Consider the following 57322-nt stretch of genomic DNA (forward strand, 5'->3'; position numbering starts at 1 on the left):
CATGTCCGGTTGGAAGGGAACCTGCCTCTTTTGGGAAGGTCAGAGACCAAGACACAGGAATCCTTAGGAGTTCAGTTATCAATGTCTCCAAGGGGTTGGCTTCCAAGGGGTTGGGGCAGGAACTGGAAATACTGGGGTCAGGTTGGGGTCAGGAAAAGCAGACTGTTGAGTATAGCTTCTAATTAGTTCTTCACGCAACTGGAAATTTCAAAAACTGCCATTATCAGTGTACAAATTCAATGTGGGTGGTTTCTTATTAATCCTTCGATTTTAAAAATTCTCTGCCTAGGGTTTTGATTCATGCCAGATGTCTAGTCAAAAATTCCAGGCTTCCACAGACCTATTCATCAGTCAGTTCAAGTGGCACAAGTTTGTGGCTGTGGGGTTGGTCATTGCAATTTGGGTGAGTACTACACTTTCTTTAGATCTCTGTCCACCCACAGGGCTTGAATAAATTACTCTGCTCAGTATAATCTGGGAGAAGGGAGTTGTCAGAAGCAGTCTCATTCAAATTTTCTGCTTCTAATTCAGGAATACTTGTCAGGGTGGGACAAGTACTTAGCAAGAGAATGAGCAAATTGTATCAGGAAGGGGTAGCTGTAAGGGAAGCCAAAGCACAACTCCAAGAGTTTGTTTGAGAAGCAGATATTAGAAATCAAAGCTGCACATGCTTTCTCTTTCCCCAAGTTTTTATATTTCTGCTCTGGCTCAGCTGGCTGTTTTCCAGTTCTTAAACTGAGAAGGCTACCATTACCTCCATTTCTTTATCTCTAAGGACACCCTGCTCTTTCCTCTCTACATTGGTGCATATGTAGAAGTTTCCTTTCCCCCCTGGTTCTGCCACACACAAAAAAAGTTGTAATTCTTCAAAATGGGGCTTTACCAGGAATATAATAGGGGGAAAAAAAGGCAAAAGAAACCTCAAAGATATAAACCTATATATTTAAAGAGTACAAATCACTTAAGTTAAGAAGATAAATAGCAAACAGATGCAAACGGAATGGTCTCCACAGCTCCATTCTCTGGGTGTTAGTTCAAACTTTTCAATATTTAGCCTGAGATAAGTTTATGTTGTTGCTGTGAATAGTTCCAGTGAAACTGAAAATCTATTCTTAAACACCCTTTCTTGTTTTCTAGTCCAACTCAGGTCCCTATCAGAGAATGGAAGGTAGTTGTTCAGTCGAGAATTGTTACTTCAGAATGGAGTACACTTTTGCCAGTAGTGCCCCCAAGGTTGTATTTCTTGGGGACTTGAGCCCTGCAGGAGGATAAGAACAGCCCAAAGGATGGCATTTCCAGATATGACTATGGAGCCATAAGCCCCTAGGCCCCTATTCTAGTTTGCTAATGCTGCTGCAATGCAAAACACCAGAAATGGATTGGCTTTTAAAAAAAGGGGGTTTATTTGGTTACACAGTTACAGTCTTAAGGCCATAAAGTGTCCAAGGTAACACATCAGCAATCGGGTACCTTCACTGGAGGATGGCCAATGGTGTCCGGAAAACCTCTATTAGCTAGGAAGGCACGTGGCTGGCGTCTGCTCCAAAGTTCCGGTTTCAAAATGGCTTTATCCTAGGATGTTCCTCTTTAGGCTACAGTTCCTTAAAAATGTCACTCTTAGTTGCACTTGGGGTATTTGTCCTCTTTTAGCTTCCCTGGAGCGAGAGTCTGCTTTCAATGGCCGTTCAAAATATCTCTCATCTGCAACTCCTGTGCTTTCTTCAAAGTGTCCCTCTTGGCTGTAGCTCCTCTTCAAAACATCACTCACAGCTGCACTGAGTTCCCTCTGCCCATCAGCTCATTTACATAGCTCCACTGATCAAGGCCCACCCTTAATGAGTGGGGTCACGCATCCATGGAAATATCTCATCAGAGTTATCACCTACAGTTGGGTGGGGCACATCTCCATGGAAACACTCAAAGAATTCCAATCTAATCAGCACTAATATGTCTGCCCCACAAGATTGCATCAAAGAATATGGCTTTTTCTGGGGGACACAATACATTCAAACCAGCACAGCCCCCTTGCCCTGAAGTTGTGTTCTCCTCCTGCATCCCTCTATTTTCTGACCTGTTCACTTTCATCCCATCAACCAGGTGGTTCCATCCTAAGCTGAAATTCATCTTCTTCATCTACTGTCTTATGTTAGAATTCAGACCTTGCCTGTTTTTTTCCATTGGCTGCTCCCTGAGGGTAGCCTTCTAGGTCCTTCTTCTGTGTGTAAAGGATCTCCTCATTATAAATCAGAGAAAGGATGGTGGTGTGTTGAGGAAAGAGGAAATATGAGTGGGGGGTGAAGCAGGACTTGTGGGGGTGGCAGGGGTGGGGGTTAAGAGAGAGTGGAGGGTTGGGTCCAAACTTAGACTCCCCTCTGGTGGCCATGGGACTCTGACACTCAGGATGGGATATCTGGCACCAGGGTGGTGGGGCAAAAGCTGACAGGGACAAGAAGACAGCAATTGCTATTGATTTTCTTGGTTCTGGTGCAATGCTCACACGCACTGTTCTAAACAGGAAATGGTCCCTGCAGATGTGTGTGGTGGCAGCTCGTAGGCTAGCACAAGGCTTCCTGGGCAAAGGAGGACTAAGTTTGGTGAATGGAAAACTCCTTCCCAGAAGGAAAATGAAGGTACACAAACCACCCACACCTTCCTCTTTCTCTACCTGCAGGTCTTATACTTCAGGATTTCCTGGCCGGACAGCACCAGCCCTCTGCCCCCAAGGCCGCGCCCTGCCTACCAGTCCTCTGACTCTCTCCCACTGGGGCTCTTCAACCTGACCCAACTTCTGCACTGGCCTCCGACCCCGGGGGATGGGGGAGACCTTTTGGCTTCCACCAGCCCCCAGACCTCCACCTACTACCTGAGGGAGCCTGCCCAGGCCAGCTATGCCCTGGGAGGGCACCTGGAGGCCGTGCTGATGGCCAAGGACCACCGGGGCAGGCCCAAGACCCACGGTGGGGATCTCTTTCGGGCACAGCTAGTGGGTCCCGACCGGAAGACAGGGGTCCCTGGGGATATCCAGGATCTGGAGAATGGCACATACCTACTGTCCTTCCCCCTGCTCTGGGCTGGGCAGGCCCAGGTGCAAGTGCGGCTGATCCACTCCAGCGAGGCAGTTGGGGTTCTGCGGAGAATCTGGAGGGACCAATGGGCCACAGTTGATTTCACGGGCTATTTCAGGGGACCCACGGGATATGAAGAAAGTGCAATTTGCAATGTTAACCCCCTTTTGATGGGGAAGGAAGAGTCTACCTGTCACTACAGGGATGAAGATTCAGGCGAGCTCTGGTTCTGCGCCAGGCCCCCCACCCTGCCCTGTGACTCACTGGTAGAGCATTCAGGCGGAAGTTACTGGAATGTGACCACAGCCTATGATGAGGCCCTGATGGCTTGGTAAGAAGCCCGGCATCATCTGGGATGCCTGCCCCAACCCCTGAATCCTGATCCTGTGGCTGTTCTGCCCGAACCCCTCCTCTCATCATTTTATCTCTTCCCTTCTTTGGGTGAACACTTCCATGTACTGAGCACCTGCTATATGCCAGGCCTCATGCTAAACGCTGACTGTTTATAGATAAGCTGGGGGCTGCTGGAGAGGCAGTGGGGTTCAGGTGAGAGGGCTGGCAGTTGAGATAGTCACTGCTGTGTGACCCTGTGAAGCGGGAGGCAGACAAGGGTAGCACTGGGAAGAAGTGGGCTCCAAAGAGCCTACAAGTTATCACTCGCTGTTATGAGGAATGGAGCAAGCCACCTGGGGGGGGGGGTCTGCAGCACTGGTGCACACAGAGCTGGAGACCCTCATGGCCCCGTCTCACCCCAGATGTGCATCCTTGGGGGTCTCAGCAGCCCTTTGTGTCTTGGGGGTGGGGGAGGGGTGGTTTCCCCCATAACATCCACTCCTTGACCTGAGAATTTTGCACCAGGAAACCTTGGTCTTTACAGACAGATTTTAATTTTTGCTTGGGTCAGAAAAGGAGAACCACGTGTCCTCTTTGCACAGGTGGACTGGAAATAAATTTATGATTCAAAGCAGGAGTTGTATCAGGAAGGCAACCGAGCTCGGAGGTTACTATTTATTCGGTCTCTGACAAGATCCTGAAACTCTCTGTGGCCTCAGTTTTTCCTTATTTGTAAAATGGGAATAATAGTAGGACCTATCTCATAGAGTTGTGGTGGGGAATAAATAAGTTAATGTGGTTGATGTGTTAGCACAGGGCCAGCGCACTGCAGTCCACTCTTACACGTAATCCTAACCCAGGGTTGCAGGTGTTCTGTCGCTGTCCAAGGTCCTGGAGGTTCTGGGCACAAGGGGAGAGCAGGGCAGAAGTGGATTTATCCTGTGGAACTGACAGTCTGTGGGTAGAATCAGATATTAAACAGATGATTAGACATGTGGTCAATGTTCAATGGATATGAATTTGCAATGCCAAAGTCAGGTGTTTTGTTGACATCAACTTTAATCCAATCCTGAGGTTCTCTGCAGCCAGGCTGGTAGGAAGGGTCCCTCTCACCTCGGGCCCTGCAAAGGAACTGATGCCTTGGCCTTTAGGGGTCCTCCTTTAGTTCTCTCCTCACTGGTCACCCCAAAGTGCCCCTTCTCCAAGCCTGTGTGGTCTTGGGCCCCGCGGAGTGTTCAGGAATTGCCTCCTGTGTCCAGTATCCCTAGTGTCTCAGTTTCCTGGGGCTGCCATAATAAAGTACCATAAATTCGGGGGCTTAAAGCAGCAGAAATGTACCATCTCACAGTTGTGGAGGCCAGAAGTCCAAAATCAAGGTGTGGGGAGGCCGTGCTTCCTCTGAAGCCTCTAAGGGAGGCTCCTTCCTGGCCTCTTCAGTGTCTCGTGGTGGCCAGCAGTCCTTGGTGCTCCTTGGCTTATAGATGCATCACTCCCATCTCTGCCTCCATCTTCACATGGCCTCTTCTTTCTCTCAGTGTCTTATCTTTGTCTTTTCTTCTTATAAGGACATCAGTCATGTTAGATTAAGGGTCCAACCTAATCCAGTATGACTTCATTTTAAATTAAGTAATCTGACATCTGCAAAGATCCTATTTCCAAGTAAAGTCACATTCATGGGAGGGGAATGAGGACTTGACATGTCTATTGGGGGGACACAATTCATATAGAACACCTGGTATACTACAGTTGTCCCTCTATGGGGACTAGGGCCTGGCTACTCTCAGGCAGGTCCCCTTTGGGCATCTTCCCAGACTGCAGGAATATTCTCTCACTTTCCCCATCCCCATCCTTACCCCTGAAAGAAAATCTGGGGTACAACCTCTTCAATAAGTCCAAACAGTCTTATCTATTATAGTTAAGTTGGGGGTACGTGGCTTTTTAAAACATGCAACATGATGAATGCTTAACTGTGGTATATATTGAGTGGCTTGAAGACAGGCTCCCCAACCTGCCTGTGGTGGTCAGGGCAGGTGACAATTGAACTGAAGCTTGAAGGAGAGCTAGGAGTAAGGAAAGCAGATGGGAAGCAAGGACTTTTGGAGCAGAGAGAATGGTGAGGGCAAAGCTATGGAAGCATGAGAATCTCCCCAACCTGCCTGGTGCGTCTAGGCACAGCAAGGAGGCTGAATGGCTAGGATGGAGAGAAGATGGAGATAGGATCAGTGAGGTTAAGGGAAGGGCAGGAAGCGACCAGGAAGAGCTTTGTAAGTACCTTGGCTTTTGCTCTCAGTGCACAGGGAGCCATCACAGGATTCTGCGCAGAAGAGGGGTGTGACATGATTTATATTCTAAAAGGCCACTCAGACTGCTGTGTTGAGAATGGACTGCAGAAGGTTAAGGGAGAAGCAGAGAGATCTGAAGGTAGGCCAGAGGTTCTCCAGTAATCAGGAGAGAAATGATGGTAGATCATATAGCAGGGAAGGTGGTTAAAATGATACATTTCTGGGCACATTCTCAAGGCAGAGTCCATAGGATTTCCTGACAGACCGAATGTGGAACGTGACAAAAAGAGAGAAGTCATGGAGGGCTGCCCGGTTTGGAGCCTGTTCAGCTGGAAGGATGCCGTTGTCATCAACTGAAATGGGGAAAGTTTTAGGTGAACAGGTGGGGGTGGAAATCAGGAGTCCAGGAAATCAAGAGTGGAGATGTTGAGCAATGCCAGTAAAATAGAAGTCTGGGCTGGAGATATAAACGTGGAAGTTAAAGTCAGAAGGCTGAGTGGGATCACCAAGGGGATGGGTATAAACAACAAAGGGGGTAAGGACTGAGCCAGGGCTGCTCCAACATAAAGAGGTTGGAGAGAAGCAGGGGTGGGGGTTTGGGAGAGGGAGTGGTGGCCATGAAAGGAGACTGAGAAGGAGCGCTAGGCAGGTAGGAGATCCGGGCTTAGTGGTGTCCTGGAAGCCAGGTAAACAACGTGTCTGAGGGAGGAGGGAGCTATCAGCCAGGCCAGATTCTGCTACTGATGAGGGAAGGCGAGAAATGGGAACTGGTGTTGGATTTAGCCATTTCTGTGGAGTGGTGGGAGTGAGAGCTGGGCTGGCATGGGCACAGCGAGACAAAGAGGAGACAGAAGATGTTTCACAAGAAGCTCCAGACACCTTCTGCTTTCTGCCCTGAGGAAATCCCTGCAACAAGGAAATACGAAGAAGCTGGGGCCCTGAACTCCAGCTTCCAACCCCTTTTCTGCCCCCTCCCCCAAGCCCTGTCTTCCAGGAACCCGGATGCTGAAACAGAAGTCCTTGGCTTTGAGAACCTCCTTTCCTCCAAGAACCACCATTTCACCTTAGCCCGGGCTTCCTTCCCCTCATCCACTTTCATTGAGGGCCCCCTTCTTGTCAATTGATTTCTCTCCAGGAATGTGACAGACAAGATCCTGGCTCGGGGAATCCCCATCTGGGTGGCCAAGGATAACAACAGGAATCTGGGTAAGCAGCTTGCAGAAAAAGCATCACTCACTGAATGACATGCTGGGGAGTGGTTGAGATGGGAAATTTGATGTTGCATAAATGTTTTCACAATTTAAAAAGAGAGACTAAAGAGATAGTGACAATTAAATGCAACCCATGATCGTGGACTGGATCTAATCACGGAGGAGGAAATGCCCAAAAGGACATTATTGGGACATATGAAAGGTTGGAATACAGACTGTAAGCTATATATCAATGTTAAGTTTCTTGAGTTTGATAACTGTATTTGGGGTGGTTAATCCTTAAGTGAATATTCTTGTTCTTAGGAAATATACATGGAAGAAATAAGTGTTCAAGGAGCATGCTGTATACAACCTACTATCAAATGTTTAGTAGGTAGATATGTAGGTAGTTAGATGGATGGGTGAATGGATGGTTAGATAGATAGATAGATAGATAGATAGATAGATAGATAGATAGAATGATATGGCAAATGTGGTAAAATGTTAAAAGTTGGTTGATCTGGGTATCTGGGTGGGGGGTATGTTGGAGTTCTCTGTATAGGTTTTATATTATTTTTGCAACTGTCCCCTAGGCTTGAAATTATTTCAAAATTAAGATTTTTTTTTAAATAAAAAGTAATAAAAACTTTTTTTTTAAAGCAGCACTTATTTCATTAGGCATTTCTGTCCCCACTGATTGTGCTGCCACTGCTTACAGTTCTGTCCCCAGAACAACCATGCCACGCTGGGCTCCCGGCCTCCAAGCCCTCCGGCTTCTACCACCAAGGCGTGTGGCACTCGCTGTCCTGCTCCGGCCGCTCCTTCCCCACGGCCGACAGCGTCCTGGGCTGCCTGGCTGGCCGCGAGGTCCACATGATGGGGGACTCGACGCTGCGGCAGTGGTGGGAGTACCTGCGCGACACTGTGCCGTGTGAGTGGCTGGGGGAGGGCGTAGGACTCCTGAGAGAGGGAGGGAAGCAGAGCTTTGTGAAGGCAGAAAATGTCTCCCTTGTCAATGGGGCAAAATGCCTGGATTTCAGGAGAGTGATGTGGAAGAACAGGACATCTAGCTTTGGGTCAGGGGAAGAGCTAGGAGACAGGATGCCAGATTAATCCGTTGTTTAAGAGATTACGCATAATCGCCACAATTTAGTAGGATATCGAGGGATCAACAGGAGAGCAGGTGTGTTTGAAGAACAGTGAAACGATTAAGTTTGACTGCGAGTGAGGATTTGCTTGGGGGGAGTGAAGGAATAGAGTTGGAATTTCAGAAAGGAATTGTGGGGAAAACAGGGTTTAGAGGGGTTATCTTGTGGCAATTAGGAGACCCCAATGTTATAAGGAGAGCTTTCCATTTGTAGGGCAGATTGGATTGAAAAGAAAGACCAAAGTCCAGTTATGAGACAACAGTAGAGTCAACAAGTGAGATGATGAGAGGATAAATTGGTTAAGAAATAGTATCAGGGTTCTAAAAGGAAAGAAAATGACTGGATAACCAAGAAAATGGACACAAAATGGAAATTACTGAGATGAGTGACAGGATATAGGGGCAGGGGAGGAGGAGTGGCAGAAGATGGTATAAAATTTATTTTATACCCCTTCACAGGGAGTTGAAGAGGTGGCGGGGGCTTCTTGGGGAACACGTTAGTGGGGCATTTGAAGACATAGGATTGGAGTTGAAATGAGACATCAGAGCTGAAGACAGAGTTTTGATAGCTATTGTCTAAGGATAAAAGTTAATAAAAGAGGGAAGTGTCATGCAACATGGGTCCCATCTGAGTCTTTCATGCACCAGGGTTTGGGACAAATTCCACAATTTAACAACACTCGGATTAAAGAATTTGCTTTCTGGGAAAAAGGCAACCAACGAGCCAAGAAAAAGCGAGAAAATAGAGAACAGGCGCGCCCACCCCTCCCCCATCATCCCCGAGAGAGGGCATGGGGCTCTGTGCGGATCTGTGCTCTGTGGAAATCACTCCTCCTCCCACCACACTCCTTTCTTACCTACAAGGGTGAAGGAAACTGTACCAGGCTCCTTAGCAGGAGGCCGTCTGGACTGGGGCTGCCATTTGTTTACAGGAGTCATTTGAAAACACCAGCTGCCCCCTACCTGAGACCTGAGTGGGAGGCCATATACTCTCCTGCTGTGGAAGGATCAAAGCCCCCAGCCTCAACGGAGGTGGAGCCTGGGTGCAGTCCCTCCCTCTGGGAGAAAGGAGAGCCCAGGAACCAGCTAAAGCAGTGTTTAGGCAACCTTAAGTGAGCTTTGGGATAGTTCTGCTTAGGGCATGGTAGAGTGGATAAGTTCCCAAGCCAGAGGTGTTTTCCAAGATAGATGGCAGCTCATGATAAAAGGCTGGGAGAACCAGATGAGGGAAAATGCTAGAGAGGAGCCAAGGACAATGAGGACTGAGAGTAATGCTTCAGATGTGGTAATTAGGATGTTGCTGGCAATATTGTGGAGAAAAGTCAGGTGATTTGGTGCACTAAATGGAATGGCATGCTAGAGCTTTTGTATTCTTCAAAGAGGACACACAGCCCATTATTAACCCTAGCCTTCCCCTCTCATCCCCCTGACAGCCCTGAAACCAGTGGATCTACATGTCACTTATCAGACCGGGCCCCTGATGGCGGTGGACACTTCTCTGGGCATCGTGCTGCACTGGAGGGCCCATGGCTGGCCCCTGCGCTCCCTTCGCACCCCAGTGGCCTCCCTGCACTCTGTGGCCCGGGAGCTGGGGGGCCTGGCTGGGGGCCCCCACACAGTTGTGGTGCTGGGCCTGGGCGCTCACTTCACCACCTTCCCTCCATCCATCTTTGTCCACGGCTTGTGGGGATCCGGGCAGCCGTGGCTGCACTGCTGGCCCGGGAACCTCTCACGCTCGTGGTCATCAAACTGGCCAACACGGGCTACAAGTCTGTGTATGGCAGCGACTGCTTCACCCTCCAGCTGAACCGGCTCCTCTGAGCTGCCTTTGCTGACCTCCGCGTGGCCTGGGTGGACGCCTGGGAGATGACCTCCAGCCTGGCCCTGCCAGACAAGAGCCACCCAGGACGACTCATTGTCCGCAACGAGGTGGACTTGCTCCTCTCCTTCATCTGCCCCATCTGAGTGCCTCTGTGGGCCCTGGGGCTGTGTGGGTGGGGAAGCTGGAAGCCCTATCTCTCAGCCATGGGTACCTCTTCTCCATCTCTACCCAGCAATACACAGGCCATGAAATCAGCTGGCAAGAGTTGAGATGGGGTGGTGGCTTGTTAGGGGCTGAGGATTGGAAGAGGGGAGGGCAGGTAAGGCTGGCAGGGGGTCAAAGCATCTTAAGAGGTTTAGCTCCCACATGGAAATGCAGTGCTGGGGATGGGGGTAGGAGATAGAGATAGGGACACCTACTACATCAGTGCATCTGAGGACTGCTCATTTTGTGTGACGGTGTCTCCATTTTGAGTATCAATGAGCCTTGCAAAGTGTCACTCTACAGGAGAGTCTGAGTGTATATACAAAGGCTTTTATGTATTGCTTTGTAAAATAAAACATTTCTCCTAGTTGTGAGAAGTGATACATGCTTTTATAGAAAATTTGGAAAACTATTAACAAAAAATAAATATCACCTAGAGTCCTATGACTGGGAGATAATCACTGTTCAAGTACAGATTTTTCTATGTGTTAAATTCCCCAGATTTTTCTACGTGTTAAATTTTTTTCCTATCCCTGTCCCCTTTTTACACTTGAGATATACATCAAGGGATTATTCAGAGGTTTTAACGGAAATTAAAAAGGATTTGGGTATGCCTCTGGCTCAGTAAAGGTCCTCCAAGAAGCAGAAGCCAAGATAGGATTAAAAGCGCAAAGATTTTATTAGAGGAAACAGCTTTGGGAGATAATGCGGAGGTAGTCAGGTAAGGCTGGGAGAGCCATCAGACTGTGATGCAAGGATGACCCCAAGTAAAGGAGGCAGGGACGGAAGGTTGGTTGGTGCATCCTAGGCCACCATACAATCTAAGGAAAGCCTGACAAAGCAGTTGGGAAGTCCTCAAGTCAAAGATGGCAAACAGAGGAGTCCTGGGTCTCCCAGGAAAGGGCCAGCCCTAGTCTCCCTGTGCACTTGGTCGTAATCCAAGGGAAGAGTGGGCTCATTGTGATGGATTTCAGCGTGCAGCAGCTGGGGCCATGGATCAATTACAGTCCCTGTAGCCGGAGGTCTGCAAAACACATTCTCATGGCCACCACCCTCACCTGTGCACTGCACAGCTCTACTTTTCCATACAGGCTTGGGGAGCAGCTCCTCCGTGGATCCTGGGGCCTCTGCTCCCAAGAGGATGCTCAGAGGAGGGACATTAGCGACGTCACCTCCCATGGCGGCAGTAGGTCTTGGGGCTCCAACCAAAGTACTCATCCTCTCCCTCTTCCACCGTTCTTTCTAAATTCCCCTCACTCTTAACTCTCACCTAGACAAATCTTGGTGGCAAAGAACAACAAAATAAAACTTAAGGAAAACAGGAAGAAGAAATTAATGACGAAAACTTGAGTGTCTGCAACGGGGCAAGAGGGAATCTTTTTGTGGGTTATGGGAATGTTTTAAAATTGGACTGTGGTGATGGTTGCACAACCCTGTAAATTTACAAAAAAAAAAAATCATTGAATTGCACAGTTAAAATGGATAATTTGTGGCCTATCAATTATACCTGAATAAAGCAGTTTAAGATGATAAAATACAGAAAGGAATGAATTACAGAATAAAAAAAAATCAACAAAACTAATAAATAAATCCAAGAGGAAGGAAACAGGGGTCCTGAAACTAAGAGATGGAAGTTGTGGCGACACCACTCAGGACTGCCCCGCAAAACGTGACCTAGTTGTAAAATGCTGGGACGCTAAGCTCCGCCGGTCTAGACAGCGCTGCCGGGTCACCCAGCAGTCATGCCACTAACACGGAGGCCAGGCCTCTCCATGGCACCACACACAGGTCCAGAAGGGGGGCTGTGGTCTAACCTGTGCCACCCGGGCCCCGCCAGGGACTGTCTCAAAGCAGGTCCGTGAGGGGAGAGCGGCTCTGCCCTGTCACGGCCCCTGTCAGGCCTAAGAGATCACAGGTAGAGTTTTGGCCACGAGCCAGACTCCACAAGCTGGCTTTGATTTTATTCTGGTTTCAGTTCACTCCCACTCTGCTGGGGAACCCAGAAAATACGAGGTCCCCCTGCTCCTTTCTAGGCTAGCTCAGACCCAGTTCTTGTCTCCCACCCCCATAAAACTGCCCAAAGCTCTCCTTAATTTCTCAGCAGCTGTTCTCTGCTCAGCTTCTCAGCCAAGTGGGCACAAATGCCTTCAAGGAAAGCCTTTGCAAAGCTCAGGCTCACCTCTCCCAGCTTCCTTCTCTCTGGGATCTCATGATGTCTAATATCATATCTAAGAAAGCTGACAGGGACTGCCAATGTCTGCGGTATTGACATTAAGGTGAAGTTGATAAGGTATGATGTATAAATGTTTTATATCAGGGGCCAGCGTACTTGTTCTGTAAAGGGTCATATAATAAATATTTCAGGCTTTGTAGATCACACAGTCCCTGAGCAATTATTCAACTCTTATCATTGTAGCACTAAAGCAGCCACTGGCAATATGTAAATGAATCGGTGTGGCCATATTCCAATAAACCTTTTCTATTACTATTATTATTTTAAATAAGAGCAGGCAGAGGGTGAGATTTGGCCTACAGGCCACAGTTTGCTGACTGGGATTCACAACACTGCTGCTTCTCTCTTACTGGGAGAGGTATGCTAAGTTCTCACACTGTGTTTGAGTATGTTTCTATCTCTACTTATAATTCTGTCAATGACTGCTTTATATACACTGAGGCTATGTTATCAAGTAAATACAAATTTAGAATTGTATCTCCCTGATGGCCCTTTTTCGTTATGAAATGTCCCTCTGTAGGTCTAGTAATACTTTTTTCCTTTCAAAGCCTACTTTGTCTGGTATTAATACCGCCAAGCCTCTTCTCTTTTATTTAATGTTTACATGGCATATCATTTTCCATCCTTTTACTTTTGATCTTTCTGTTTTCTGGCATTTTAGATGTGTCTCTTATAAGTGATGTAAAGACTGTGTCTTTGTCCACTATGGTGATCATTACTGGGTCCATTAACTTTTTTAAAAAAATGTGACAAGAGCAGTAACAGCAAGCTATGCAAAGAGCTTGCTCACCCAACTATCTTTTTTTCCCTAAACTTTTTAATTGTAAAATAAAGCACAAATACATAAAATTGCATAAAACTCATGTAAGACTAATATATGGCATAACAAATTATCATGAAGCAAACATCCTTGCAATAATGCCTAGATAAAGAAAGAGAACCTAGGCAACCTGCCACCATGTCTGGGGTTCAATCAAAAACAGCCAGGCATGCAAACCAGAAAAGAATTAAAGAAAAAGAAACAGACCCAAAGGAGATCCAAATATTGGAGCCATAAGAAACAAACTTTAAAATAACTATCATTAATATGTTACAGGAATTAAATGACAAGATTGAGAGATTTAGCAGAAAATGAAAAACTAAGAAACAAAAGTAATTTCTGGTTTTGAAAAATACAGTAATTAAAACTAATGATTCAATTGAGATGTTTACCAGCAGATTAAACAGTTTAAGAGAGAATCAGTAAACCACAAGGTAGGTCATAAGAAAATATCCAAACCAAAGCAAAGAATGATAAAATTATGGAAACTATGAAAAAGAATATAAAATGTGGGGCCTAATAAAAAGGTCTAACATGCATATCACTGGAGCCCAGCAGAAGAGGAAAGAACATTTGAGGCAGAAGTAATGCATAAAGAGATAGGAGCAACTGAAGGACAAAAAATAATTTCTCAACATTAATAAGGAAAATCAGAAGGTAGAATTCTTCAAAGTGATGGAAGAATTAACTGTCATCCTAGAATTCTATATCCACTGAGTATGTTACTCAAGAATAGAGGTGAAGTAAAACCTTTCAGGCAAACAAACCCAGAGAATTCTTCATCAGTACAATGTGTACTTAAAAAAAATACTAAAGGCAGAAAGAAAAATGGTACCAGGAGGCTTAGAGACACAGGAAGGAATAAGAACAACCAAAATAATATATCTGTGACAAATATGAATTAATATTTATTATATTAAAAATATTAAAAATACATTGGGTTTAAAGTAAATATAAAATTTAAAGTCACAAACACCATTATACAAAACGCAGGAGGAGAGCAAAGAGTTGAACTGTCCATCCATTTCTTGTTTTGGTAAAAGCATTAATTTATATTAGATTTTAATAATTCAAGGATAAATGTTATAACCTCTAGGTTAAACACTAAAATAATGTGTAACAAGCTGATGAAGGAAAAACTGAATATTTAAAAATACTCTACTTAATGCAAACAAGACAAGAAAAGAGATAAAAAGGAACACAGCTCAGGTGGAAAAGTAGAAAACAAATACATTTAAAACAAATATATCAGTAACTACATTAAAGATGGACAGATTAAATCATCCATGCTAAAAGACAATGCTACTTAGAAGAGACACATCTTAAGTATAAGGATATAGAAATGCTGAAAGTAAAAGAAGGGGGAAAAGATATGCTATGTAAACATTTACTGAAAAGGAACTGATATGACTATTTGAATATCAGACAAAGTAGACTTTGAGGCAAAAAGTATTACTAGACATAAAGAATGATATTTTATCATGAAAGAGTTGACTTACCAGGTAGATAAAACCATTCTAAATTTGTATGCCTCTAATAATATTGCCTCAATACATAAGCCAAACATTGACAGGACTGCCAGGGGAAATAAATAAATTACACAACAGATAAATAAATCATACAATAAATAAATCTCTATAATCATAGAGGCAGATTTTAACACTTCTCTCAGAAACAGATGAAACAGGAAGACCAAAAGGTATCAGTACTAATATAAAATATTTGAACAATACAATTAACAAGCTTGATTAAGTTGACATATATAGAAAACTGAACCGACAATTGCAGAACACCCATTCTTTTCAAGTGCAGATGGGGTGTTTAGCAAAATAGACTATATGCCAGATTATAAAGCAAATCCCAACAAATTTCCAAGAACTGAAATCACACGGAGCATGATCTCTGACCACGGTACAATTAAGCGGGAAATCAATAACTAAATGATGAAATAGAAATACCTGAATTTTGGAAATTAAGCAATACATTTCTGAATAACCCACAAGTCAAAGAAGAAATTGTAATGGAAATTAGAAAATACTTTGGACTGATTAATAATGAGATACAACAAATCAAAACTTGTGGAATTCAGTTACAATCATGTTTGAAGGGTGATTTTATTTTTTCCCGCCTGAATGCTTCTATTAGAAAGCAAGAAAGGTGCCAAATCAATTATCTAGCTATTCATCTCAAGAGTAAAAAAGAAGGTGTCTGCGGAACCTGCTGGGGTCGGTGAGGGAGCTCCAGCAGCGGGATGCCGCCGTCCGGCCTTTTCCGTGGCCTCAGTACGTTCCTGAGCGGCGGCCTAGCCCTGGCCCCCGGGCTCCAGACCACTCGCCCCATGGCCACCGTGAACCAGAAGCAGCGCCTGGGGTCTCCGAAGCGGCCGCCCCGGAATCTGGGCCCCACGCAGGGCCGCCCGCAGCTGCAGGGCGTCGTTCCGCGCACGTTCATCCGCAAGCCCGAGAAGCCCAACTCGGCCAACCGCAAGTGCTGCCGGGAGCGGCTCAGCACGGGCCGCGAGGGCGTCTGCTTTATTCCCGCAGAGGGCCACAGCCTGCAGGCGCACCACGTCGTCCTGGTGCAGGGCGGCCGCACCCAGGACCTGCGCGGCAAGTACAACTGTGGCCATGTGCGGAAGAAGAAGTGACCGCTGGGGGCACGGCGGACTGGGTGTCCCTGCAGAACAAGAAGCTTCCTTCCAGGCTCCGGCAGGGTCCTTGGAAGGCTACTCAACCTCTAAGGCCCCCCCCAGTCCTGGATTCAAATTGTGACTCTGCCTCTTCCGCGGGGATCATCATTAGCCCATAGCATCCTGGGTGTGAATTAGAAAAAGGCGCCCCTTCAGTCAAGCCCCCGGGCTAGTATAGAGCGTTGGTATGAGGTACTGACTGACACTGCACTGCCATCAGCTGGGAAGGGGTTGTAATAAATAGACCCAGCTCTGTTGTGATGTGGAACAACAACAACAAAAAAAAGTAAAAGACAAAAGAAAAGATCAGCAAGTTAAATACTGAGAATGCAGAACGATGAATAAGAAATTAAAGAAATAAAAATAATCGAGGGGATCAAGAAAGCAGAAATTGTGATCTCATAAAAGACTAACAAAATTGAGAAACCTCTGGCAATAGTGATCAAGAACATAAAAGAGAAGCAGAAAGTAATCGAAACAAGAAATGAAAAGGGAGACATAGTTGCAGATCCTACAGACATTAAAAAAGATAGTAAGACAATATTGAGAACAACTTTATGCCAATAAATTTTAAAATCTGGATAAAATTGCCATATTCCAAGAAAAGTACAATTTACCAAACTGCAACGAGAGAAAATTTGAATAGTTCTATGTCTAGTAAAGATATTGAAACTTTAGATAAAACCCTTCCCCCCAAAAAAACTCCCAGACTCATATAGCTTTAATGGTGAATTCCTCCAAACATTTAAGAAGAAATAACATCAATCCTAAATAAATTCTTTGAGAGAATAAAAGAGAGGAGACACTTCCCAACTCATTTTATAAGGTCAGCTTGATTCCAAAATGATGGCCAACGCATTGCAAGAAAGGAAAATTGTAGCCCGTCTCCCTAATGAATTTAGATACAAAATTCCTAAATAATTTGCAAGTTGAATCTAACAATGCACATAAAGGATGATATCTCACAACTAAGGTAGGTTTGTTTCTGGGATGCAAGATTGGATTAACATTTGAAAGTCAGCCTAATTCACACAGTCATGGAATAAAGAAGCAAAATGTCATGGTCATCTCAATAGATTGAGGAAAACCATGTGGTAAAATTGAACAAGTATGAATAATAAATGAAAACTTTTAACCAGCTAGGAAAAGAAAGGAACTTCTTTAACCTGATAAAAATTTACAATTGATATTATGCTTCATGGAAAAACATTGGAAGCTTTCCATCTGAGATTGTTTTGGGAATAAGACAAAGATGCCTGTTATTATTATTTATATTTAACATTGGACTGGAGGTTCTAGCCAAAACCCTACATCAAGAAAAATCACTGAAATGTATAAGGACAGGAAAGAAAGAAATAAAATTGTTCTTATTTGTAAGCAACACAACTGATACATAAATCTTAAACTTCCTGAATTTTAAAGAATTGATGGAAGAATTGGCAAACTATTAAAATTAATAAGTGAATTTAGCAAGGTCACTGGATAGAAAGTCAATATACAAAAATAAATTTTATTTAGGATATCTCAAAAAACATCAATTACCTAGGAATAAGCCCAAGAAAAATGCAAAACTTCCACAGGAAAAAAATATCTATAAAACATCACTAAGTGAAATTAAAGAAGACCTAAATAAATAGATAATATAATTATCATCAATTGAAGACTCATCATTGAAAAGGTGACATTCTCTCCAAATTGATCCATAGAGCCAAAGCAATCCCATCAAAACCCCAGCATATTTTTGTAGAAATTGACAAGAAAGAAGAGGAGGAGGAGGAGGAGGAGGTCCAGGAAAAAGTAGAAAGAGGAGAGGTGAAGGACATGGAGGAGGAGGGAGAGAAAAGGAAGAAGATGACAGCTGTGACAACAGCACAACATGGCTGGAAGAGTTATGCTACCAGATACCAAGATTTATTGTAAAATTGCTGTAAATAAGACAGTATGGTTTTGTCACAAGGATAGACAAATAGACCTATGAAAAAGAAGAAAGTCCTTAAAGAGACTCATACAAATATGAGCACTTGACTTATGGAAAGGTTGCACCACAGAACAGTAGAGAAAGGATGGTCTTTTTAATAGATGGTAGCCGGTCAACTGGATATCCATATTTTAAAGAAATGAATCTTGACCCCTACCTCATTCCATATACAAGAATTAGCTCCAGGTGGATTGGAGATCCAATGTGGACAGTAAAACAATAAACCTTCTGGAAGATAATATAGAAGAATGTGACCATGGAATAGGCAAAGATTTTTTAAATAGGAGTAAAAAAACTCTAATCATAATGTAAAGTAGTGATATTTGTAATGGAGTAAAATCAAGAACTGCTATTTATCAAAAGACCTCACTAAGAAAACTTAAAAAGCAAATCACAGAGTAGAGTAAGAGGATATTTGCTATATCCTGAGCGTGAGAAGTAGTTCTGCAGCTAGATAACCTTAAATGAAAAAAAAAAAAAAAAAAAAAAAGGCAGAATAAAAAAACAAAAATGGGCAACAATTACACTTCTATGACAATTTTTACATTCACATAGTTAATGACTGGGAAGGAACTTTGAAAATTAAAAACAAGGTGTTTTTTGGGTTAGTCATCTGATGGACCTTCCCCATTGGTTTATTTGTTAAGGTTAGGTGACTATATACCAAGTTAACCTTTCACTCTTCCTCCTTCCTTCTGAGTCATTTTCCCTTAACACAATACAATCCGTCACACCCACAGTTTCACAGCTTGGGTCTTAACTGATGCCAGTGGCAGCTTCAGGCTCTTCCAGATTTCTTTCATAAGAACAAAAGGGACCCTTGAATTTATTCCCAGCTTTTGCCTTTCAATTTAAAAGGCAAAAATACATTTTTTTTTTTTAAACTTGTAAAGCAAAGTTCTCAGTTCTCAACTACTCAGAACATCAAGCGTCCCATGTGTTTCCATTCTTCTGACAGTCTTTAGCTTATGTTCATTTATTCAAAAATATTTTCTGAGAACCTATTATGTGCCAGGATCTGTGCAATGTGCAGGGGTTACCCTAGAGAGCAAATAAGTACAGTCCCTGCTCTTGTGGACCCTCAAGTCTAGGGGGGTAGTCACTCAAGAGTGAATAGTACTCAATAGAAAAAACATAAATGTAAATTGTGATAAATGTTAGGATGATGGAGCACCAAGTACCATGAAGGTGCCTCTCAAGTTACACTGACCTGGTTTGGGGGATCAGGGAAAAACTTCTCTAGGGAAACGATGTTTGTGTTGAGGTCTGAAGAGCCCACAGGAGGTAACTGGGAAAAGGGAGCGGTGGGATTAGAGAGAAGGATCTCAGGTAATGTAAACAGCACACAAATGCCTGCTGGTGGAAAGCTGTGCAAAGAGTTTGAGGAACTGGAAGAAGAGCAGTAAGCATTACTGGACCCAAAGAGCAAGTGAAGGGTGCAAAGATGAAGAGAAAGTTCAGGCAAAGTGAAACAGGCATGGCACTGAAGGCCTTGGTTTTAAAGATTTAGGCTTTTGTGTAATAAGACACCACTGAAGAGTGGTGGAAGTTGACTCTCATACCCAGATCTTAGGAGTATTGATGACTTTGCTTCCAATGGTGGTCTTTTCTGGTTCGACGTGGGAAACCTTTATTCTACAACATTCTCCCCATCTCTATGCTTCGTGCCAGAACTCAGTATCTTTCCTTTGCTTTTTGTCTCAGAGCAGATTCTGTACCTCTCTCAGCCTTTTAAGATGGGGAATATTTAATATTTGGGTGAACTTCCTGAGAAGGCTGGGAGGACCTTGTTGAAACCAGCCATTATGAAACAATGGGAACAGGAAGAACAAGTCTTCACCGATGTCCTGAAAGTGCATGGGGTGGGGTGACAGAACTAGGCTTGCAGGTTGGAGATGCTGCTGGAGGGAAAGTTACAGGGTCAGGTCAGTTGTTAGCCTAGAGAGAGAGAATTGCTGAAACTTTATCTTGCTATATAATGTCAACTCCTGTAATCAGAGTTTTACCAATAATTCACCTTTGGATAGTGCTTTGTGGTAATAAAAAAATTTTTTTTTTTAACATCACTTTCACCTACGTTTTAGCATTTTAACTCCACAATGAACCTATGAGGTAAGGAGGGCAAGTATTATACAAGAAATGGAGTCTCAACCCATTGTTATTTACCTGTGTCATCCTGCTGGTTGGTTACTGTGAGAATGAGATTAAGTTTAGCTTTCACACAGGATAGGTGTGCCTTGCAGGATGGGGCAGTTAAGGAATTGGCAGAAGGTTAAAAAGACAACCTGTAATCCACAGTCACTCCCCCTGCTTCTCCACCCACTATCCAGTCAGTCCCCCTGCTTATCCGCCCACTATCTACTATCCTTACAAGGTGGAGGCTCGGGGTAGAGGTTCCCAAAATAGCCTCATAACTTGTTACCAAACTAGCCCAGACTGGGTCTAAAGAGGCCTGGGCATAACCATTATAGTCAGGGGTGGGGATTTGTTCCAACAGTTCCTAATGTTGCAAATTTGCTTAGGAAACATTTCAAATGTTTCCAATTTGCGCAGGCTGCATGTTTCAAACTTGGGCGGGCTATTTAGGCTTGTCGAATACAATGTAACCTCTGGAGTATCCAGCCACTGGAAAAACAGGGGAGGGACTTGCGGTTAGGTATAGGGAATAAATAATGCTGAGCCTATTGTTCTGCATGCCAACCCCCTTACATTTTAGTTGGTGCCCGTTCTTGCAAGATCGTGAATAAATTCTTTTCTTCTCCACAATCAGGTGAGCATTTATTCCTTTTCAGGAATAGTGCTTGTTTCTCACATTACTAATCCAGGACTGGAATCAGTGTTCTGGGCCCTTCAAAATCTTGAACTCAGAAGTTCTCAATCCTCCTTCAACTCGCTCTTTGACTCCCCTGTTTCCCAAGTCTGTAGAGTCTTTAACCCAAGCTGGAATCTGGATCCACACATGTTTAGTTTCACCTTTCTCCCTCCTCTCCCTTCACTCCACAATTCCTGTCAGTTCCCAATGCCAGGAAAACTTGCTCCACCCTAACGCTGAGGGCCAGCAAAAATTTCCAGTTTAAACACATTGGTGGGTTAGCCATCCTTCATTATCACAGAGGTCACTGTTTCAGGACTACTGAAAGAGCTCTATGATGACCCAAAGGGGACACAGGACTCTGAGAAGCCTGCATATAGAGAACCTGCAGCACAGGAAAACAGTCCTACCCTCATCTTAAAGATGTGTGGAAATGGAAGATCCCATTCACTGCTGGTGGGAGTTTTTGTTACTATTATAAAAAGGTATCTTTTTAAAATTACGTTTTTCTGTTTGTTGCTTGTTTAAGAATCGATCTTATAGCCACAACTGTTCTGAGTTGTTCTGTTTGGTTCCAATAAATTTTCTGTTCAATACAAACCTCACCAGCTGGGACTTCCATTACATGGCTGAATTAGAAGCAGTAACAAGCAGACCAAGTAGCCAACAAACAGTATCATGATCCTCAATTCAAAGAAAATCATCTGTGTTTCTGTTCTTTGAAAGTCAATGTGATGAAAACCAGTTTGCCAATGGCTAATTTACCAAGTCAACTCATTTAATTTACTTGTTTCTTCTGTTTTATTACGATGTCCAAAAATAAATAAATAAATAGATAAATCACTTTCACCTACATTTTAGCATTTTAACTCCACAGTGAGCCTATAAGGTAAGGAAGGCAAGTATTACAGAAGAAATGGAGACTAAACCACATTGTTATTTATTTGTGTCATCTTGCTGTGTTGGAGTAAACATGGACACCCTTATCTTGCCTCTGAATTTAAAGGGAAAACTTCTATTGTGTCTACATTTAAGATGATGTTTGTTGAAAATGTTTTGTAAATATCTCCTGTCAGGTTAGGGAAGTTCCCTTTTATTCCTACTGTGGCAACCCGTGGCCTGAGCAAAACAGGCCTGCAGATCTTTGGTGCACAGCAGTCTGCATGACCTAGGCAGCTAAATGTTTGACCTATTGTCTTTCTAAGCCAGTAAAGAGAAAAAGGGTAACTTGACCTTAAAATGTAACTTTATGCAAGCAGGCAGGAAGTGAGCAGCTCTTAGTCTCACAAAAAGAGCAAAATGTAATTGTTCAAGTGTTATTCTAGTCCTTCCTGCACCACCCCCCAGGTCAGAGTGACCTGTTCCTGCATCTATGCTCCCCCCACCCTTAGGAAGGCCTTTGTCTTAAGCCCTTATAAAAGGCTTTCTGCCCTTTTTGCATCGCTTGGTTGTCTTCCCTGCGAATGCGATGCCCGCCTGGCCTGAGAGAGCTGTCATGATCTCTCCACGACTTCTCACCCTGTAAGTAAGCCCTGAATAAAAGTTCATGTATCAGAAAATGCTCGTTGTCTTCTTTGGCCTCTGGACTGGCATGGCCCTCTTGGGCTGCAACACCTACTTACTAAGAGGTTTTTTTTGTTGTTGTTTGTTTTTTTAATCATAAATGAATGTTGAATATTGTCAGCTTATTTTTCTGCTTCTAAGGTACATTTTCATATATCCTAATATTTCAACATTTAAATATTTTCTAAACTTAAGTCATAGTGCTTAATATTTTATACATACACATTTGGGTTCAGTTTAATATTTTGTGATTTTTAACTTCTATGATCATTAGAGAAATGGCCTTGTAATTTCCTGTACTCATACTGCCTTTGACTAGTTTTGGCCTCATGGAATTGGTTGGGGAATATTCCCTCCCTTTTTTCCTATTCTCTTTCAGAGTGTGGACAAGACTGGAATGGAAGTTCCTTGAAAGTTTAGAAGAATTGGGGCCAGCTTCACTGTTTTTAAAAATTATAGATTTAGTCTTTTTCTTTCTTCTTGAGTTCCTTTTCTTTAAAGTTATAATTCCTGGAAATTTGTATATTTCATTCAAGTTTCAAATTTATTACCATAGAGTTGAGACTATTTATTTTTTGTATTTTGCTATTTGCATTTTTATTCATTTTTTTTAAAGGAGTTGTAGGTTTACAGAAAGATTATGCAGAAAATAGTTCCCTTATGTAGCCAGTTGCTCAGTTGGTTAGAGCACAGTCCTAACAGCACCAAGCTCTTGAGTTCAATACTATTCTTTTAATAGCCATTAAAAAAAATTTTTTTTTGAAGTGAAATTCAACGCTGTGTTGCCACCACTTCTATCCAGTTCCAAAACATCTTCATCACCTCAAACATATATCCCATACCCATTAAGCAGTTGCTCTTCATTCCCACTGCCCCAAGTTCATGGAGAATGATGGAGAGGAATCAGTATGGATATAAAAGAAAAATGTGGTAGGGTGATAACTAGAGAGAAAATAGTTGAGGGAAGATTTTTTTTTTTTTAAGCAAATGAATAAACTTGAGGCTCTTTATATTCTAAGAAGATAAAACTAGTGGAAATGGATGATTTAAACATAAAAGAAATGACAGGAGCAGTGACTCAAAGGACTCCTGAGTGGACAGGGCAAGGGGGTGGGGGGTGGAGTGGGGTGGGGAACTCCTCCTTTTCTGAAGGTGAGGCTGGGTGCAGGTGCTGACCTGAGTTTACTGGCCAAGTGGCTTGCAGTTGAGAAGTGGAGATCGCTGAGAACAATGGTGTTTGCTTTCCCCAGGAACAAAGACATGCTGCCCTCTTCTGGGAGTGTGGTCTGATTGACAGAGCTGTTTTGGCAAAGGGTGAAGGGGCTGCTGGAAATGCATAAAAGACTTGCCCAGCAGCATTTAAGACCTAGCTAGACCTGAAAATAAACTTTTAGCATCACCAGTTCAGGCACACTCCAACTAAGATAGCAGGAAACACCAAAAAAAAAAAAAAAAAAAAAAAAAAAAAAAAAAAGGCACAGGTTCCTTGCAGCTCCTTCCATCAAGAAGTGGGGACTTTTCCCTCATCCCTTGAATCTGTGCTAGCCTTTGACTTGCTGACTCCCTTCAACAAACAGAATGTGGTGTGAGTGACATGGTGCATGTCCTGAGCCTAGGCCTCAAGTGGCTTTGCAGCTTCTGCTCCAGTGCTAGGAACATTTCTGCCACCATGTGAACAAGTCCGGGCTACCCTATTGGAGATTGAGAAGCTGGACAGAGGCTCCATCCACCCCAGCTATTCCAGCTGAGGCACCAGACACTAGACCATTGCAGCTAGCTCATTCAGCCCCAGTTGCTGAGGACCACATTTGCATGACTATCACTATAAATGTTTCACTTTTACATTGGGGCAGTAGGATTTTCAATGTGGCTTCCTGTTTTTATTTCGGCCAACCTTCAGAAGAACATTCTCCGCATTTGATTAGCGCGGCCCCCAGAGGTCCCACACGGGGCTGAGCCAACCCCTGGTCCTCCCTGAGTTGCAGAGACAAGCAGAGTGACACTGGTGACGGCAGTGACAAAAGGGGCATTCTATCCTCACTGGAAAACTCGCCTTTTGGAAGGGTTGGAAGCGTCGCCACCTCCTTAGCTTGGAGAGTTCCCTGACAACGGTCCCTCCCGGTGCTAACTGGAGTAGGGCGGCCTTCTAGTCTCCGACAGAGGGTTCCCGCCGGCTGTTCCCGGACCTTTATGTCTCTGGCTGCGACGCTTCCCTGACCACCCTAAAAGGGGCCCCGTGACCAGGTACGACCACATCGGCAGCGCCTAGGACCCTCTTCCGGCTCCGCTCCTGGGCCACCGGATCCTCGCTCAGCGCCTGCCAGGAGTCCTCGTCCCCAACGCGCTCGAACACGTCGCCCGCCACCACCACGGTGCCCAGGGCCGTGCCAGCCACCACCAAGCTCACGTCCCGCTGGCCCCCATGGCCCGGTGTGGCCCACACCTCGAGCCCGGGACCCAGCCGCAGGGGGCACTCCTCATCCAGTCTGTGGGGGAGGTAGAGGCCCCCGGGGAGGCAGAAGTCGTGCGAGACCAGCAGAGCCGCCTCTGGGAACAGGCCCAGGTTCCCGATGTGATCCGAGTGCCCGTGGGTCCCCACCACCAGAGTCACGTCTCTCGGGCTCACACCCTGCCCCGCCAGGGCCCCCAGCAAAGCCTCCCGAGCCCAGGGGCCCCCAGTGTCCACGAGGATGGGGCCACAGGCCGCCTCCTCCAAGGAGGTCTTGGCTCCGCCATCCCCAGGCAGGGGCTCTCGGTGGTTGGAAGCCGCGTCCCAGGCGTGGGGCAGGACCAGGGTCACGGAGCCATCAGCGCGCACCGCGCCGTCGCCTCCCTCGGGCTCTGCGTAACCCCGCAGCAGAACCACTACGGAGTAGGGGTCTCCAGGAACCATCAGAGGGGGCTCCCCGCGCAGCGGCTCGGTCCGCACGAGGCTGCTCATGGCTGCAGGGGGTCGGGCTGTGGGGGGCAGGAAGCGCAGCTGTGAGCGGCAGTGTCTCCACGTCCTCACACACGCCCCGCTCTCACCGCCTCTTCCACGCCTCAGTTCACTTTCACCCCCACGCACTCCTAAGGTAGTATCGCCCTCACCCCCCTTGCGAAGATGGTATCTCCCAGCCGTCTCTTCCTCCTACGTTCCCGTCCCTCCCTCAGCGTCCTCAGCCCCCACCCCTCCATTCTCCCGTGGAAGGTTCCCCCACATTCCCCCCACTCTACCCTAAAGCCGCTCGCTACCTTGGGTCGAGTTTTATCGCCTCTTAGGTCTTCCTTCGGGAGGGAACAGAAATCGGAAAAGCGCGCGCGCGTGGGTGGGGGTTCTTTGTCCTCTGCGAGCCTCCGTACATCCAAATATGGTGGCCGAAGTGGCGCCACGTACAGAACCATAAATCCGGCGCGTCCCGAAACTTGCGGAGGAGAAGGGTACACAGACCTGGCCCTAAACCCAGTTCTCCGTGACCCCTACCAGCCTCTTTGGGATACGTAATTACGCTGCACCATTAGCGTCTATCAGGACGGCGGCTAACGGCAACATCCTCTCGGGGCGACCCCGTAGGGACCGGCTATAACGTGTGCGCGGCAGGGAGCAGTGAGCTGAGAGATTATTTGAAACTTTGGGCCCAGTTGATATTTTAAAAAAGAAAAAAAAGTTTAATAGCGATATAGAAAATTTGGCACCTGTGAAATTATATGGTGGGTCCTCGGTGAGATTAATATGAAGTAGTCCAAGTATCTACCCTGCCTAGTTTATCAGCGTCGTTCCCATCCCCATCTATTGTCCCCTTATTGATCACAGTTTGCTGCACGCAGCCTCCTGGAAGTAGACGGTGTGATTAGGTTGTAGAAGATGTCCACTCTGGCTTCTTCCTTGCAAAGGTCTAAAACTAAGCCCTAAAGTGGCAAAGTGATGGTCCCAGGGCCCATAGCCCCAAAGCCACCACTCACCTCTGGGAGTAGTAGAGGTAAAGGGGAGTGCCTTTGATACTGTCACCACACACATCTTCCTGTTAAGGGACTGGATGGCAGGCAGAGGGCTTGTCTGTTGGAGCAGAACTTCAACCTGCTTCTCCCATCTTCTTCCCATAGCTATGCCATGCGGCACCACCAGGATGCTATCTGGGACCAGATGGAAGAGAATAGCTACAAGCTCTGGAGTGGAGTCACTCACACACAGACATACACCCTTAAAGCTATGGGGCAGCTGTCAGAGAGCTCAGATGTCAGAGTGTTCTCCATGACCCCTGCCTCTCCTGGGAGCTCAAAGGCAAGCTTCAAAGGTCCTCTGGGTCATGCTTGGGGTGGCCTGGTGTATTTGTCTCTTCTTCCTCTTCCTCCTCCTCCTCTTCCTCCTCCTGCTCTTCCTCCCCTTCTGTCTTTTCTTGTCCATCTGTGATCCTCTCATTCTCCTTCCCTGTCCAGGTTTCCTGTAGACATGCTAGATTGGGTGAGAGAAGACAATTTAGATAGATATTGGTTCTGGGAGTAAGGAAGACTTTGGGCAGGCAGGAAAGGGGCCCCAACCCACACACTTACCAGTTTCTGCAGCTGGGAGCACATGGCCTTCACAGAGAAAACGCTGTAGAGGCTGTTCCTGGTGGTGGAAGTACCAGTCTCCCACGACATCTTCAAACTCTTCCAGCATGGTCTCACACTGGTCAAAAGGAAGCAAGGGCCAGAAAGCTGTCTGCTCTACTGGGTTTTGGAAACCCTCTTCTCTGCTCTCTACTCCTTGTCTCCCCTTCCCCACCTGACTGACCTTGGCAGCAGCCTGGAGGTTAAGCTTTGTTTACTAGATGTGTGATCGTCCTTCATGCAACAAATGTTTACTAGTATCTACTCTGTGCCACGTAGGTTACATATTAAACTTGGAGTCTCAGTTTCTTGCCTGTAAAATGGGAAATGGTAATAGTACTCTCCCCATCAGGTTGCTTGTGGTCCTGATTTGGGCACATGCCAATGCACTCAATAAGCAGTAGTGGTATTATTAGTCTCTGTTACCACTTCTTGATAGGCTCCAGGGCCCATACCAATTGATGGCACAGTCCTCACTCTTACCGCTTCTGCTCCCCTCTCCCTGTGCAGAGGTGGACATTCCCTCCAGTCAAATCCCAGAACCCAGCTCCCCTCTCAGGTTCCTTTGCAATGTAGTATCCTATCCTACCTGCTTCTTGAGGAATGTGACTTCCACGCTGGGCTCGTCCCATAGCTCCAGAGGGATCCCCAGATCCACCTTCACCCCCTTCTGCACCAGGCCTTTCAGGGTTGCCATGGTCTGACTCTGACCCTGAGAGATGAGGAATTGAGGATTAGCCCAGCCCACTGCCCGCCTCTTCCTTCCCCTTCCCCACCACATCAGCTTTGTCAACTAGTGGAGAATCGGGTAAGTTGCATGAGGGAGAAATGTGGGAGTCTGATGAGGAGGAGGGTATATTCTGGAGCTGGGGGAAGTTGGGCAGACATCTTGAGGACTTCCAGGAATACAGGTCACTGTTTCTGAGAAATGGCATCCCCCATCATTGCTGCCTTGCGAAGAGTCTGACCTTGGCATATCTCAGGGAGCCCTTGCGCTCAGCGTGAACACTGTAATCCAGGATCCGCTCACATAAATTCTCCAAGGCCTCTTCTAGCCTTGTCTCCCTGTGGAAAGAAGGGAAACAAAGACTTCCTAGATGCAGTAGGAGTTCCCAGGCTCTTTCAGGGCTTGGACGGTGGAGGGGCACCAAGAAAGACTCACGAAACGCTGTAAGGGACATGTCTCTTCCTCTTGCCCGTGTCCAGCACCTGCCCCAACTCCAGCACCTCTCGAGACCTGCCAGTGCGACTCAGCTCCTCCTGTAGCTCCAGGCTCAGCAGCTTACAGACTGGGGGAGGAGAGAGAGGTCCAAGGGGTTGTGAAAGACAAACACACATCGTCAACACATTCTGTAGATGACCAAAGGCAGCACAGCACGATGGTTGTAAGTGCAGGCTCTGGAGCCAGACTGACTGGGTGGGAATTCAGTCTTGCCTACTAGTTGCTGTGTGGCAATCTCACTGTGCCTCTGTTTCTTCACCTCTAAAATAGAGATAATACAAGTACTTTATACTAATGTGGTGAGGATTAAATAAGTCAATACATGTAAAGATCCTAGAATAGTGCCTGGCACAGAATGAGCCCTCTGTAAGTGTTTGCTGTTATTCTGCAGTTATTTATTGAGCTCCTGTATGCACACAAGCAATATAAAGAGGAATAACTCATGATACCTATCTCTGTGATGCTGCCAGTGTTGCTGCAGAAAGACAAACGGATGATGGCAGTATGGTGTGGTGAGCCCTACACTAAGGGTTCAGACCAAGAGATATACTCTCATTATAAAATGCAAAATTTGTTCAGTGGTCATTTACTGACTTCCTACTAGCCTGTAGTGTCCTTAAGGGTGAAGTCTGCTCCACCACTGTCTTTTCAGTACCTACCACCTGGCACCTGGTGGGTTCCAAGAAAGGGAATGGCCTAGACAGAAGTGACAAGTAAATAAACACCAGAGTGAGTGACAAAAATGCCTAAAATGTGCTAGGCACTGTGCTAGGACCTGGAGAAATAAAAACACATCCCATTCTCTCGAGCTAGTGGGAGATGACAGATAAGAAGGCTTCCACGGGAGGTGACATTTAAACTGGGTTTTGAAGAATGGATCGGAGCTTGCCAGATACAGAAGGGAGAGGGTTACTCCAGGCAAGGAAAGGAGTAATGTGCTGAAGCAAGGGGCACTTTGGGGATGGGGTGGAGGGATGGAAATGTAAGAAAGGTTGGGAGCAAACAACAAAGAGACTTACGGGCTATGCTAAAAACATTGGTTGTATTCTGATCACAGTAAGATGCCTATGGAGGTGGAGAAGCATGGGGGGACAGAAGCGAAAGGAGAAGAGAGCTGAGGACCAAGGCCTGAGGGACACTAATATTTAAATTAAAATATTTAAATATTTTAAATATTAAATGCACTTAAATGGGGAAGTGAGAAAAAGGATCCCGAGAAGAAATTGAAGTCAGGGAGGCAACAAACTAGGGAAACAAGGAAGACACTCAATTCTCCAGCTCTAGAGTGTCTCTGCCCAGCATGGTCCACACTAATGCAGCCACAGAAGATGGTGCTTGCTGTCAAGTCCGTACAGTACACACCCTCTGCAAAGCCTCACAGTGATGGGGAACCTCCCAGCAGTGCAGCATCCTCATACCTTTGTTTATGAGCTTCAAGGGCAGAGTTACTTCCCTCCAAACTCCCTCAGGGGTGGGCACAGGCCTGTAATTTAGGAGCGTCTCTGCAGGGGTGAGGTAGAGGATGTCCACAAAGTATGAGCCTCAGACCCCACTCCTGCAGGTCCTCCAGACTTAGGGCTGTGACATGGGGGAAACAAACACACACCAACTGAAGATGCTCAGTGGAGTGGGCAGTCCCGGGCCGATAGTTCCTGAACTACAATTCCCACAAGCTATCGGACCCCAAGTCAGCGGGATAAGTGGGCTCCCTCTGGTTGGCTCGTGGGAACTGTAGTGCCATAGTTTGGGGGAAGCGCTATGCATTCCCTTCCTTGGCCACATTCGAATTCTGCCAAGTTCCACAAGAACCTCCCTCTGGCTCCCACCCATCACTGTCCATTTGGTCGTGTCAGTTCTTGTTTTAACACCTCTGCAGGCCTCTTACTGTGATCAGAAAGCAGACATCGATTTCAGTGGAGCATACAAGCGTCTCTGCCCCAACCTTTCTTACCTTTCCATCTTCACTCCCTCAACCCAAATGTGCCTCACCCGAGGGAGGCGGGGCAGGGGGCTGCGGATAGGGGCTGCTCCCTTTAGATACCTTCGCATTTGCTGGGCAAGCGTTCTGTATCATCGTCCTCTTCCTTCGGCGTCCCAGCCCAAGCCTCGAACACGGCCAAAATGAGAAGCAACGTTCCCAACAGCACAGGTCCCATGACAAAAACGCGGTCCCCAAACGACCACCTCCCTACCCTCAAACCAGCTCCAGCAAGGCAGCGGGCCCTTTAAATTCACAAGCCGTCGGCGGCACCCTTAAATCCAGCCTGGTACCGGAAGCGCGTGCGCAGTGCCAACCCGAAAGGGGGCGGGGCCTCAGGCTCTCTGTGTCTCCTCCTCAATTTTGTGGCGCCAGCTGAAGGTCCTGGCTGGAGAGTAGTGAAGAAATAAATTGCAGTAACTGGGACAGAAGAGCGCGCTCTCTACATATGGATATGAAAGCAGTATTTTTTAATATCATTTAATGCTTTGCGCCTAGGGAACTTATTCCGGCTCTGGAAAAGGCTCGTGCACTGCTCTCCATCTCTGCCAGGACCTGCTCCCCATAGGGGGCGGGTCCAATATGGCGCCCGGCGCCGGGTGAGCGGCGCAATGGCACCGGTGAGAGTCTGCTCCTGCGCTGGGCGCTTGGCTGGCGGGGACGGGTCTGAGTGATACCGGGGACGAGACCCCTTGATGGTCTCCTGTGGGGACCTGGAAGAGGACGGTTGGTTGTGTGTCCGTGCGCGTGGGGCTCCCGTGCGTGTGTTTGCATTGGAGGGATGTTGGAAGCAAGGGAGTGAGTTCGCTGAGCCCTTACTAGCGCGGTACGCATTGCCTGGGGGACTTCCCTCGGCATCTCTGCTGGGAAAATTCCTACACCAGCCACCTTGAAGAGCTTCGGGGCTCCCGAACCTGTAGCGTATCTTAGGAGCCTTTATTGGACGCCTGCTGTCTACGGGTCCCAGTGCGGGAGTAGCTAGAAGACAGATACGTAGTCATTCTGCAGTAGGACGAGTTCTGGAAAGGACTAGATCCTGGGGACGACGGCGGGGGAATGTTCCGTTCTGCAGGGGAATGGAGCGACTTCACCTAGGGGCAGTCAGTACCGGGGGATGTCGAAGGATTAGTAGTTCAGCAGGGAACCGGGGCAGGACCGCACCTTTATACCTGCCGCCGGCACGGAGCGTGTGTTGAATAGATGTGGTCCCTATAGGTAAGACTTATAAAAGTGGAAAAGGAGCCCTGGGATGATAGAAGAACCAAATTCTCCCGCCGCTTCCATCTTCCCAGCCCTCCAGCACGCCCCTTCCCGCTGTTGACGTTAATCTTCCTAAAGCGCAGCTCCAAGCATGCCCCCTTACTTTTGACCACAGAATAGGTTACAAGCTTGGGCCTGCATCTTATTCATCTTAGAAATAGCGGTAACAGATATTTATTGAACAGACATGGTATATACAAATATCTCTAAGCTTTACAATTCATTTATTCAACAATATCTAAGTGTCTCTCTTGCCTCAAGCACTGTTCTGTGCTCTTCGGAATACATCAGTGAACATAATAAAATCCCTTCCTCGTGGTTGGGGAGGGGCTGGGGGGACCATGGTGGTGATAAACAATAAGAAATAATATCATACATTAGAAGATGTTAAATGCTATGGGGAAAAAGATAAGTAGAGCAGAATGAGGGTAGGGCACAGTATTAAATATGGTGGTCAGGAAAAGCAGCAAAGTGGACATCTGGGGAAGAACATTCCAGGCAGAGAGAACAGAGCAAAAGCTATAAATAGCAATAGCATGCCGGCAGGTTCAAAGAACAGCAAGGAGGACAGTGTGGCAGGCTTAAGATAGAAGAGGGAGGAGTCAGAAAAAGATGGTGGCATAGAGAGGAGTGGAAGTTAGTTAGTCCCCCTGGAGCAACTAATGGACAACCAGGAACAACTAGCAAATGATCTGGAATAACTGCTGGGGGACAATCATGAATGTCCACACATCATATACCAGCCTGGACTGGGAGAAATACCTGAGATCGCAGCATGAAATCTGTAAGTAAAAACCGTGGCTCCAAGCTGGGAGCCCCTCCCCACACAGCCGGAACTGCAAAGCCTCACTGTGCTACTGAGCAGTACTCTCTGAACAAGCAAATGTACCTCAGCCCAGACCTGACTCGGGTTTTAATTAACAAACGTGGACTGCTCAATACAAGCTACGAATCCCCAACAAGCAGATAGGCTTTTGGTGATGACTGACCTTGGAGAGCCGGAGGACCTCTCTGGGAGGGAGGGGGAGCCCAAAGGACCAGGTGCTGTCTCTGGCCGACAGGTGAAACTGAGGGTGGCCACAGACTGGCCCTAAAGGGCTCCCTGTCCCTTTTTCAGCTCAGTGGAGAAAGCCTCAGCAATTTTCAGTGCTCTGACCCAAACAAGGGTGGAGATAGCAAAGTCAGAGAGACTATTCAAATGCAAATGATCTCTCCCTAGGGGGTATATCTTCCCTAAGAGAAAGAAGGTGGTGCCAAGCTCTACTGCCGGCCTTCCATTCAGAACCAGACCCTAGAGCCTGGGGGAAAACAGCCATAGGCCACACCACCTTACACCAGTCGGGAGTGACAGGCTGACAGGTGCCACCTGCAGAAAAGCACAGGGTCTTGAGGCCTCACAGGGTGTGTCAATCTTCTAAAACACACCCTCAGAGAAACCTGGTGCTGTTGCCTCCTGCTGATATCTGACCCTGCTCTGGTCTGGGAAAACCTGATTGGGGTAACCAAGGAAACCAGATGCCTAGACAACAGAAAACTACAGCCTTCACTAAGAAAAATGAAGTTATGGCCCAGTCAAAGGAACAAACTGACACTTCAACTGAGATACAGGAATTGAAACAACTAGTGCTAAATCAATTCAAAAAGCTTAGGGAAGATATGGCAAGAGATGAAGCATTTAATGAAATCACTGGGCAAACAGAGGGTAGAAATCGAAAGTTCAAAAAAAACAACTGGCAGAATCTATGGAAATGAAAGGCACAACACAAGAGATGAAAAATACAATGGAGGCATACATCAGCAGATCTCAAGAGGCAGAAGAAAACACTCAGGAACTGGAGAACAAGATACCTGAAAGCCTACACACAAAAGAACAGATAAGGAAAAGAATGGAAAAATATGAGCAACATTTCAGGGAATTGAATGACAACATGAAATGCATGAATGTACGTGTCATAGGTGTCCCAGAAGGAGAAGAGAAGGGAAAGGGGTAGAAGGAAATGATCAATGAAAATTTCCCATCTCTTATGAAAGACATAAAATTACTGATCCAAGAAGTGCAGAATACCCCAAACAGAATAGATCTGAATAGGCTTATATCAAGACACGTAATAATCAGATTATCAAACATCAAAGACAAAGAGAGCATCCTGAAAGCAGCAAGAGAAAAGCAATCCATCACATACAAAGGAAGCTTGGTAAGACTATGTGTGGATTTCTTAGTAGAAACCATAGAGGTAAGAAGGAAGTGGGGTGATATATTTAAGATACTGAAGGAGAAAAACTGCCAACCAAGAATCCTATATCCAGAAAAACTGTCCTTCAAATATGAGGGAGAGCTTAAAATATTCTCTGACAAATGGACAATGACAGTTTGTGAACAAGATACCTGCTCTACAGGAAATACTAAAGGGAGCACTACAGACAGATCGGAAAAGACAGGAGTGAGAGGTTTGGAACACAATTTTGAGTGATAGTAGCATAGCAATGTAAGTACACTGAACAAAGATGACTGTGAGTATGGTTGAAAGAGGAATACAATCAATGACAACTAGAGACTATGATTAATAGAAACATTGTATTATGCTTCCTTTAATGTAACAAAGGCAATATACCAAAGTTAAATGCATATAAGAGGGAGACATGAAAGAGAGGTATGGGACTTCTTGGCATTGGTGAGGTTGTCTGACTCTTTATTCTACTTTAGTTTAATGCTATCTTTCCTTTTGTTGCTTCCTAGCTGCCATGTCTTTATTTTTCTTTCTTTTTTCTTTTTCTTTTGTCTCTCTACCTTCTTTGACTCTTCCTCCTACTCTGTGGAAGAAATGGAGATGTCCTTATATAGATAGTGGTAATGGTGGTGAATACATAAATATGTGACTATACAGGGAACCATCAATTGTTTACTTAGGACGGAATGTATGTTGTGTGAACAAAAGTGTCTTATAAAATGGATTGGTGAAGAAACCTTGAGGGCACTATATTGAGTGAAGTAAGACAGAGACATAAGGACAAATATTGCAGGGTCTCACTGATGTGAACTAATTATAATATGTAAACACATAGACATGAAATATAAGTTTCCAGGATATAGAACAAGACTAAAGAATGGGGAGCGGTTGCTTATTATGAGCAGAATGTTCAACTACGGTGAACTTAAATGCTTAGAAGTGGATAGAGGTGATGGTAGCATGTTGTGAGAATAACTAACAGTGCTGAATGGTCTGTGAATGGTGGAAAGGGGAAGTTCAGAGTCATGTATGTCACCAGAAGGAAAGTTGGAGGTTAAAAGATGGGAATGTATGAGACTGTGAATCTTGTGGTGGACAATGTCCGTGATTAACTGTACAAATATTAGAAATCTCTTTCATGAATTAGAACAAATGTATGACACTGTAACTAAAAGTTAATAATAGAGGGGCATATAGGAAAAAATTTTTACTACAGTTAGTAGTATTTTAACGTTCTTTCATCAACAATAACAAATGTACTATACTAATACTATGAATCAATAATGGGGGGGTGGTTAGGGATATGGGAGGATTTGAGTTTCCTTTTTTTTTTTTTTTTTTTTGCCTTTGTTTCTTTTCTGGAGTAATGAAAATGTTCTAAAAACTAAAAAAAAAATTGTGATAGATGCACAGCTGTATACCATGGGCAATTGATTGTACACTTTGGATCTTTGGATAATTGTATGGTATGTGAACAATCTCAATTAAAAAAAAAAAAAAGATAGAAGAAGGAAGGTGTCTGAGTTTCCCAGCTGCTAAAACAAATACCATATAGTGGGTTGGCCGAACAACAGGAATTTATTGGCTCATGGTTTCAGAGGCAAGAAGGCTTTGCTTCCTCCCGGGGTGTGTAGCTTCTAGCTGGCCAGCATTCTTTGGGGTTCCTTTGCTTTTCCATGGCAAAACATATGGCAGTGTCATTTTCTTTTTCATCCAGGTCCCACTGACTTACAGCTTCTGGCTGCTCCCGTGGCTTCTTCTATGTCCAATTTCCTTTGCTTATAAGGACTTCAGCCATATTGAATTAAGGCCGACCCCCATTCAGCATGGTTATACCTTAACTAATAATGTCTTCAAAGATCCTATTTGCAAATGGGTTCAAATCCACAAGACCATGGGTTGGGACCTGAACATGCTTTTTGTGGGTGACATGATTCAATCCCCACCATGGGGGAAAGCAAGTCAGAGATGTAATGGGGAGGGACCAAACCCTCAAGGACCTTGTAGGCCATTAGGAGGGTTTTGGATCTTACTCTAAGCCAAATGGGGAGCTATGATAGGGTTTGAGCAGAAAACTGACATGATCTGATTTACATTTTAACAATTCCTTTGGCTACTGTGTTAGGAATGGATGTAGGGAGGCAAGAGTGGGAGCAGGGAGACTTTGTTAGGCTGTTGATGTTATCCAAGAGTGGGAGTGGAGGAACCAGTTTGGATTACCCAATAGATTCAGTGTGAGAGATCAGATAAAGAGTGAGCACTGGATAGCTAAAATTGCTTAACAATGAGGGAAGCTGAGGCTGGAACAGATAGATAGGAGGACGAACAGGAGTTCCATTTTAGTGGTGATTTTGAGCGGGCAGTTGGATATTCAAGTCTGAAGTTAGGGAGAGCCATCTAGGCTGGGTACATAAATTTGTCTGCCATCAGCCTATAAAAGATATTTACTTTTAGTAGTTGAGATGACTAAGGAAGTCAGTGTAGCTAGAGAAGACAACCAAAGGCCAAGCCCAGGACCCTCCGACATTACGAAGATGGGGAGAAGAGGAAAAACTGGCAAAATAAACAGAAGACATGGCCAGCGAGGTAGAAGGAAAACAAAGAGAAGGTGAGAGGCAGCTGAGTAAAGAAAATGTTTCAGAAGAAGGTGGTCACCCATGTTATATACTGCTGAGAAGTCAAATAAGATGAGTACAGGAGAGGATCTTGGATTTGGCAATGTGCCGTCACTGGTGACCTTAATGAATGGTTTCAGGAACATAAATGGGGGCAACGGCCCCCTTGGAGTAGGTTTAAAGAGACGGAGAGGAGAGGAATTTGAAACAGAGAGTTAAGACAACTCTTAGAAGGAGTTCTGTTGCAAGAAGGAACAACAACAACAAAAAAATACAGGGTATAGCTGGTACAGAAAGTGGGATCAAGAAAAGATTTCATGTTTTTTTTAAGATAAGATGGGAGAAATAACAGCATTTTATAGGTGATGGGAAAGATCGGGAAGATTGAGAAATTAATGACAATGGTGACAGGTGCAGCTAGATGAGGGAAATGCTGGAGCAGTGCTTGAGGTGGCAAGGGCCAAAATCAGTTCTACAGAGACAGGTGCGAAGGAGGAGTGTGTGGGTGCAGTTGTTGGTAGATGGGTAGACAGTGAAGGCTCTCTTCTGATGGCTGAGAGTGAGGATGGAGAAAGGTGCTGGAGATTTAAGGAGAGCAAAAGGGTGTGTCGCATAGGAGAATGAGTACACTAGAGAAGTGTAATATCAGTCTGGCAGCCTTATGGGCCCATTGGATGTTGACAGTCGTGAATTTCAAGTAAGTCTCTCATCACGTCCATGTGTATGGACATGTAGGCTCAGAGCGGACAGTTATATTTAACCACTACTGTATTTCTGTTAAGAATGGGTAGGGGAGATGAAGGTATACGCTTAACAATCTTAAAGCAAAGGCCTCATCCACACTTTATAGATGAGGAAAACAAAGCTGGGAGAATTTAATTTGTCCAAATAACACAGATAGGTAGTGGTAGAGCCGGGATTTAAATCAGGTTGTGTTCATTCTACTCTACCTCATTTGTACAGTGTCTGCCTTATAATTACACCTCAGTCAACTGGATTGGATTGGATTCCTACCTTTTTCTGTTGCAACTCAGTCCGGACTCACATGGGGATAGACAGAAGACACCCCCTAGTTCCTTCTCTGCTCCATCTCCATTGGCCCTGCTTTGTGGTGGCCTCTCCTGATTGGACAGTCCTTCTTCATTGGGTCTCACAGTTCTTTTTATCTCTTCTGCTTGCCCCATCCCCCTACCAGGTTCTCCATCTTTCTGCTCTGGGGCATCACCGTTAGGGGGAGGGAAGGAGGAACTCCAGAATGGCTGAGGAGAAGAAGCTGAAGCTCAGCAACACTGTACTGCCCTCTGAGTCGATGAAGGTGGTAGCCGAATCGATGGGCATTGCTCAGATTCAGGAGGAGACCTGCCAGCTGCTGACAGACGAGGTCAGCTACCGCATCAAGGAGATTGCACAGGTAAGCTGGCCCCTCTGCCCAGCCCTGCCTTGTGTCAAGGATGTTCCCCAGCTCCTCTTCCTCCTCCAGGTCTTGGGCTGACATCTCTTCTCACATCTCTAGGATGCCTTGAAGTTCATGCACATGGGGAAGCGGCAGAAGCTCACCACCAGTGACATTGACTACGCGCTGAAGCTAAAGAACGTCGAGGTGATTGGGACATACAGAAAGGGGCAGGAGGACTGAGATGGGAGCAGGGTGGTGACAGCCATCCCACAGACACTGCCTTTGCCCTCAGCCCTGCCTCTACAGGCTTCCTTCTCATCCCTGTATCTCTCTCTCCTGATGTAGCCACTGTATGGCTTCCATGCCCAGGAGTTCATTCCGTTCCGTTTTGCTTCTGGCGGGGGCCGGGAGCTTTACTTCTACGAAGAGAAGGAAGTTGACTTGAGTGACATCATCAATACCCCTCTGCCCCGGGTGCCCCTGGACGTCTGCCTCAAAGGTTGGGGAAAGGGAGAGTGGGGTGGCAGGGAAGCAGGAGAGGAGGAGCAAAGCATACAAGTGTGAGATCCCTGGTGAGTTAGCTGCAGGCAGGGGGAACAGAAACTAAAACCCAGTGGGGAGTGGCTCGCAGGTGTCCCTCTAAAAGCAACTCAACTGTACACCTTCCTTCTCCAGCTCATTGGCTGAGCATTGAAGGCTGCCAGCCAGCTATTCCAGAGAATCCTCCCCCAGGTAACCTCCATGCCCAGAACCCACCCCCCTCTGTCTCTCTTGCCCTTCTTCCTTCACATCTCCTGCCATCCTTGTCGCTCCTGATGCAATTTCTGCCCCATCAGCTCCCAAGGAGCAGCAGAAGGCTGAGGCTACGGAACCCCTGAAGTCAGCAAAGCCTGGCCAGGAGGAAGATGGGCCCCTGAAAGGCAAAGGGCAGGGGGCTGCCCCGGCCGACAGCAAAGGTCAGTACTGCTAGGCCACGCCTCTCCAGACTCCTACCCCAACACCAGATGGGCATTTGTGAGGTGGGTGAGTTAGGGGCCGAGGGTGAAAGCTCAGGGAAGAGAGCATGAGAAAGGATCGAGACGCATAAAAGGGAGCCAGGTCTCCTTAGGAGGGGAAGTGGAGGCTTGAGGTTTGTCTGGTACCAAGACCTCTTCCGGAGCTCTTTTTTCCTAACTCGCCTTCCCGATTCACACAGGGAAAGAGAAGAAGGCACCCCCCTTGCTGGAGGGTGGCCCTTTGCGAGTGAAACCCCGCAGTATCCACGAGCTGTCTGTGGAGCAGCAGCTCTACTACAAGGAGATCACGGAAGCCTGTGTGGGGTCGTGTGAGGCCAAGAGAGCGGTGAGGGCCCCACCTGCCTGCCTCTCACCCTGGGGCTCCTCTTTGAGGCCTCGCGAATTCCTCCCTGTACCCCCTTCCCTCCCACAGGAAGCTCTGCAGAGCATTGCCACAGACCCGGGACTCTACCAGATGCTGCCTCGGTTCAGCACCTTCATCTCGGAGGGGGTGAGAAGACTCTGGAAGCCCAGGACCTAGGACGAGGTTTTGAGGAGAGAGGAGCTGGCAGGTGCAGCCTCCCGGAAGGGCCTCACTGCCCCTCTGCTCTCCCTCCCTCAGGTCCGGGTGAACGTGGTGCAGAACAACCTGGCCCTGCTCATCTACCTGATGCGCATGGTGAAGGCACTGATGGATAACCCGACGCTGTACCTAGAAAAATACGTGAGTGGTCCTGCCCACCCGCCTCTCTTCCCAGGGCTTGGGGACCAGGCTGCCACCAACAGGAAGCCAGTCGTCACGACCAGCTGACTCGCCGCTCCTCCCTCAGGTGCACGAGCTGATTCCAGCTGTGATGACCTGCATAGTGAGCAGACAGCTGTGCCTGCGACCAGATGTGGACAATCACTGGGCACTCCGGGACTTCGCTGCCCGCCTGGTGGCCCAGATCTGCAAGCATTTCAGCACCACCACGAACAACATCCAGTCTCGGATCACCAAGACCTTCACCAAGGTGAGCAGAGAATGGAGCACGTGGGTGTAAACTGGCCTCCATCACTATCCCAGGGTTGTCAGCAGAACCAGTGGTCAGTCAGGTGTGGCTGGAGGGAAATGACACTGGAAACAACGGGCCCAGGGAAGGGACTGGAATTGCGGATGGTCTAGAGGACGTCAGCTTTATCTGTAACATCTTAATGATTTACAAGGAAAGTGGGCTTAGGAGACACTTGGGTCCTTAACCATTGGCCTTTTCCAGACCCCTTTGCCTGACTTCATTTTTCCTTCCTCACACAGAGCTGGGTGGACGAGAAGACTCCATGGACAACTCGTTACGGCTCAATCGCAGGCCTTGCGGAGCTGGGACATGATGTTAGGCCCCAGTGGGGAATAACTGGGGGATTGGGGGGGGCAGTCATGAGGTTACAGAGGACACCCCCCCCCCTGGATCCTGACCCTGTGGTGATCCCAAGGCCGTGGGTGCCCCTCTTTCCTCTCTTAACAGGTGATTAAGACTCTGCTCCTGCCACGGCTGCAGCAGGAGGGGGAGCGGATCCGCAACGTCCTGGACGGCCCGGTGCTGAGCACCATTGACCGCATTGGAGCCGACCACGTGCAGAGCCTCCTCCTGGTGAGCCAAGCCCCACCCCACCTGCCCCTTGCCCCACCCATCCCTCCACACACATGCTGAGTATTTAGTAAACATAGTGTGTTCTACTCAAACCCTCCCATCTTTTGTCTCGTTTATTCAGCGCATACCTCAAAGGCCAGTACTGTTTTGCAGATGGGGAAACTGAGGCACAGGGGGGTTAAGTAAGAAATAAGGAGCCTGGACTCACAGCAGGTGACTTCTAGACAGCACTGTGCCCTGATGCTTCCACATCACTCTAGGCCCGTTTTGTGCAGGGCAGACTCTGTACAGGCCATCTCCTTAGGTCACCTGTGTGCTTCGCAGATTCTCCACGCACAGTGGTGGGGCCTGTGAGCACTCCTTCCACACACAGGCCACCAGCAGGACTCACGGCAGTAACGGGAATCACCCCTTCCCCGTCACTCTTCTGAGAGCTGCAGCCCTCCTTCTACCTGCCTTTTCTTGGCCTCTCTTCAGAAACACTGTGCCCCAGTTCTGGCAAAGCTGCGCCCCCCGCCCGACAACCAGGATGCCTATCGGACAGAATTTGGGTCCCTTGGGCCTCTCCTCTGCTCCCACGTGGTCAAGGCCCGGGCGCAGGCTGCTCTGCAGGCTCAGCAGGTCAACAGGACCACACTGACCATCACCCAGGTCAGTACCGGGGGGAGGGGGGAGCCAAGTGGGAAAGAAGATGAGAGGAAATGAAAAAACACTGGGGCAGGACAGAACTGTGGTTCTCACTAGGACTCACAAACGGAAACACGCATGCTCAGACAAGCACTTTTATTTTCAAATCCAAGGCCCTCCGACTCTCAGCCCTGGGGGAATCCAGGCTTCCTTAAGAGTGCGACACCCCAACCCCAGACAGGAACCAGAGGAGCAGTGAGAGGAGCCCAGCTGCTTCTTCTAGGCCCTTCTTTTCTGGATGTTGACAACCTTGCTTCTTCTCCCTGCAGCCCCGGCCCACGCTGACTCTCTCCCAGGCCCCACAGCCTGGCCCTCGCACCCCTGGCCTGCTAAAGGTCCCTGGCTCCATTGCACTGCCCGTCCAGACGCTGGTGTCTTCAAGGGCTGCTGCTCCTCCTCAGCCCTCCCCTCCTCCAACCAAGTTTATTGTAATGTCATCATCCTCCAGTGCCTCATCCACCCAACAGGTACGTGGAAGGTGTGGGGTGAGGGATCTGGGTCACCTCAGAGCACCCCAGGAGGCCCCAAAGACAGAGATGGAAGGGGCCCTTCATGGGGTGCTATGGGGCCATCGCCGCTCGGCCTGACAAGGCCCCTGAGCTGGCAGCAGTCTGGGATGTCGGCTCTGAGCCCGCTCTGGGGAATGGTCCTCCGGTGGGAGGACTCAAGGCCCTGCCTTTTCTTTCTCCTCCCAGGTCCTATCCCTCAGTACCTCAGCCCCAGGCTCAGGCTCTACCACCACCTCTCCTGTCACCACCACGGTCCCCAGTGTGCAGCCCATCGTCAAGCTGGTCTCCACGGCCACAACTGCACCACCCAGCACCGCGCCCTCTGGGCCAGGCAGTGTCCAGAAGTACATCGTGGTCTCTCTTCCCCCTACAGGGGATGGCAAAGGAGGCCCCACCTCCCACCCTTCTCCAGTTCCTCCTCCCTCATCATCCCCTTCCCCCCTTGGGGGCAGTGCCCTCTGTGGGGGAAAACAGGAAGCTGGGGATAGCCCCCCTCCAGCCCCAGGGACTCCAAAGGCTAATAGCTCCCAGCCCCCAGGGTCTGGCTCCCCACAGCCTGCTCCCTGATGCTGTCACTCATTTGTTGACCATCTTCTACAGACTCCTACACAGACACACCCAGACGCACGCTGAGTGGAAAGAAGTAGTAGCTTACTTCCTCCACTTTCCTTTCTTTTTAGATATTGTACAGCCAGTTCCTCAGAATAAAAATTTGGTTTGTAAGTTCTGGTACACCTCAATCTTTCCCATGTTAGACCCCATAAGGCTTGAGCCCATCAAGCCCTCCTGACCTCTCAGGCCCCAGGACTCTTCCAGTTCAGCTCCACAGCCACAAGCCCGGAGCCTGGACCACTGCCTGCGTCCTCATCTGGGGATCCTCAGATCCGAATGACGTAGGCATCGCTGTGGCTCAGGTGCCGCACCCACTTGTGGGGGTTGGTGTTGCCACAAGGCCTGAAGGAAAGCCGGAGGAAGCGCACCTGGAGGCCGGAGCAGGTGTGCCGGGGAAGCTCGAAGGAGAGGCTTGCAGGGCCCAGCCCCAGAGGAGGATTTGGGGTCGAGGAGGGCCCATGGCCAGGAGGCCCGGAGAGGCCTGGGACATCCATCTGTGAGGAGAGAGGCAGGAGAAGGTTGCTGACAGGCGGGAGGGGAGGGGGCGGCGAGCCCAGAGGCCAGGACTGAGCACACTGCAGGAGCAACCCAGCTGCTGCGTGAGGAGGGTAGTCGGGGCTGGAAATGGAGGCTGGAAGAGAGGCTGCTCAAGAACGAAGAGCAGATACCTGGAAAAGGCCTGAGAGCTGAGAGCCTCCTTGGACGCGAGGGAGGACCCAGCGAAGGGCTCCCTCCCCCAGCTCTGCCTTCTGCTCCGGGCTGCTCAGCTCCTGAGACAGGCTGGGGTTTGGAAAGGAAAGGGGCTGGGCTCAGCCTCTGCCTTCCCGGGAGGGCAAGCCAGTTGTACCCTCTTCCCCCAGCACCAGTCTGCCCTCCACCCGGCTCCCCGTAGCGTGCACACACTAACCTGACCACCCCTCGGGGCAGGGGAAGGTGCAGCCTGACGTTGAGCGCTTGGCTGTGAAGAAGAAATGAATAAAGTCAGCCCCAAGAAGGTAGAGACAGCTTGTCCCCATCCTTCTTTTAATGTCACACCTGGTCATCAGCACAGGTGCCAACCCCTTCCCCTTCCCAAACTGTAGGAGCCTCTAATTGAATTGGATTTTGAGGCTGGTGGAAGGAGGACGAGGTGATGAGTATCCTGAACTGTCTCCCATTCCACGTAGCTGCATTAGCCCTGGCAGCCCGAACCCTTACCTCTTTGCAGGTAGGTCACACCGTAACTTCAGATAAACCTGCAGCCTGCGTGAAACAGCAAAACAGCACTATTTGGGACACATCCTACTGGCACCTCACCATTCTGCACCCAGGGCTTCCATGCATGGCTGTGTAGGTTGTGGGTAGTGCCCCAAGGAAGAGAAAGAAGACGCTGAGATCCAGCCCAATTTTGCTAGCCAAGCCTCGCATCTGTGGGGCTGAGTCCACCTGCGAGGGGTGCCCTCTGCTGACCTGCACTCCCTTACCACCATCTCTCCGTAATAAGACTTGGGGACATACATGTATTGGCTTGGGTTCCAGAGAAGTTCTAAAACAGGGGAAATGGGCTTACCTGCCTGAGCCTCGGTCCAACTGCACAGACGGAAAGAGCCGGAAGGGAAGAGGGGAAGGAAGGTCATCTGAGAGTTGGTACCGCATCACAGTCAGCTGAAACCAGACAGGAGGGGTCAGTTTGGGCTCCTCGCACCTGAACAGCCTCCCTTCCCACAGTGGACGGAATATACTGGGTCACCAGTCCTGACCTCGCCCTGAGGTGGCTGCAGACGCAGGATTCGATGAGACTCAAACTCATCCAGATTCACAGAACTATGAAATGAGACCTCATCAACCCGAATTCCTGGCCCATAACCTGGAAAGAAAGAAAGACCCCTCTCTTAACCTACTTTTGGAGAGGAAAAGGGAGGGGGGTTCCATCTCTCTGACCCAAATGCCCTTGCCTGGGCCTGGTCTAAGCTAATCCAACTTCTATGAGATCTTTGGCAGTGACTTATGCCTAACAGAGAAAGACCCATTCTCTCCTCACCTCTCAGTTCTGACTTCCCCACACAAAATTCCTCTGTCAAGCCGATGCGCAACTCTGTCAGAGGAGAGAAAACTGGAAAAGTCACCAAACACCCACAAGTGCCTCCAAGAACCTGTCCCACCCAGGCCTGGGGCTAGTCTGCAGACATCTCACCGGAGCCGCTGGGAAGAAAGCTCTTGAGTCGGAGCTCCCCCTGCACATCCACCTTCAGTAATGAGCCCTGCGAGGGGCAGGGAGGTTAATGCTCAGAACCGTGACCTCCCCTGTAAGTCTCCCAACTTCCATCTGTCCTCAGCTCTGCGACTCAGGGCCCAGACTTACATTAGATGCTATCAGTACAGACAATCTTTCGACCACATCCAAAAAAACTTCATTCTTCTGACTCTGAGGAAGAGAGATTTGGGTGGTTGGAGGTTGAACAGCCTGTGTTCTAAGATGGACACGGAGATAGGACTGGGCAGATAATGCTAAGGATGAGGGAAGGGAAGGGAAGGGCAAGATGCTCAGATCTAGGGGAGGTGCAAAGATATGCCTGGATCTAGGTCTCTGCTTTCCAGAAAACAAACAGAGGGTCTGACCCTGTCAATCCCTCTTTCACCTGGTCAGAGCGACTGGTCAGGACTGGGCGGCTGGCTGCACTGCTGGGAGCCACCTTGCTCTGTTGTGTTTCGGCTCCAAACTGTAAAGCACCCAAAGCAATTATTCCTCTGCTCTGATGCTCCCAGCCAGCCCTCCTTCTCTCTCCCCTGTCCTCCTCCTCTCCCCTCTACTGACCAAGCCGACGCTGCTGAGGTCAAAGAGGCTGAAGGGCTTGCTGACCACGGCTTCTGTCTGGATGAAGTTCCTCAGTATCTCCGTGGAGGTGGTCTGTACGTAGCCATAGTCCTGTTAGCGAAGGAAGGAGTTGCGGGTGGTCAGTGGAGGAAAAGGGTGAGAAAAGAGTAGACTTGGCCTCCCAACAACAGGCTTCCACGGGTAGAAGAGTGGATCTATCCTCAAGGGAACAGCAACCAAGTGAGGGAAACCCTTGGCCTTACCAGCACTTCATCCAGAAGCTCATAGACCAGAGCCACGTTGCGGGAGATGGTCCCCTCGCTGAGGGAGCCACAGTAGTCGCCCAGGAGAGTGGCTAACCTGGGGAAACAAAAGGAGAGTGCATCTTCTCCTCTTCTCAGATCCCCACTCCCGGCCTGGCCCAGCCCTCCTCACCGGGAAAGCAGCTCTAGGAGGCTGAAGGGAGAAATGTTTTCTGAAGTCGTGGCCACCAAATAGAGGCCGCTGTGTCTGATGTGAATAAAATGACGGTCATCCTGGTGCTGAGACAGAGGCGGGAAAAGAGTTTTGGGAAAAGAGTTGTGGAGGTGAAGAGCCGACAAACTGACTTCATATCCTGATTCCCCTACTTATGAGCAGTGTGACTTTGGTGATACATAAAACCCCCCAAGCCCCAGCTTCTCCTGTGTACACGGGGTTAATACCCGAGACATGTAAGGACCTGTGCCTGGTACATTGCTAGCGCTCATTAAACGTTCATTAGCATCATCTGAGTTTCAAGGAAACAGCCCTGGAAGGAAGGAGCAGGCGCCCACCCGGCCCCCAGGCAAGGCCCGCGGGTGGTTACCATGACAACCGGGGACTCGTCTCCAGGCAGTCCCGTCAGCTTCCGGTAGAAGAGCTCAGCCACATCCCGGCCGCCACTGTCCCCGCGGACTGAGCGGGTGGAAGCGCAGTTAAGGGGCCGACGAGGCAGGCGGCCCCTGAGGCACTACGTCCCCCTCCCCGGCCCCTCCGCCCCGCCCCGCGGGTCAAGGATACAGTCTTTGTAGATGAGCGGGTCCCCCTTGGAGGACAGAATGAAGAACTGGGAAATCATGGCCGTTCTGGAGAGTAAACAAGAGTACAGCGAAACTTGGGCCTGCCCCGCCCTGCGGCCGCGGAACAAAAGGACGCCTGAGAGCCCTTTCCGAGCTCAGCCCCACAGCCAGCTCTCACCGCGGCAAACCCAGCGCCCGCCCCGCCCCGCCTCGTCCCCGGGCTGCCCGCTTGTCACTCAGCGCGGGCTGGTCCATTGATTGGCCGAGGTTGCGGGCGGCCGGGAGGGACGCTGTCCGCTCCGATTGGCCCGCGACGAGCGGCGCCGATCACGTGGGGCGCGACGTTTCGCGCCAATTTCGGTTGCTCGGCTGCCGCCTAGCGCGCGGACGTTCTTTTCCCCGGGAGCAAGAGCCCTGAGCCCGCCAACTGCTGCTGCGCGGCCCTGGGCAGCGATGGCACTGAAGGACTACGCGCTCGAGAAAGGTGAGGGTCCGCGGGCCTGGAGAAGCGTTCTGCATGGGAAGCCTATGCTGCTATGAACTGGACGCTTGGGGGGCCGGGGGCGGCCGGGCTAAGGCAGGCGGTGTCGGAGAGCGTATGGGGGGCCTAGTGGTCGAAGCAGGGCAGGTAACCCTGGCGGGGTCGCGGTGGGGTCGGGGGTTGCGGCAAGGATGGCGGCAGATAGCCGGCTCGGGGCTCCAGAACTGGGCGTTGCGCCCAGGCGAGACCGAGACGTCAGGTGGCCCTCCCTGGGGCCTTTCCGGCCTCAGGGACGGGGACCCCCGGGCCCGCTTCCCGCCGGCTGTGGGCACTCAGGAGTTCCCGCGTCCTCCCGAGACGCGCCGAAGCTCTGGGGGCGGGAAGAGCGGGGCCGCTGCGCCCTGGGATTGGCTGTTGTGGGCCAGCCTCGGAGCGGAAGTGGAGACGGGACGGAAGTTGCGCGACGCGTCTGGAGGGCGTGTCGTGTGTAAACAGTGTCCTTCCGCGCGGTAGCCTCGGAGAGAGCGACTTATAGTGGGGGCGTGCGTGGAATTGGGGGGCCTGGCGGGAGGTCGAAGGAGAAGGTGATGTGGTGGGTCGGAGTGGCCGTGGACGTGCTGGCCAGTGGCCGGACGCGCTCCCGCCTTGAGCGGAGGAATTCCGGGCTGTGAAGCGGCCAGATTTGGGGCCCATGTGCTTCTTTGTTTACTAAGAGCGGAAGCAGTGGCGGGGAGAGGGAGTGGGATGGAGAACGGGCCTAGTGGCGGAGAGCCCCGTGAGAGCACTCATTTAGGAGACCGAGAGGAAAGGGGGAATCCCATGGGTGGAGGAAAAGCCGAGAACCTCGAGATCCGAGTGTGTTACGGGGCGTGGAAGGCCATTGGGAAAAGGTTCTGAGGTTTCGAATTGTGGCAGAGACTGGGATTCCCCCGTGACGAGGTTGTTGGGTAACACCGTACCTGCCAGGAGCCCCTCATTCTTCACCAGGTAAAACCAGACTTAGGAAGAGGAGTTGGGTTCAGGTTTGGGGGAAACATGTAGGTTTACTTAAATGTTTGTGACTGCACAGGTCGTGTTTTAAGTGGAAGTGGGTTCACAGATTCTCATCAAAGGGATTTGTAGTAAAGATGTCTGGAAGGAAGGTTGTTTTTCATGATCTTACATTTACTTTATAGAAAAGGCTAAGAAGTTCCTACAAGAGTTCTACCAGGATGAGGAAACTGGCAAGAAGCAGTTCAAGTATGGGGACCAGTTGGTAAGTCTAAGATTAGATGGAGGGAATGGGGTGTTGCTCAGTTCTCACACTCATCTTTCTTCCCTGTGCATGCCCTGGCACACGGTGACGGTTCCTCGTGTGTGAATACTGGTGTATAAAGTACACTGGGCTCTAAACCATTCCTGTCCCTTCCTTTCCCAGGTCCGGCTGGCTCATCGGGAACAAGTGGCCCTGTATGTGGACCTGGATGACGTAGCTGAGGAGGACCCTGAGTTGGTGGACTCAGTTTGTGAGAATGCCAAACGCTATGCGAGGCTCTTTGCTGATGCTGTACAAGAGTTGCTGCCTCAGTACAAGGAGAGAGAGGTGAGGTTGGAGAAAAATGCAGGGCAAGGAACTTAATGTTTCTGCTGAAAAACTTCTCAGGTGGCAGAAAGGAGAGGCATTGGCTTCTGTCTGGGGTCCTTGGTGGTCCTGTCTTTTCCCCTCCTGCCACTAATTTTTCTTGTTTTTCTCCTTCCTCCTTTAGGTGGTAAGTAAAGACGTTCTAGATGTTTACATCGAGCACCGGCTGATGATGGAGCAGCGGAGCCGGGACCCTGGGGCAGCCCGAAGCCCTCAGAACCAGTACCCTCCTGAGCTTATGCGCAGATTGTGAGTGGTCTCTAGGGCAGGGTGTAGGAACTTGTTCTCCAGGACCCTGCTAATGATTGCTTTCCCTACTTAGTGAGCTGTACTTTCAAGGTCCGAGCAGCAACAAGCCTCGTGTGATCCGGGAAGTGCGGGCTGACTCGGTGGGGAAATTGGTGACTGTGCGCGGAATTGTCACTCGGGTCTCTGAAGTCAAACCCAGGATGGTGGTGGCCACTTACACTTGTGACCAGTGTGGGGCAGAGACCTACCAGCCGGTATGTGAGGAACAGGAAGGCAGTTAACTCTGTTGGTAGTTGTTATAAGGATTAATTTTGTCTTTTATTTCTCTGCTTATTGTAGAACACACTTGTGTGTTCATTTTCTTACTGTTTTCCTGGTGTGTGGTGCTTGTTGCTATCGACCCAGAATAAAGATGTTCCTAACAGTTCTGTGATTAAGGAGCTCTTTACTTTCTGATTTTCTTTGGTGCTTTTCTCAAACCCTAGATCCAGTCACCCACTTTCATGCCCCTGATCATGTGCCCAAGCCAGGAGTGCCAAACCAACCGCTCGGGAGGGCGACTATACCTGCAGACGCGTGGCTCCAAATTCATCAAATTCCAAGAGATGAAGATGCAGGAACATGTGAGTTTGGGTTGTTTGGCCCATAGCAGGTGGAACAGGAAGTCCACTCAAACCCTGCAGGCACTTGAGTGGTAAAAAGAAAGGAGAAAAACAAGGAAAGAGAAGTCATCTAAAGCAGGAGGGAGATTAACTTAAGCTGGAACTTTCTGACTGGGTTAGGAAGAGGTAAAGGAGGTCTCTGCTCCCTCCTAGGTGCGTCTTCAGGCTCGTAGGCTGAGAGAAGTAGAAGATCCAGAATGTCTAAACAGGAAGATTGGATCACTGGGCTTGTATTAGATTCCTTTCTCCTTGCTATACATATCCCTCCCTTCCCCTAGAGTGACCAAGTACCCGTGGGACATATCCCTCGAAGCATCACAGTGTTGGTAGAAGGAGAGAACACAAGGATTGCCCAGCCTGGAGATCATGTCAGTGTCACGGGTATCTTCTTGCCAATTCTGCGCACTGGGTTCCGACAGGTGGTACAGGTAAGAAGGGAAGTTTGGAATGAGGAGGAAATGTTGCCTTTCCCTGCCCTCACCCACCCACTCTCTCCTCCCCCAACAGCAAGCACCAAATGAGTTAGTACAAAAAGTCTGTCAGGAAATCCTTAGGGAACCAACGGTGGATGGGCAGGTGAAAGGGATGTCACCCATATCCTGGCGTTTTCCTGTCCAAGGGTTTACTGTCAGAGACTTACATGGAAGCCCACCGGATTGTGAAGATGAGTAAGAGTGAGGATGATGAGGCTGGGGCTGGAGAGCTGAGCAGGGAGGAGCTGAGGCAGATTGCAGGTGAGGGGCCAGGGGAAAGGTTGGGAATCTGAGTTTCTTCCTAGCCCTTTTTCTTTCCAAGTGAATTCTCTAACCTTAGCTTTTCTGTAGAGGAGGATTTTTATGAAAAATTGGCAGCCTCCATTGCCCCGGAGATATATGGGCATGAAGATGTGAAGAAGGCGCTGTTGCTCCTGCTAGTGGGAGGTGTGGACCAGTCTCCTAGAGGCATGAAGATCAGAGGTAGGAGAGAAGAGAAATGCAGGAGAGGCTTGGGGTCAGTGCAGTTGTTGGGGATGGAAAAGGGGAGACATGGGCTGGTGTCCCTAGAGGTCACAGAGTAAGAGTGTATGTCTTGTTTCTATTAGAGTGGGCTTAGAAGAAATGCTGGTTCTCGGTAGGGGTCTGGGGGTGGATCTCAAAAGTATTTTTGCAGTTATTGGGAAACTTGCATTGAGAGAGGTCACTTGGGGTCTTCCCTCCCTCCAGGCAACATCAACATCTGCCTGATGGGGGATCCTGGTGTGGCCAAGTCTCAGCTCCTGTCTTACATTGATCGACTGGCCCCCCGCAGTGAGTAATCCAACCCAGGAGAAGTGAGCGGAGAGACAGGGCCACAATGTTGTTCCTTCTGTTCTGTGAGGAACCAGAAGGTGGGAGTGGGTGGAAAGAGCAGGTCTTGGGGAGGGTTGGTGGCGGGGAAGGGAGGTGTTGCCAGCCCCGACGCACCCACATATCAGCCACCTGGGGTCAGCCTGGGTGGACAGAGAGAGCAGTTCCAGAGCAGGCCTCACCTCCCTGTTCCCCATCGTGTGTCCTTTATCTAACTTTTTTTTTCCCTTTTTCTTTTCTCCTTCTAAATGTCCCTTTCTTCTCAACCTCCCTATTCAGGCCAGTACACAACAGGTCGGGGCTCCTCTGGAGTGGGGCTCACGGCAGCTGTGCTGAGAGACTCAGTGAGTGGAGAACTGACCCTAGAGGGCGGGGCCCTCGTGCTGGCTGACCAGGGTGTGTGCTGCATCGACGAGTTTGATAAGATGGCTGAGGCCGACCGCACAGCCATCCATGAAGTCATGGAGCAGCAGACCATCTCCATTGCCAAGGCGGGCATTCTCACCACTCTCAATGCCCGCTGCTCCATTCTGGCGGCCGCCAATCCTGCCTATGGGCGCTACAACCCTCGCCGCAGCCTGGAGCAGAACATACAGCTTCCTGCTGCACTGCTCTCCCGATTTGACCTCCTCTGGCTGATCCAGGACCGGCCCGACAGAGACAACGACTTGCGGTGAGTGCAGCTCAGCACCCAAGGAGACATTCCTTAGAACTCATTTTGAGGGAGGGGATTGGAATCAGAAGAGCCACCCCCCCATCCTACACCAGGGCACTAGCCTTTAGGAAGTGGTGGGTCAGGGCTGAAATACTTATGGGGATTTCCTAGGGAAGTTTTCCTTGCACACTGTTAGGAGGTGGCAAGGCTGGGGATGGAGTACTTAAGAATTAGGGCCTGGGACATGTAGCACCTAGAGGGTTACTCTTCCCTCCCCCTCCCTCTTCCCAGGTTGGCCCAGCACATCACCTACGTGCACCAGCACAGCCGGCAGCCCCCTGCACAGTTTGAACCTCTGGACATGAAGCTTATGAGGTAGGAGAGCTGGGGGAGGACTGGTAGGCTTCAGTCCAGTCGCTCTCTGCGTGTCTCCTGAAGAGCCTTGTGTAGTCCTCGGCTCACTGTCCTGAGTCTGGCCGTGTGCATGTGTGTGATCCTCCATGTGCCAGAACCCTGCTTTTCACACATCCCACCCCCGTCTGAGATGAGGCCAGCTTGAGGCAAAGCTGGTTCCTGTCACATGGATACATCACCTTCACCCTTTTCTCCACGGGGTCTGTAAGCTTCCAGTGACCCATCAGGCTACCTCCCTTCCACCTCCCCTCTCCCAATTCTCTAAACAAAATGTATTTCTCTTCCTTATAGCCAGGTCATATGTCCGAAGGAGGGAACAGATCGTCTCTGTGACAGGCAGATTTGTCATGTTCACACAAAGGCCATCTTCCTGTAAAGTTGGAAATCATTTGAAATGCACCATGGCTGTACTATTCAGTGAAATCATCAGTGAGAGTTAACAGCCAAGCAAATAATCATCTGCTAATCTGTCTTTCCCTGACCCACCATTCCTGGCCTCCCTCTTCCACTTTCCCACAAGCCCTGTCCCGTCCCCCGCAGGCGTTACATCGCCATGTGCCGTGAGAAGCAGCCCACCGTGCCGGAGTCTCTGGCTGACTACATCACAGCAGCGTACGTGGAGATGAGACGAGAGGCTTGGGCCAGTAAGGACGCCACCTACACCTCTGCCCGGACCCTGCTGGCTATTCTGCGGCTTTCCACTGCTCTGGTGAGTGCCTGGTCCCTGCCATGCTGGGGACTGCTCTCAGCTGTGATGGGTGCTGGGTACCTGCCTTCCTACTGTGCTCCCTCCCACCTGCCGCCTCCCTCCCACTCAGGCCCTGCTGGAGCTAAAGTGCTGACAGTGCAGATAGTGGTCCTCTCCGTGCTACCGCACTGTGGGTACTTGCTGCTCCGGCAGGGCATGCACCGCGTCCATGGAGGGAAAGGCTTCTCCATCCTCGCTGAGGGTATGCGTGGGGTTAATTTCATTCCCTGTCCTGGAGTCTGTGCTATAACCTTCAATTCTGTCTCGCTTCTTGGACCTTAGTCCTGGGGGCTCCAAAGTGCTGTTCGTGCAGGTAGTGTAAGTACCTGACCTACTGCTGAGCTAGCACTTCCCGAGCCCCTGGGACATGACCTCTCTGCCATTCGCCTTCTCGGCTGAGCTCCCCAAGCTCCATCTGTCATGGTGGGGAGCCCAGTGGAGTTCAGAAGCGTCTGGTCTCCCTCACAGGACAGCTGAACACCGGGACTGGCCAGTGTTGAGAGGCGGAGACTTGGGCAATTGCTGGACGCTGCCCTGGGCATTGCACTTGTCTCGGTCTGACAGGGCCGGCCCAATACTGCGGATGTTTGGGGGCGGTTCAGGGAGGGGTCTCCACTCTTATTTTGAGAGTCAGTAACATACCACAGTTCTTGCCTAGCCTTTCTTAAAGCTGGAGCAAGAGGGTTTCCTGACTCTGTTCCCTTCCCCTCCTCGTTCCCATCTCTACCCTACCTTCCCCCTTAGGCACGACTGCGGATGGTGGACACTGTAGAGAAGGAAGATGTGAATGAAGCCATAAGGCTAATGGAGATGTCAAAGGACTCACTTCTAGGTGACAAGGGGCAAACAGCTAGGTGAGTGGTTTGACGAAGGATAAAATCAGGGCTCCCTTGACTTGCCGCTGGTCTTTGTGACTTCTGCATCCACATGGGTATGAGGTTGGTTTCAGACTGCTAACACTGAATGTTGTCTGTACCCTCAACTCACACACCCACTCTTTTTCACTTCAGGACCCAGAGACCAGCAGATGTGATCTTTGCCACTATCCGTGAATTGGTCTCAGGGGGCAGAAGCGTCCGGTTTTCAGAGGCGGAGCAGCGGTGCATATCCCGCGGTTTCACACCTGCCCAGTTTCAGGCGGCTCTAGATGAGTATGAAGAATTAAATGTCTGGCAGGTCAATACTGCCCGGACACGGATCACTTTTGTCTGACTCCAACCCCCTTGAGACACTGTGGTCTACACCACGCCCCACCCGATCCTGCCCCTGCTTTTAAAGGTCTAATGACAGGCTTGAGTGGAAAGGACAAGTGTCCTTTCTTTTCCTGGTGTTGCACTTGTTTTATTTCTTTTGCTAATAAAGGGTTTGCAGATTGCTGCCTTCTGTTAAAACAGGACATTGTGGGTTTTCTAGGTTATACCTTATTCCCTTTTATGCTTATTCTATTCGTTCAATAAAGTACCTATTCTATGTGCCAGGCACTGATAAGGACACGGGATGCAGGCCCTGTGCTACAGAAGCTATGTTGGCTGGATCTCTACTGAGATAGATCCCTTCCTGCTTCCCCTCCTGTCCTGTTTACTCACACATCTTCATTGAGCTGCTTCTGTATGCCAGTCACTGTATCAGACTCTGTGGCTGCAGTCTCAGAGCCACCATTTCTCCTTTTCTATTGAAATGCTTCTAACTCCCCAGTTCCCACTCTCACAAAGTCCTGTGTATAGGGGAGTGGAGGGTGGCCTGTGAAAATGGCACTAGTAATCACCTACCAGAAATCCCAATCTTTTAAAAAGACTACTTCCTTGCTCCTCTTATCTTCCAAATAGTAGCACCTCTGCCTCATAAGGTTGAGTTAAAACCAGGAGGGTTCATGTCAGCACAGCAAGCATTCAGTATATGTAACAACATTTATCTCCCTCTTCGTACTTCATGGATCCGTAAGATAAAGGCTTTGAGTTGTCCCTAATAAAGTGAGAAGGTACTTAAGAGCTCTCCTTTCCTTTTTTGTAAAGTACCCTGGATTAAAGAAATCAGCTTGGAAAAGTAGTTATTTACCATGTTTATCGGGTTGACCTATTATTAAAGGGCAGAACAAGTATCACTTGGGTGGAAGCCGGGAGCCTTTGGCTCAATATAAAAACAGTCCATCTGACAGGGCGTGGGGTTTCTTCGAGTGGCAGTGAACTCCCAATCACTGGAGGTTGTCAAGAGCTGGTGATTAAAAAGGATTCATGCCTCAGCAAGGATGGAATGCAGGACCTTGTTTAAGATCCAAGCTGAGAAAACTGGTGCCTAACAGAGAGGACAGAGCCACCGGGTGGGGTGCTGAGGGGCTGCTCCCCTTTTATTAATCACAGGCTTATTATTACCCTCTCATCAGAAGAAGAGCCCCCGCATACGCCTGCCGATGCCTTGTCGGTCATAGAGGACATTGAACTTGTTCACGAACTGGTTCATTGTGTTGCACGTTTTGGTGATGGTGCCAAGATAGGCCATGAGCCCCACATCGTTGCATTGCTGGGAGGGAACAGAAAGAGCCAATTCCCCAGGGGATCCTTCACAGTATACCCAGGGAGCACTAAATCCCAGCTCCTGCATGCAAAAATGACATGAGCCCCTCCTCCCTGTCCTGGGTTTTTCACTCACGTCATAAAAGTCGGTCTTGAACTTGTCAGTGCTGAGCACAGGGAGGCAGTGGCACAGAGCATAGGCCTCCCGCAGGATCTCATGGTTAAAGGGGACCTCTCCTAAAGGTAGAAAAAGAGGCTGCATTAACATGGAGGCTGTCACTTCCTCAGGGCAGAGGGAGGACAATACGAGTGCCTGGGAGGCATCCTACCGGCTTCAGAAGCCTTGACGTATTCCAAGATGAGCTTGACGCGGCTGTGCAGCATCTTGATGGCACTGTGCTGCGCTATCAAGTGCTCAGCCACTGCAGGGGAGAGGGTGAAGCAAAGGCTGAGAAGGCATGTGGCCACGCTCTCCACCCCAACTTGCGAGGGAGCCCCTCCAGCCTCCCTTACCAGTGGAGTTTTCTCCGCTGCCCGTGGCAGTCATTCGGGCCACGTGGTCAACACCAATGCGTTCAGCTTCCTCTGTGGCCAGAGTGTAGGTCAGCTCAGCAAACAGCATGGTGGCCTATAGGGCAGGTATCCCACATAGGGATGGTCAAAAGCAGGCAACAGGCCAAGAGCAGGATCTGAGGGTTGAAGGGTAGGGTATTACCTCTCCATTGATTATATCGATGACAGACTCAAAAACGCTGACAGGAAGCTGTAAAGGAGATGGAGAATAGCTCTATCAAATGCACCTGACCCTGTTACGTGCCAAGAATTGGGCAGGGCCCTACTAGTAGGGATTATCCCCATTTTACTTATGAAGAAAATACAGCTTAGAGGTTAAATGACTAACTCAGAAATCACAAAGCTGATAAGTGGCAGAACAGAGATTCAATTCAGGCATTCCCCCAACAGAGAAGAAACGTCATGCAGTAAAAGAGCAGGGCATGGGATAAGTCAGCCATAGTGACAGACAGGCATGGACATAGGGTCAGTTTTACTCACATCTGTGTGTTTGGTCATAGGGTTCAATTTAAGAAAGAGGGGACTCTCAATTATCTCACACACCTGGAAAAGGGGGAAGAGAGACGAGGAAGTCAAAGCCCTTTCCCCACCCACCCCCACTTCCCCTCATCCACTGTTGTCTGCCCGGTGAGCATGTATACCTGCTTATGGACATGGATGTCGGAGGGGTCAGGTGGCCCCCCTGTGGTATACCAACCCAGAAACTCCAGCTCCTTGAATACCTGTTTAACTGGAGAGAAACGGGCCACAGTACACAGTATTTCTTTAAACCATCCTTCCCTAATTTGAAGTTCCTGGTGTACTTTCATCAGCTTTTCCCCTCCCTTCTCAAATCCTGGCTCGATTTAGAATAATTAATCCCTTCTATCCTGTCTTCTCATCCTTTACTTTCTTTTTAGGGAATACCCAGATGTGTCTGTTTTCTGAGACCTCTTCAGCTAGTCTGCCTCACCTTTCCCTTCCTTGTCCTATTCTGTTTCTTTTTTTCTAACCCTATCCAGCTCACTTTCCCCACCCTTTGCTTCTTACTCCCATTTCTCTCCCCACACTCCTGTTCCCCTCTCACACTGCTCCTCCTTGGTGTAATAATATTCCTTGTCAATGATAATCTTCTCTTCCACGGTGTGGGACAGCAGCTCAAATGAGTTCATCACCTCGATATTTCGGCCCTCCTGCTTTCCGATCAGAGCCCCAATCACTAGGGGTTAGGGAGTGGAGAGAATAACACAGATAAGGTGAGGGTAAGTAACCCCAAATTCTACCTAATCACCAGGGGGCCTTGGGGAGGGGGGGTGTCTCAGGTCAGTGCGACCCAAGTATTGGGGATGCAGTGATTTGGTGTGTGTGGGGGGGGGGAGTGTCCCTCAGTAAGAGGGAGCAGTTAATCAGGAAAAGACCACTGTTTCGGGGAGAGGGTGTTGGAGAATTCAGTCCAACACTTACCCTGCATAGGCCGCCCCTCCTGGGAGCGCATGCGGATCCAATGGTCTGAGATGTTGAGAATGACAAGGGGATGAAGAGCGACTGAGACACTCCCAGTTACTCCGGAGGCCATCACGCTGGGGACTACTAAGGGTGGAGGGAAGGGAGAGAGGGTCAGAGTCCCGACCCCACTTTCTTCCCTGGAGATGGAAGCGGAGAACCGCAGAGCCGGGGCCCTACATCCCTCCCGCAAGTTATCTGAGAAAGAGATGTAGATGCTCCGTCTTCCTGACTTCTCCTGGCAGTCCAAGAAGGCCTTAATGCACCCCAAAGGTGTCTCCAGAAGCCGCCCCACACGGCCGATTACCTGCTGCATCCACCTCCATCCCGCTGCTCCCTCCGGTCCCGTTCGCTGCAGCTGCCGCCGCCGCCATTTTCCCCGCGCCCGCCAGCCTCGGCCCCGCCCCCCTCCTTCCCGGTTTCCGTACGGCCTGCGGCGCATGCTCAGTGTCCCCTTGGCGCGTACCTGCGCTGGCGGCACTTGAGCAGTCCGCTCGGCTGCTGGCGGTTGCCCTCCCGCCGGGTCTCTGCGGGCGGACCTTGGGGCAGGGAAAGCTGAGGGCCTCAACCCCCCGAGCCTGACACGTTTTCTTAGACCCTTGTTCCACCTCTCGCCTATGGGTGATCTTGAGCAGATTACCCCCCCCCCATACACACACGCTTCATTGTTTTATTCTTGGCAGTAAGTTGCGACGAGGATGCCTAGTTTGCAAAGCTGCTGCAGAATGAATGAAATGTCATGTTACTGCGCTCAGGATAGAAACCAAACGCCTAGCCGCAACCCGCAAGGCATTGCGTGCTCTGGCTCCTGCCTGCCGGTCTGCCGTCGCCTGGAAATTTTCTGTCTCTTGGTCCCGTGCTTCGGCCACAGTGGCCTTGTTCGTGACTCTCTCACGTCCAGCTCACTCCCACCCAAGGGCTTTGTAGTTCC

General features: G+C 48.9%; 8 protein-coding genes across 13 annotated transcripts in view; 4 read left to right on the forward strand and 4 right to left on the reverse strand.

Moving 5' to 3' along the window:
- LOC119517825 (NXPE family member 3-like) overlaps positions 1-10414 on the forward strand; it is an 11205-nt gene extending 791 nt beyond the window's left edge. The window contains exons 2-6 of the mRNA XM_037814867.1: positions 290-403; positions 2672-3396; positions 6816-6886; positions 7589-7801; positions 9451-10414. Of these exons, the coding sequence (XP_037670795.1) occupies positions 308-403; positions 2672-3396; positions 6816-6886; positions 7589-7801; positions 9451-9824 (1479 nt within the window). The 5' untranslated portion in view covers positions 290-307 and the 3' untranslated portion in view covers positions 9825-10414. The remainder of the gene's footprint in view (positions 1-289; positions 404-2671; positions 3397-6815; positions 6887-7588; positions 7802-9450) is intronic.
- A 4933-nt stretch (positions 10415-15347) lies between these two features.
- LOC119517851 (28S ribosomal protein S12, mitochondrial-like) lies at positions 15348-15743 on the forward strand. The gene has a single exon (XM_037814914.1). It carries the CDS (start codon positions 15348-15350, stop codon positions 15741-15743), a length of 396 nt encoding a protein of 131 aa, XP_037670842.1.
- Positions 15744-23618: 7875 nt separating this feature from the next.
- Positions 23619-25412, reverse strand: MBLAC1 (metallo-beta-lactamase domain containing 1). Its single transcript, XM_037814906.1, has 2 exons — positions 25373-25412; positions 23619-25096 (listed from the first exon to the last, which is right to left on the reverse strand). The coding sequence occupies exon 2, from the start codon at positions 25077-25079 to the stop codon at positions 24327-24329; it is 753 nt and encodes a 250-aa protein (XP_037670834.1). The 5' UTR covers positions 25080-25096; positions 25373-25412; the 3' UTR covers positions 23619-24326.
- A 347-nt stretch (positions 25413-25759) lies between these two features.
- CNPY4 (canopy FGF signaling regulator 4) lies at positions 25760-30194 on the reverse strand. Its single transcript, XM_037814907.1, has 6 exons — positions 29971-30194; positions 27870-27996; positions 27676-27772; positions 27297-27419; positions 26669-26786; positions 25760-26570 (listed from the first exon to the last, which is right to left on the reverse strand). Exons 1-6 carry the CDS (start codon positions 30083-30085, stop codon positions 26407-26409), a joined length of 744 nt encoding a protein of 247 aa, XP_037670835.1. The 5' UTR covers positions 30086-30194; the 3' UTR covers positions 25760-26406.
- Positions 30195-30381: 187 nt separating this feature from the next.
- On the forward strand, positions 30382-41948 carry TAF6 (TATA-box binding protein associated factor 6). Of its 3 annotated transcripts, none has more exons than XM_037814843.1 (15): positions 30382-30527; positions 37206-37421; positions 37524-37610; positions 37752-37905; positions 38082-38138; positions 38243-38362; positions 38602-38747; positions 38835-38912; positions 39024-39125; positions 39232-39414; positions 39696-39770; positions 39904-40029; positions 40507-40680; positions 40986-41183; positions 41412-41792. In XM_037814843.1, exons 2-15 carry the CDS (start codon positions 37266-37268, stop codon positions 41790-41792), a joined length of 2037 nt encoding a protein of 678 aa, XP_037670771.1. In that variant the 5' UTR covers positions 30382-30527; positions 37206-37265. The 3 variants fall into 3 exon arrangements, with proteins under 3 accessions (XP_037670771.1, XP_037670772.1, XP_037670773.1); XM_037814844.1 differs by lacking the exon at positions 30382-30527 and adding an exon at positions 30611-30633; XM_037814845.1 differs by lacking the exon at positions 30382-30527 and having other exon boundaries at positions 37266-37421; positions 41412-41948.
- AP4M1 (adaptor related protein complex 4 subunit mu 1) lies at positions 40798-45877 on the reverse strand. Its single transcript, XM_037814869.1, has 15 exons — positions 45673-45877; positions 45479-45567; positions 45067-45173; positions 44895-44991; positions 44632-44742; positions 44456-44536; positions 44179-44241; positions 44011-44077; positions 43858-43911; positions 43577-43683; positions 43387-43481; positions 43035-43079; positions 42745-42795; positions 42506-42617; positions 40798-42331 (listed from the first exon to the last, which is right to left on the reverse strand). Exons 1-15 carry the CDS (start codon positions 45728-45730, stop codon positions 42104-42106), a joined length of 1365 nt encoding a protein of 454 aa, XP_037670797.1. The 5' UTR covers positions 45731-45877; the 3' UTR covers positions 40798-42103.
- Positions 45878-46023: 146 nt separating this feature from the next.
- On the forward strand, positions 46024-53812 carry MCM7 (minichromosome maintenance complex component 7). 2 transcript variants are annotated; one of them, XM_037814833.1, is made up of 15 exons: positions 46024-46155; positions 47328-47407; positions 47570-47734; positions 47898-48022; positions 48096-48276; positions 48508-48645; positions 48963-49112; positions 49304-49418; positions 49509-49640; positions 49887-49970; positions 50289-50682; positions 50956-51039; positions 51619-51787; positions 52571-52680; positions 52837-53812. In XM_037814833.1, exons 1-15 carry the CDS (start codon positions 46125-46127, stop codon positions 53036-53038), a joined length of 2160 nt encoding a protein of 719 aa, XP_037670761.1. In that variant the 5' UTR covers positions 46024-46124; the 3' UTR covers positions 53039-53812. The 2 variants fall into 2 exon arrangements, with proteins under 2 accessions (XP_037670761.1, XP_037670762.1); XM_037814834.1 differs by lacking the exon at positions 46024-46155 and adding an exon at positions 46682-47139.
- A 58-nt stretch (positions 53813-53870) lies between these two features.
- COPS6 (COP9 signalosome subunit 6) lies at positions 53871-56783 on the reverse strand. Of its 3 annotated transcripts, XM_037814884.1 has the most exons (11): positions 56699-56783; positions 56353-56478; positions 55976-56107; positions 55551-55639; positions 55390-55452; positions 55052-55099; positions 54850-54964; positions 54666-54758; positions 54473-54573; positions 54196-54343; positions 53871-54037 (listed from the first exon to the last, which is right to left on the reverse strand). In XM_037814884.1, the coding sequence occupies exons 1-10, from the start codon at positions 56763-56765 to the stop codon at positions 54203-54205; spliced, it is 975 nt and encodes a 324-aa protein (XP_037670812.1). In that variant the 5' UTR covers positions 56766-56783; the 3' UTR covers positions 53871-54037; positions 54196-54202. The 3 variants fall into 3 exon arrangements, with proteins under 3 accessions (XP_037670812.1, XP_037670811.1, XP_037670813.1); XM_037814883.1 differs by having other exon boundaries at positions 53874-54343; XM_037814885.1 differs by lacking the exon at positions 55390-55452 and having other exon boundaries at positions 53874-54343.
- Between the last annotated feature and the right edge of the window lie 539 nt (positions 56784-57322).

The sequence above is a fragment of the Choloepus didactylus genome, chromosome 21, assembly GCF_015220235.1.
Source record: "Choloepus didactylus isolate mChoDid1 chromosome 21, mChoDid1.pri, whole genome shotgun sequence".
In the NCBI taxonomy this organism is placed as follows: Eukaryota; Metazoa; Chordata; class Mammalia; order Pilosa; family Megalonychidae; genus Choloepus; species Choloepus didactylus.

Coding starts and splice junctions, on each gene's coding strand:
- LOC119517851 (XM_037814914.1), top strand. CDS start 15,348: ATGCCGCCGTCCGGCCTTTTCCGTGGCCTCAGTACGTTCCTGAGCGGC.
- MBLAC1 (XM_037814906.1), bottom strand. CDS start 25,079: ATGAGCAGCCTCGTGCGGACCGAGCCGCTGCGCGGGGAGCCCCCTCTG.
- CNPY4 (XM_037814907.1), bottom strand. CDS start 30,085: ATGGGACCTGTGCTGTTGGGAACGTTGCTTCTCATTTTGGCCGTGTTC. Junction 26,787..27,296: donor TCACATTCCTCAAGAAGCAG/GTAGGATAGGAT, acceptor CCTTTTGACCAG/TGTGAGACCATGCTGGAAGA. Junction 26,571..26,668: donor GCTCCCAGCTGCAGAAACTG/GTAAGTGTGTGG, acceptor CACCCAATCTAG/CATGTCTACAGGAAACCTGG.
- TAF6 (XM_037814843.1), top strand. CDS start 37,266: ATGGCTGAGGAGAAGAAGCTGAAGCTCAGCAACACTGTACTGCCCTCT. Junction 37,422..37,523: donor GCATCAAGGAGATTGCACAG/GTAAGCTGGCCC, acceptor TCACATCTCTAG/GATGCCTTGAAGTTCATGCA. Junction 37,611..37,751: donor TGAAGCTAAAGAACGTCGAG/GTGATTGGGACA, acceptor CTCCTGATGTAG/CCACTGTATGGCTTCCATGC.
- AP4M1 (XM_037814869.1), bottom strand. CDS start 45,730: ATGATTTCCCAGTTCTTCATTCTGTCCTCCAAGGGGGACCCGCTCATC. Junction 44,743..44,894: donor AGCTTCTGGATGAAGTGCTG/GTAAGGCCAAGG, acceptor CTTCGCTAACAG/GACTATGGCTACGTACAGAC. Junction 42,332..42,505: donor AGCTCTCAGGCCTTTTCCAG/GTATCTGCTCTT, acceptor CTCTCCTCACAG/ATGGATGTCCCAGGCCTCTC.
- MCM7 (XM_037814833.1), top strand. CDS start 46,125: ATGGCACTGAAGGACTACGCGCTCGAGAAAG. Junction 48,277..48,507: donor GGGCAGAGACCTACCAGCCG/GTATGTGAGGAA, acceptor CTCAAACCCTAG/ATCCAGTCACCCACTTTCAT. Junction 49,641..49,886: donor TAGAGGCATGAAGATCAGAG/GTAGGAGAGAAG, acceptor CCCTCCCTCCAG/GCAACATCAACATCTGCCTG.
- COPS6 (XM_037814884.1), bottom strand. CDS start 56,765: ATGGCGGCGGCGGCAGCTGCAGCGAACGGGACCGGAGGGAGCAGCGGG. Junction 55,640..55,975: donor TTACACCAAGGAGGAGCAGT/GTGAGAGGGGAA, acceptor GTTTCTCTCCAG/TTAAACAGGTATTCAAGGAG. Junction 55,453..55,550: donor ACATCCATGTCCATAAGCAG/GTATACATGCTC, acceptor CCCCTTTTCCAG/GTGTGTGAGATAATTGAGAG.